This window comes from Poecilia mexicana, unplaced genomic scaffold (genome assembly GCF_051168715.1).
Source record: "Poecilia mexicana isolate PSO_F unplaced genomic scaffold, ASM5116871v1 scaffold_2, whole genome shotgun sequence".
NCBI classification, from domain to species: domain Eukaryota; kingdom Metazoa; phylum Chordata; class Actinopteri; order Cyprinodontiformes; family Poeciliidae; genus Poecilia; species Poecilia mexicana.
Window position 1 is genome coordinate 932,469 of NW_028263371.1, and position 51,640 is coordinate 984,108.

Sequence of the window (51,640 nt, forward strand, 5' to 3'; positions counted from 1 at the left end):
ATGTAGTGTAACAACTTCCACAAATCAGAGCTGCTGTCATACAGAGCATCAAGGAACTCACATTAGCAAACATTGACAATTGTGTTTAATGAATTTATATTAATTTTTACCTGCAAAATAGATACCTCGTTTATACCATTTGTTCAATTTATCAATGAACACGTCAACAAACATTACTACTGCTTTTTGTTTGCAGTTTGTTTAGAAAACTTAAAATATGTTGAGTTTGGGCTGTAAACATTTTTTTTCTAAAATAAAAATAGTCCCTCAACGATACATAAAACATGAGAAACTTAATTAAGCTGTTTTGTTTTTCTGGTGGAGTTTTCATATCAGATTTCCTTCTCGTAAATATGAACTCAATTTCCCACAACTGTTTGGGTGGGTCACGCACGTTGCGTCTTGACGCAAGCTGTGTCTGGTTGAAGCAATCCGGCTAGAGGCCATATTGGAATCTATGCAGTCGGCTTGCACTTTGTTGGGACTCGGTTTCTGTCGTTTTGGGACTCTCCTAATCGCTTTCCCGACTTTATAACCGTGTGATTTTTCCAGACATTCCGCTCGAGACGCTGCCAAGTCCGGACGGCAACTTGTCTTGCCTCTTCTGTTGAAGAAAATGAGTCCAACCGATGCTAAACGGGGGGCTAAACGCAGGAAGAACAAGCGGGGCGGTGGCAGTAGCTGCAGTGCTGTCTGCAACAGCAGCAGTGGCAAGGCCGGGGCTCCACCGGCCCTAGGCTGTGCGGGAACAGCAACACCTGCCTCAGTCGTCAGCTTCCTCACATCTGGGAGTACAGGCAACGGGAATATCGGGTCCAGCGCCGGCATGAACGGAGAGGTAAGAATGTATCTCCATAAATGTCAAAACGGCAGTGAGTAGCTAACAGTGTTATCAACGACACATCTGATTTGGGCCCAGAACCGATCCTTAGGAAGGCTGCCAGCTAAGTAACAAATGCAGAGTAGCTAGTAATTAATTGGCTTAATTACATGTTAATATGCCCGTTATGTTTGGGCAAACAGTAATCATTTCTAAACCTTGATGTCTAACATCTTCACGTTTTATTTTCTTATGACATATCCCCGTAAACATTATGCTAACTTTGTTGGCCGAAAACTGACTTCTTACCCTGGCTAAAGTTAAGAGATCCTGGCTGCAATGACAACAACCTGGACGTCAGAATACCTTCATTTGAGCCAATACAGTCCGCGCTGGTAGAGATTAGCTAAGATTATTAGGGAGTATCTTTAGGTTCAACGCAGGTGACTTACTGTGTGCTGGGTTTCGGCTAGCCATGAATGCTAGCTAATGCTAACATAACTAAAAACTCAGGTTCCCTTCAGCTTTCGATTTGTTTTACAGCTTTATGTCATGTATAAAGGTCTGTCTTTAAACTCGGCTTGGTGCCTAAGGAAACAGAATAACTACTTATTCAGCCCTAGATTTCTAAATAAGCGCAGACGAGTCGTGTACCGCAGGTAAACAATAAGAAACCTTATGTGACTCACTGTTTTCTAAGAGCTGTGCAACAGACCAATTTATAGATGCCAGCTCAAAAGTTACTTTGTTAGCTTGAGTAGTTCTACAAGTCATAAATGTAACCAGAGTTTTGTTTATTTAATCAATTTAACCTTTATTTGAAAGGGAAGTCACTCAAGATTAATGTCTTTTCAAAGAATGTCTCACCAAGATGTCACAACGTTTCAGACTGGAGGATGGACATTAACATTAAAATGGATAAACAGAATAAAACAAGTCTGAGTCAACATCATGTAGGTGCAAACTCCACCCTTTACAATGGCAGCTGTAGTCACAGAAGACTTAAAAAGAGCTGACAGCTCTTCCACACAGGTAGAGGCTATGACCAATATGTTTTAATATTTAAAAAATATTAAAACATATTGGAGATATAAGAACATTAGTTCCATGGTTATTCAGCACAAATTTATTACATTTATCAGTATCGTCATGGTTTTATTTAAACATGTTGATAATATGTTCACAATATTACTGGATGCTGAAATGATTTCTCTGAGAATGAAGCCAGTACCATGCAAGAGTTCATGCATGCATATATATATATATATATATATATATATATATATATATATATATATATATATATATATATATATATATAAAATACCATTTCCTATTTTTAAAAACAACATATTTTTTCCAGACTTCAGAATTAAGACTGGCCTTATTCCGCGAATAAAAGTGCAGACCAGCCTTTGGCATTTTTACTAAAAGCTCAATATGCAAATGAAAGAAAAGCTTTTATTCAGCCTTATTGGATGGTACTCTCTTGATAAGGTCTGCCCAGAGGTTTAAATACCAACATTATGTAAGAAATGGGGATGATTTGTGGAAGAAAAATGTTGTTGCAGTGTTATCAACTTGTAGAACCAATTTGAAGCCTTACATTGATGAGCTGAAAGGTGGCTTGAAGCTCATCAGCAGCCTGAGTTGGAGTAGAGCCAGCTGACAGCATGGTGTGTTCAGCTTAAAGAAGCACTTTAACTCTCCACATTTGTCAAGTGCTATTTAAAAAAAACAAAAAAACAAAACTGAAAATAAAAATGAGCATTTCTCTTTGTGTTTTTTATCATGATGTTGCATTTTTGATTATGATATCCAAATGTAACAGTGTTTTGTTCTGTAATTCTTAGTTAAATCTGATTTCTTGATTCAAATGTCAGCGAACGGGACTTGATTTATATTGATGAGTTAATCTGGTGATTTGGTAGGTGATTATTAATCAGCTACAAGGAATATTTGTAAAAAAGCCTAAACCATACAGCTGGATGTTCTCTGTTTCAGTTTGTAAATACATGTATATTTTTATGGAAATTTGGGTAATATTTTGTAGAGGAGTCTGAAATCTCATAGTAATTTTAGCATACAGTAATTATATTGTTGCAATATAATTGCAACAATATATAGCCTAACATGGCTAAACAACAACAGAGCTAAAGTCAAACAATCAGTGCCAACAACCAAATCAATCTAATCTTCTCTGCTTGTACACGATTTCCTGAATGTTATTAGAAAGTGCTAGGCTGTAAATGATGTCTGCTTGTTTAACTTTAGGTCAAAGTGAACAGCAGCGTTACTCCTCAGTTTGCAGAAGGACCGGTGAACGCAGAGTTCTCCGGAGTTCTTCAGGTAAAATTGCATCACTTAATAAGTAAATATACCGCTGTTACTAATCAAATGATGTGAAGCAACTTGCAGTGATTACTGTGATTAACTGCATATCTGTTTGCTCAAGTGCTGCGTTATTCATCTCTATGTGCTGCACACCTGCTCTTAATAAGGATTAGAGGAAATCTCTGCTGGACCAACGTTGTTATGAAAATCATTCACAGTGTAAAGGAAGAGGGTGGGGAGTATAATGCAAAATCAGCTCTTTTAGCTCTATGTTATGTTGTGTCACTCCATCATCAAAAACATACCTGGAGTGTTGCTGTGACTCATTCATCTGTGTTTAGAGAATTATTGAGTCTCCTGTTGGAACCGTTCAGAGGTGCCTGAACACTTGTTTACCCAAAGCTCCACCTTGGAACTGCAGTCCAACCGAGCTCCCTCCCCACAGGACCTTTGCTTCCGCCACACAGCTCCTTCAGACTAGTGGCAGCAATTAGCAGACACCTGGTGGAACTGCTGGTCTGCTGAATTTTTCATACAAACTACTTCTCAGTACATTGCCTCTAAGATCAGTCATAAATAGCATCACGAAGAAGCATTGTTGTGATGACGTACTGAAGACTGAGTGTCGTAAAGGGAAGGAGGTTCTTAAAGCAACAGAGGTCAACATTAAGGCATTAGATACAGCTGTGTGAGGTAAATCACATTTTTATGTGACTGGTGTCTCAAAAAAGCGTTTTATAGATGTGAATGTGTCTAAAGAGCAGTGTGTGTGTTTGTGAGGATATGATTGTTGTAAGGCCTAAAAATCAAGAAATAAATAGTTCATATTGTCACTTTTGTCATTATTACTACAGTACCACAACATACCGCCCACCTCTACATACAGTATGACATGTTTGTATATGATTGGATTAAATTTTAATTTGACCCGTTTGGCCACACTTGTGTGATTTTGAGCTGTAAGAATGAGACACTGGTGAAGCCAGTGGTAAGGGTTGCTGCTGACCAACTAAAAAATATATATCAATTACAAAATAATGTTTTATATGTTTGTAATATTGGTATGCTTCATTGTACCGTTTAGTTCATATTTCCTACCTGTCCAATTATAAATTTCATAAACTTTTAATTGAGCATTTTTTATTTTTCCTTTTGATAAATAGTGTTTTCTTTTTTTTTTCATGTTTTATTTTTGCACCCAAAATGCAATAAAATAAAATATGTTACAGAGGATATCTGGTCAGGACATGGATGAAGTTATGCTGGAAGGCAGTCAACCTTTTTTTTTTTTGTTTGGTGGTTGTGTAAAAAGAAATTAAGAAATGACCAAAATGGTCTTCGACCCATACCTGTTCATAATAAGCTGACCAAATAGTCGTTTATTCAAAATGAGTCTGTAGTTTTCTTTTCACCTGTTTTTGTCTCTTCTCCCCTTCAGACGCCGTTCACATTCGGCCTTAACCAGCGGGCGCCGTATACGGCTGGAGATCGCTGCCTCCTGTGCCGATGTGAGCGTAAGGACAGCGTTGTGCCTTCGGAGGCCGGCATTGCTGGTCAGAACGGCATGGCGCAGCCAACCAACGCCTCCAGTGCCCTCCAGCTCCCTCTGTGGGTCTGCTCCGACTGCAGACGCACGGTGGAGAAGGAAGACAGACGTACGACTCTGGAGCAGTCGTTAGGGGTGAGTACACTTTAAGGACAGCCGAATTGTTAAGTCTTCAAAAGTAATCCACATGGTTATATAAGTGTTTCTCTCCCTTATATTCCTTCAAATCATCAAGTAATTTTTTATGACAAAGACTTGATTAAAGACAAACTTATTTTTAAAATAATTTCATTTAGTGAAGAGAAAAAGTAAACGAAACCAAACCAGCCCTATTTGAAAAGTTATTAGAATCCATGGTTGGTTGAAGAGCAACACAACATGCCTCAGTCTAAAGAAATTAAAGAATAGATGAAAAATAAATTCATCTCTCTCTGTCTGACTTAGTCCAGGAGATCACAAACTACAAAATTAGGAGAAATGTGTAAGGAGAAAATACTCCTGCATGCTGGTTTATGTTCAGCTTGACTTGCACAGCTGTTGTTAAACATTCTTAGGTCTGGTTCTCAGGCAGAACAGGAAAAATGATGCAGCTGTCCTCATTTGCAGCTGCTGCTGTAAAAAAATCTAGAATGATCAACAGCAATGATGATCAACATTGAATCTGCCCTTTAATCGGGGTTAGAGGACTGTTTGCTATGGAAAATAAAAACTAATATGGATTTAGCTTCTCTTAAAAAATGGGTTTAAATGCAATTCTTCCTAACAAAGCTACAAAAAAATTTACATTTTACAGCTTCTTGTGATGTGAACTTGTGTCCAACAGAATCAGGACTTTCTGCTGCACATGCCTGTGAGTAATGGAACCCTGGCTCAGACTGCAGCTACAGCAGACAGGCTCAGTACTGCTGCGCCTACACTACCCATGCTCCCTGCGCCGGACCTCGCTGCTCCAATGCCTCCTGACACCGTGTGCAGCTGTGAAACCTGCAACGAGAGACGGTACGTTCACACCGAGCGGGCCGAGGCCAACGAGTTCTCCATACAGCAAGCCCGGTCATGGGTCTTTACCTGAGCCTGTTCAAATGACAGGGAGATCTCTGCTGAGTCGGAGCGGGAGTCGCAGCAGCTGCAGAACCACTGGTCGGAGGTTCGCTACCTGGTGCGCTGCATCTACCGGCAGACGGGAACCCCACTAGCAGACGACCAGGACCAGCCCCTGGAGAGGGATAAGGAAGGCATGAAGGAGCTGGTGGACAGGTAGCATAAGAACAGTGTCTGTGTTTGTCCACTAGAGGTCTCTCTCGAGTTGTAAAAGCCTTTGTTGAACAGTGGAAGCTTTTCAATGTATTACAGGGTTCTAGACTAGAGATTCGGTGCCTAATGATTCCATTCAACTCCGTTTTTTAGTCATGATTTGAGTCAGAAAACCGTTTTTAATTCAGAAACCAATTTTTCTATCCAAACGGTCGTGAGTCTGTTTAAATGATGTGACTGATGAGAGAAAAAGTCAGTATAAACAAATACAAAATTTATTTAAAACAATTTGATAAGGTTCCATACTGTATCAAACTCCATCACTTTATATTTAAACAGCAGAAGGTTTGTGCATAAAATTCTGTAGCTTAGCCGCCTGACTTTTTCTTAATTAAAAAAGAAAAAGAATCAAAGAATTATTGAAAATATAATTTAAAAAAAAATTAAGCAGATTAAAATCTCTACTGTGGAAGCACTGGTGCGTCTAACTTTATTTCTTTTGTGCATCCAAGTTTTTGACCCCATTACATTTTTTTAAACATCATAGATTTACAGGTTTACTACTCTTTAAAATCGCTGACAAAGGCGATATATACTTGGAAAAGAATAATCATCTATCTGCCAAACATTAAATTCTTTATTTGGGTCTGAATGACTAGAAATTGTTGAAAGAGTTCCTATGAGCTGAAGTATTTCAAAATAAATGAAATAAAATAACATCTAATTAAAAAGAGCAAACATTTTAATATATAAAGATCCTCTAAACATCTCAAACTAAACATGTCTACCTCTTGATCAAATTACTTTAAATTTATATCTGCCAGAGTTACAAATAATTTTGGGTGTAACTTTATTCATTTTTTATTTTATCACATTTTAGGAAGAGTTAGAATAAAAAACAAATCCAACATGGTATTAATTTCTAAGCATTTTTAATGTTCTGCTGCTGCAGGCTCTGTGTAAAAGATCCATATCAGCTCTACCAGCGGTTGGAGCAGCAGGCCCGAGAATACGTCTTAGAAATGAAGGTGCGTCTTCTGAAGCACCTCTCTGGAGGCTCCAAGCCTGCAGGGCCTCCAGGGGGCGCTGTGGCCGCAGCTCACGGTCCTCCTCAGGCCCACCAGTTCCTCTCTCTGCTGCTGGAGGAGTACAACGCCCTGTGTCAGGCTGCACGCACCATCAGCAGCTTCCTCCTCACTCTGGTTAGTTTTCCTCGGCCTACTCACAGTGCCGGCTGCTGGCGGCTCCTCTCCCTCCTCACACTTCGTTCCTCTCCCTTTGGTTCCAGGAGAATGAGCACCTGCAGAAGTTTCAGGTGACGTGGGAGCTGCACAACAAGCACCTTTTTGAGAACCTGGTTTTCTCTGAACCGATCCTGCAAAACAGTTTACCAGCACTTATTGCACAGCTGAAGTGAGATATTGTTTCTGTCTGAAAATACACACAGTGACTCTGACTATAATGACAATGACCAGTTTCTGTTCAAATATGCAACATCTTTGATATGTTATTAAGTGCTGTTTTAAGTCAAACTTTGTTTTTTCCAGACATGGTACAGCCTCTCATGATTCGTATAATGAAGACACGTATCGGACGCTGCTGGAAAGATACCAGGAGCTGCAGCAGGAGTTGGCTTCTGTGGCTGCTGAGTGGCAGGAGTGTGAGAAGAGAATTGATGATTATGTCGATGAGCAGGTAGTCACCCAACAGATCAACCACAAGATGGGCTTCTACGACTGTAGCTAAGGAGGATTCTGAGTGTTTGTGTCTTTTGTTTATAGTTGCTTTTTAAGGTGGAAGGCCAGAGTCTGACCAGCCAAAAAACAGAGCCACACAAGTCCTTGATTAGCAAAAATGTAAGTTTAAAATTCACTGATAAGATTTTTTTGTCCATCTTTATTAATCCTTAACTACTGTTGTTGATTTCATTTCTGATACCATCAAGACTTTAAAGACAAAGCAGCGAATGCTAAAGGAGGACTGGGAGTTCTTCAAGCAGAGGAGGTTCATTGAAGAACAGGTAGGTTATTTATGTTTGAGCCTGTCATGTTGGAGGTAAACCTATGTTTTAGTGCGATTATGTATATAATTTTTGTCATTTTAGCAACCCAACATTAAAAAGCCCTCCACTGGAGAAAACAACTTCACAGACACTATGAGGATGCTCTCATCTCGTCTTAGTATTCCAGATTGTCCAAACTGTAACTATAGAAGACGGTAGGTTTCCATCATCTACTGTCCGCTGTACAATATAGGTCAAAATACCTGAATCCATCTTCATTTCTACATTTTTTGACCATTTTCCAACTCTGGTTTGTAAAGTCTGGAAACAGATTTAATAGCTTTTTTGAAGAATCTGTCCATCCTGTTGGATGGAGTCCAGCAACTACAATTCACAGAGTTGGTTCTGCAGTAATAAATAATAAGAAGCAAAATTTTGAGCTATTCAAACTGATATTGATATATATTGAACAATAAAACTGTAGTAGCATTATTAGGCTACTACAGGAGTATTAGGCAATATAGGTCAAAATATCTCATTCATCATAAAAAAAATCTTTTCATAAGAATTTTTATTTATTGTTCTCACAATTTGTCATTGATGGTAAATTAAAAAAAACCTCATAGTATTATCGGGAATGATATTTCTGCTATTTTCTACAAGAGCATCAATAAATATCAGTACATTTTAAAATGTGATCACACTTTAAGTGCCATCCTGAAGAAGCCTATTTCAAATGGGAATATTTTTCAAGAACAATATTTGTGTTGATGCTATGAATGCTATATCATATAGTAACCCTAGTTACCCAATAAAATAAGTAATACTTTGTATTATCATTTATATTGTTATCACACAAGTACCACAACATATCACAATAAAGTTCTAAGTCCATATTGCCTTCGTTTATATCCTTTAGAACTCCTCCCTCATGCCATTTGTTTTTCTTTGCTTGGCATTAATGAGAAAAAGCTTGAGTTTCATCAGAGAGTCAAACTCTGTTTTGTGAAGTGTCAGAATCTCACACATTTCTCCTAACTTGTGAGAAATGCTGTTTACATGCCTTTATCTTTATGTGCAATGGAGTTTTTTTTGAAGTCTTAGTTAGCCAAAAGCAACGCCGCTGCTTCTCCAACAGGTGCACATGTGATGACTGCAGCCTCTCCCACATCCTAACGTGTGGAATCATGGACTCATCCATCGCCGAGGACCTCCACATCAAGCTGCCCCTACAGGGGGAGCCACATCGGGACTACCTGTCAGAGGTGCACCCCCCCAGCCTATCTTCGGGCAGTTCAGCCTCTGGCTCAAACTCCAGCTCTCCCATTACAGTTCAGCAGCATCCGAGGCTCATCTTACCTGAAGGAGATGTCAGCACCTTGTAAGCAAGCCAGTTACACTTCTGATAACACTGTTGCCACACAGCTGTCAAAAGTATGGAATTTACCGTATTTTTCAGACTATAAGCTGCTACTTTTTTCCCCACTTTTTGGACCATGTGGATTATAGCCCAGTGTGGCTTTTCCGTGTATTTATCTTCAACCGCCACAGGGGTCTTTAGCAGGTATTGACCCAAAGTCAGAGTCCAACTAAATACAAAGCAGTGAAACAAGTTGGTTGGCCCAGGCAGGGCTGACATCAATAGAAGCTATGGAAACTTATGTAGTGAATTGGCAGAAAAAAAAATCCAGATTTTCCAAAAATGAAATCTTCATTAACACCAAATTTGATTAATCAATAAAATCCATTTATCACCTTACCCAACACAACTACAAAATCAAATCAAATTTCTTCGTTTGTCATTTCGAAATGGGAATTATTGTAACTCTGATAAAATAGTTCATACTTTGTGTTCATAAAGTGTAGCACTATTAGGGAGTATTCAGTATTATCTATGTATTTATATTTAAACACAATTAAACCTCAGCCTGATTTCTTCTCTTCTCTCTCCGTAGTATTAGTGATGATGATGAAGTGCCTCCAGTGTCCAGTAAGTTCAGGAACATCTACCCCATGAACAGCTATGAGGACAGCAGCGTGGTGTCGGCCGCTGTCAATGGACTTCACTGTAACATCAACGGGGACGCCGTCAACGCAGCACTGAAGCCAGGGGTGAGTTTCTGCTCAGCAAAAGTACCCGAGATCAGCAGTGAACTTCCCCACTGTGTTTCTGGATGATGAAAAGCCACTCTCATTTGATAATGGCTTACTGGTAGTTAGGGAACTCCACTGCTTTCCCGTCGACTACTTTTCCTAATTTGGTTTGTTCTACAATTCCCTCAGTCTCCTCAGATTACCAGCAGCAGCAGCTCATCAGAGGGCGATGAGGAGGAAGCTAATATTCAGGCTGGTGGGGAGCCCCCGGGGAAGCAGGAAGTACTTTCCCTGGGAAAAACGGCCAGTCCGCCACCCTCTTACAGCCATCAGCAGGTATCGCAACACTTTAGGAGCTTTCCTTTGAATGGTCCTGTTGTAATCAAGGTTATTATGTGTCATTTGCAGAAAACACTTTTTAGGAGGATTATCTGTCTAACAAACATCAGTTTTGCAAAATCCCAGAAAATTGTCTGATATATTTTGATTATGCAACAAAACAAGGAAAATACTTTGCAGATGTAAATGTTACTTGTGAATATTGAATACCATGTTTAGGTAGAACAGGTCCAGCATGCCTGCGAGTGCCACGTGTGCAACCAGGACCCAAACCCCTCGGCCCCGGGCCCCGCCGCCTGCCTGCCCCCCAGCCGGATCCACGCCGTGCCTCCTCCCACTGTCGGACACCAGTTCTTTCCAGACACCAAGGCGCCCCCTGCTCACCCTGCCCTCCACTTGTACCCGCATATCCATGGGCACCTGCCCCTGCAGAATTTTTCCCGGCCCCTTCTCCACCCGACACTCTACCCACCCAGCCCACCTCTCACACACAACAAGGTGAGAAGGTGTCGTTCTTTCAGCTTACGTTTTCTTCTTGATTATGTTTGGTTAATTTTGGCAATGAGTGACTTGAAGGGGAATTTAATTTGTTTCCTTATCTCTGGGGATTTCTTTAAGGTTCCAGGAACAACATTGAGCTTCATTATGTTTCGGTTTCACTTTTTGTCAGTGTAGCTTCGTCCTCTGCCACAAGGGGACAGCCTGAATCTGATCTAAGCCCAAAGCATGTGAGAGCCACGCTAGTCAGGATGCACTGACCCACTTTTTTTCTCTAGAGATTCAGATATCTGAATTGTAGTATCCGTCTATTCCAATCTGATACAGAATAACAGCTGAATTGACCTAAAATATGTATACATATATTTTTTAAATAGACATAAATGTACTGAATTAAAAATACATTTGATAACTCTGCGCCAGTACAGCTCATTTAACACCAACAGCTTCACAAACTTGGTCCAACACGTAAAGATAACACAACTTTAATTGAAGTTAGTGGTATTTGGAGTACAACAGCCAATGTAAAATAAATGATAAAGAAACTGAAACTGACACAAACAGTAGGTTGACTACTTCGATCAAACATGTGAAAGAATAAACTAGAGGGAAACATGTAAAAATAAACATGATTTCAAATGGTTCAGAAAATACAGTTAGGAGTTCTACATTTAATTTAAAATAAATAATAAAGCATAGATTTAGACTGAATAGATCTGCCCTTAAGGATGTGGCACATTGTCACCAATAACTGATCTATAATTGTTGTCGACATCTGCACCGATACAGATATTGATATCGAATCGATCCAAACCTGACGTTTAAGGTTCCTGCTAACCAACGATTTTCTTTCTTCAGCCTCTGCCCCCAAACCCAACATCCAACCATTCAGCAGCCAAGCAGCCAGCATTCAGCACATCCTTACCGGATCATGTATACCAGAACTGCTTCGGTGGGACGGGCGGAGCGGGCGATTGGAATACCTCACTACAGTGCCTCTCTCTTAAGTTTGAAAATCTGTGGGATGCTGCTGTGATGAAGAGCTGGAACCCATCTGTGCTGCTGCCCGAATGTCTGCCAGGTGAGCCGCCCAGCCGCAGTGCTGCTTGCAAGTTTATCTATCAACACGTCATCACCTCTGACTCTGGTGGTCCACAGGTGAAATGCTGGGACCTCCGCTCCCCGACGTGCCCCTCCCGCCAACATCCATTGGCCTCCCGGGGGAGCATCCCCCGCTGCCCACACCCCTGCCCACGTCTTCGTCGTCGTCGCTGTCCTCGTCGTTGTCATCTTCGTCGTCGTCGTCGTGCTCCTCTTCAGAAGCCAAAGAGCCGAAGAAGACCGGCGCCAAGAAGAAGTGTCTCTACAACTTCCAGGATGCCTTCATGGAGACCAACCGGGTGGTGATGGCCACGTCCGCCGCCACGTCCTCCGTGTCCTGCACTGCCACCACTGTCCAGTCAAGTAATAACCCACCCATCCATCTAGCATCTAAAAGACCCAACACTATAGGTAATGTAGGAAGGAAGAGTACAGGTTAGGTTTGTACTGTTATAAAGCTTTTTATCCTGGATAATGGATGAACTATAAACCCACAGCAGCAGTAAATGTCATTGAGGTGTGGAATCCATTTTAAACCAGTGAAGCCTTTACAGATGCCAACACAAACCTGCAATATGGTTAGACAATAAACCAATAACAATATGTAGTGTGATAGACACGTGATCAATATCAATTATTAATACATCTGATAGAATGTTCATGGAACTCTAATCCATAACCACACAGCATTGTGGGAGATGTAGGCAGAGGAAAGGTATTAGCCTCTTAATCTCTTACAGCGAGCTAAGCAAGACTGGTGGCATAAACTGACTCACTCACTCTGTGGTTACCTAGCAACAACTTGTTGTGTAACTTGCACGGCAGCAGACTCAGGTTTCACCACCATGCTTCATAACTTAAAAGTAAACAGCAGCATGGAGTGAAGATGAGTTCCCCCAGATTTCAAGCGGACATATTTTAGAGGTGGTAGGTTGACCCCTGTCTCCCAGCTCAGTACCACATCAGATCATCCTGCTACAGTTCAACCCATCTGTCCGGCGCAGTGGTGGGCAGATGTCCCACACCACCCAGAATGCACCATGGTCTGTCTCTTCAGCAGCATTCCTCCAGTTAATTCAGGCCAAAGCTCCGCCTGGGGCTTCTGCTGAAATGTTCACATCCTTCGACTCCTTAGATCTGCCTCCTTATGACCTAAAAAAAACAGCGGTCAAGGTGGAGAGAACCTTGACTGCCCTGTAGACCTTTCACAATAAGCAATAAGTCAATTAATCACATAAAAAATTAAAATGAGCTTGATAAATTCTAGTTGCACAACAATAGTTATATATGATCCCTTTCAATGTCGCTGAAAAGCTGGCATTTTGAAAAACCCTGCAAATATTTGACACCCACTACAAAGTACTTTGTGGTTTTTTCCTTTTTTTTCTTTAACAACAGTCCTGACACTTTTGCCTGTTTTTCTTGTCTAAGCTGAACAATTAACATTTTTTTTTAAATCCAATTTTAGTTTCAGAGACTTAATAATCCATTTTTTATTTCAAATGTTTTTCTGTTGCATTATTAAACATTTTTCAGAAGTTTAATTATATTTTTTAAATCTTTGAGTGTATATACTTGCATTAATATGCCACTTATTATTATTATTATTATTATTATTATTATTATTATTATTATTATTATTATGTCAGTTGAAAATGGTCTCAAAATGACATTATTATTGTTTATCGTAATAATTTCTGGGACGATTTATTATCCAGTAGCCTACTGCTACAGCTTTGAAGCACCACATTTCCCTCCTTAAAGCTGCAGTATATAGAGAATGTTTTTTACATATTTGTTAAAACTGTCACCATTTCATGACCGTTTGTTACGAGACAGACAATCTGTGAAAAGAGTAATCTCCTCCACCTCCTCCCTGTGTGAGTGGCACAAGATGAGATGTTGATTGACAGCGCTAACACACTCCTCCTGGCTCTGATTGGTTGTTTCTAGTTAGCACTCCATAGTTAGCCAATGGAGTTTTTCATTTTAACAGTGTTTTAGTTTAATTTAACTCTACAGTGCACAGATTATTCCAGTATAAATGATCATGACTTCACAGTAAACAAAGTGTTGGTTTTAAGACTGAAGTCAGAGCTGCTGTGTTTTCTTACTGTCAGAATGTATTTTATATATATATATATATATATATATATATATATATATATATATATATATAAAAGCTCTAGTAATTCTGAGACTTCTTTTGTTTGTTTTTTCTAGACGATGTATTTCACAGTTTAGGTAAAGACGATCACAGACAGCCCATGTCAGCAGCTCCTAGGAACAACTCCATGGGACTGAGTTCTCTCCCTTCACTCTCTGGTCCCACCCTGCCCCCAGCACCAGCCTCACATCTCCCTGCCATGACCCCACAATCCTTTCCAAAGATGGCCGCTCCGGCTCCAGACTTTGTGGATTCTCATCAGGGCCTTTGCCTCCCGCCTGCTGAACCTCCAGCGCCCTCAATGGATGGTCCGATCAGCGCCCCAACTAGTGTCTGCAGGTGAGGAGAGGAGACTTAGTTCATGCCATGCAGGAACATTGACACTCTTGAACGTAAAGCAGATGCTTAAAGAAACCCAATGTGTTCAGTGATCCTGACTGTGAAGGCCATCGGTGTGAAGGCAGCGGATCGTACGAACACCAGCCGTATGATGGAGAGGAGAGTCCAGATGAGGACAGCTGCTCCGAGCACAGCTCCTCCACCTCCACCTCCACCAACCAGAAGGAAGGGAAGTACTGTGACTGCTGCTACTGCGAGTTCTTTGGGCACGGCGGGGTAAGGCTCCATAGAGAAACAGTTGAAATGGACGAGGAAATTATGTTCAGAAAGTACAGTTAAAAGCACAATTAAAAAGATTTATTGTGTTAAAGAATGCCACTTAACATTGTTAATTTTAATAAACACCATTTACCGCAACTACTGAATTTCCTTGAAAAATTGTACGTGTCTTGATTACTTTTCTAAACTGTTTTTATTTTTCTTATCAGCCTCCAGCTGCTCCGACCAGCCGAAATTATGCAGAGATGAGAGAGAAGCTGCGCTTGCGTCTCACAAAGCGCAAAGAGGAACAGCCGAAGCGTGAGGAGCAGCAGCCAGTAATAGAAAGAGACGGAGGGGTGGAGGACCACAGGCGGGTGGAGGACCTCCTCCAGTTCATTAACAGTGCAGACAACAAACCCGCATCCAGTACCAAGGCAGCCAAACGAGCCAGACATAAACAAAAAAAGGTAACATGCCTCAGTTTAGATATTTATGAGGTTCGTCTTTCTGAAGTTAAGTTTACTTTTGTTAAATGTTCTGAGTGAGTGGATTTTGGGCTGAACTTTGACTGAGCCGTTCTAAGACGTAGTTGTGCTTCGATGGAAACCAGAGGTCAGCAACCTTTAAAACCCTAAGAGCCATTTTTGCCTTGAGTCCAGCTGAACAGAAGATGTTTAGAGCCACAAAAGATTCATGAGCCTTTGAAACAAAATAGTAGAGAGGCAGAAAAAAATCTATAGAATCACAATTCACAGTACTGAATTCTGAATGGACTCAGTGCTCAAAAATTAAGTTGTATTTTGACATTTTCTCTGTTTTTTTAATTAAGAGAAAAGCTAGACAACATCTAAGCTGACCCTATGCTGGTATTTTGAGTTACATAATTTTATTCATAAAATTAAAATGAAAACCTATTTTTGTTTTAATCTAAACTGGTGGAATTTGATGCAGTAGGGAATAGTTTTAAATAAATCTTCTATTTGTTTACACTGACTTTTTGTCCTGTCAGTCACAAAATTGAAATTGAATCTCGACCATTTGAATAGAAAAATTGGTTTCTGAATTGAAAATCATTCCTGAATCAAATCGTGATGCTAAAAATCTGAACTGAATCAAATCGCTAGGCACTGAAAGATTCACATTTCTACAAAATAGGTGATTTTTGTAGCGATTTGTTTGTATTGTATTTTTGTTTCAAAATTTTAAAATAATAATAAAAATAATATAAATGTTCAATAAAAGGAAACGAATGACTTTCAAATTTTGTAGAAAATTATCATAAAAAAACAACAGTTTGCAACCTCAACCTCTACATATAAAAAAAAATGCTTACAGTTATTAAGAGTCACAGGCTGCAGACCCTTGATCTGAACCATCCCATTGAAGCTCTGACTCTATATTTTGGGCTTGTTGTCCAAAGTCTGTTGTTCTAAGTCTTTTACTGCCTCAAGCACCATGTTTTACATTCTATTCATATCATCTCTAGTTAACCTCTAAAGAATTTACAGAGCGGCTAATGCTAAATTACCCCCAGATTTACTCTAATTAATCAAGTGTTTCAGAAGGAAATTGCTTGAACTGGATTCATTTACTATTCATTTATGTTTATTATAGTGAAGGGGGCTAAATGCAAATGCAGATCAGCCTGTCAGATTTGTATGTGGAAGTGCAGTTCATCACAGATGTCTTTCTGTGCGTCAGATGGAGGAGAAAGCTCGTCTGGAGGCAGAAGCGCGCGAAAGGGAGGAGCAGCAGCTGCTGGAGGAGCAGCGGCGGCGTCAGGAAGAGGAAGAGGCGGCACTTCAAAAGGAACTGTTACGGCTGCAGGAACTGCAGCAGCATCGTGCCGCCAAGAAGAAAAAGAAAGAGAAAGCAAAGGAGAACACCACTCCCCCTCAAAATAACCCACAGCCCCTCAAACAGACAGCTCAGAATGTCCTAGATAACCTTCAGAATGGAAACTCGCAGCTGCTTCAAAACCTTCTCCGCTTCCCAGAGCAAAAAGAAGCCAGATTAGAACCCGTACCCCAGCCCAGCTCCAGGTGCCCCGTTGAGAAGACCCACACCCCCGACTCCACCGTTAGCCTCTTCAACGGCACATCTTCCTCCGTTGGCTATAAGAGTAAAGCCAAGCAGTCAGGGAAAGTGTTGCCATGCGACTCGGTGTCAATGAGAGTCCCAGAGTTGCCCAAGAGCGTGGACAAGGTTGCAAAGACTAACGGCACCGCACCCCCCACCACAGCAGATACCAAAGCGACGCGAGTCAGGCCCACTGAGACCACAGCTGCTACACCCACCACTGAACTACGCAGGGAGGAAAGGAGCAGCAGCAGATGTGTCAGTGGAAAAAGGCAGCAACCAGAACAGCCCCTTACCCAAATCAAGGACGCCAGGACGAGCCCCCTCATGTCAAACCCCTCGCCATCCCCCCCACCAGCCTCCCACTTTGAGCCCCAACAGAACGGCAAACCTCCCACTGCAGAGTCACCGCAGCCCAAAGGCAAGAGTAAGAAAAGCAAGAAGAAGAAGGGGGACAAGATGAACACCTCAATAGGTGGGTGTCAGTAAGATTCACTAACAAGAGCAAAATGATGCAGTGGGCCTTAACACCATGCTCCACTCATCAGGCGAGTCAGTACACAGGATTTGGTTCACCAAACGAAAAACTTAAGGTTTTGGGAACACTTGAGGTTTCTTTGAATCCAATCAGAATCTAATCAGTAGAATACTTGTCTTTGTATTGACAAAACATGCATTCAAATGTTCCCTTTATTATGTTTTCACACACAAAGGTTTGGTTTCACAAGTCTTAGTCTATAGACAATCTCTGTACAGTGTAATATAATCCAGTTCAGGCTTGACCAGTTGAAGTGATTTAGATTGCGTACAAATCCTTCCTCACTACCAACCCAACATCAACTTCACAAGTCGACTCTAGGAACATAAAGCAACAACTCAAGACCTAGTTTAATTCAAAGTAAAAATCCCACATAGACGGGGAGTGTCTTGCTTAAAGCCGTCACCTTGAAATCTGGACTTATTAGAAATGCACAATATGGACCCCCTGCAGTGACGTCACAAAATCCTGCCCCAATCTCCCTGCTGGAGGGCAAAAAGCTGCAGACTGATGATGGCTACCATTGGTTTTAGCTGTTAAGTTGACTTAGACTTAGACTGACTTTATTATCATTTTGCATGCACAAGGTGTATACAGAACGAAATTTCGTTGCATACGGCTCAGGACAGTGTTTTGAGCTTTCAATGTTGTGAGGTTACTCCAGAATAAATAAAATACAGTATAAAATATGAATATAAAAAAAAAAAATATATATATATATATATATATATATATATATATATATATATATATATATATATATATATATATATATATATATATATATATATATATAAAATATGAATATAAAGTTGTCAATATAATGCACTAAATCTTAAAAAATGCCTAATATGTCAAAGGAAAAGGGACACAGTGCTTTGCTACTAATTGTCAAGTCTTAAGACAACTAGATACCGAGGTCAGGAAAAATTTTAATTAACGAAAAATGGTGAGGGAGAGGGAAGTACTTCAGTTATTCTTGCTTGGAATTTGTTGTGTTTCTGTTCAGTTAAGAAATAAAAAAAAATGTCCACCCACACACCAATTCTGACAGATGGATCAGTAGAGCAGGTGTTTAAATGAGCTAATCTACTACTGCTGTGTTAGATTAGCTAATAGCGGCAGCAGCTAATCCACCACCGCTGTGTTAGATTAGCTAATAGCAGCAGCAGCTAATCCACCACCGCTGTGTTAGATTAGCTAATAGCAGCAGCAGCTAATCTACCACCACTATGTTAGATTAGCTAATAGCAGCAGCAGCTAATCTACCACTGCTGTGTTAGATTAGCTAATAGCAGCAGCTAATCTACCACCGCTGTGTTAGATTAGCTAATAGCAGCAGCAGCTAATCTACCACCACTGTGTTAGATTAGCTAATAGCAGCAACAGCTAATCTACCACCACTGTGTTAGATTAGCTAATAGCAGCAACAGCAGCTAATCCACCACCGCTGTGTTAGATTAGCTAATAGCGGCAGCAGCTAATCCACCACCGCTGTGTTAGATTAGCTAATAGCGGCAGCAGCTAATCCACCACCGCTGTGTTAGATTAGCTAATAGCGGCAGCAGCTAATCCACCACCGCTGTGTTAGATTAGCTAATAGCGCAGCAGCTAATCTACCACCGCTGTGTTAGATTAGCTAATAGTGGCAGCAGCTAATCTACCACCGCTGTGTTAGATTAGCTAATAGCGGCAGCAGCTAATCTACCACCTCTGTGTTAGATTAGCTAATAGCGGCAGCAGCTAATCTACCACCGCTGTGTTAGATTAGCTAATAGCAGCAGCAGCTAATCTACCACCACTGTGTTAGATGAGCTAATAGCGGCAGCAGCTAATCTACCACCTCTGTGTTAGATTAGCTAATAGCAGCAGCAGCTAATCTACCACCACTATGTTAGATTAGCTAATAGCAGCAGCAGCTAATCTACCACCGCTATGTTAGATTAGCTAATAGCAGCAGCAGCTAATCTACCACTGCTGTGTTAGATTAGCTAATAGTGGCAGCAGCTAATCTACCACCGCTGTGTTAGATTAGCTAATAGCGGCAGCAGCTAATCTACCACCTCTGTGTTAGATTAGCTAATAGCAGCAGCAGCTAATCTACCACCGCTGTGTTAGATTAGCTAATAGCAGCAGCAGCTAATCTACCACCACTGTGTTAGATGAGCTAATAGCGGCAGCAGCTAATCTACCACCTCTGTGTTAGATTAGCTAATAGCAGCAGCAGCTAATCTACCACCACTATGTTAGATTAGCTAATAGCAGCAGCAGCTAATCTACCACCGCTATGTTAGATTAGCTAATAGCAGCAGCAGCTAATCTACCACTGCTGTGTTAGATTAGCTAATAGCAGCAGCAGCTAATCTACCACCGCTGTGTTAGATTAGCTAATAGCGGCAGCAGCTAATCCACCACCGCTGTGTTAGATTAGCTAATAGCGGCAGCAGCTAATCCACCACTGCTGTGTTAGATTAGCTAATAGCGGCAGCAGCTAATCCACCACCGCTGTGTTAGATTAACTAATAGCGGCAGCAGCTAATCCACCACCGCTGTGTTAGATTAGCTAATAGCGGCAGCAGCTAATCCACCACCGCTGTGTTAGATTAGCTAATAGCGCAGCAGCTAATCTACCACCGCTGTGTTAGATTAGCTAATAGCGGCAGCAGCTAATCTACCACCGCTGTGTTAGATTAGCTAATAGCAGCAGCAGCTAATCTACCACCACTGTGTTAGATGAGCTAATAGCGGCAGCAGCTAATCTACCACCTCTGTGTTAGATTAGCTAATAGCAGCAGCAGCTAATCTACCACCACTATGTTAGATTAGCTAATAGCAGCAGCAGCTAATCTACCACCGCTATGTTAGATTAGCTAATAGCAGCAGCAGCTAATCTACCACCGCTGTGTTAGATTAGCTAATAGCAGCAGCAGCTAATCTACCACCGCTGTGTTAGATTAGCTAATAGCAGCAGCAGCTAATCTACCACCACTGTGTTAGATTAGCTAATAGCAGCAACAGCAGCTAATCCACCACCGCTGTGTTAGATTAGCTAATAGCAGCAGCAGCTAATCCACCACCACTGTGTTAGATTAGCTAATAGCGGCAGCAGCTAATCCACCACCGCTGTGTTAGATTAGCTAATAGCGGCAGCAGCTAATCCACCACCGCTGTGTTAGATTAGCTAATAGCGGCAGCAGCTAATCCACCACCGCTGTGTTAGATTAACTAATAGCGGCAGCAGCTAATCCACCACCGCTGTGTTAGATTAGCTAATAGCGGCAGCAGCTAATCCACCACCGCTGTGTTAGATTAGCTAATAGCGCAGCAGCTAATCTACCACCGCTGTGTTAGATTAGCTAATAGTGGCAGCAGCTAATCTACCACCGCTGTGTTAGATTAGCTAATAGCGGCAGCAGCTAATCTACCACCTCTGTGTTAGATTAGCTAATAGCGGCAGCAGCAGCTAATCCACCACGGCTGTGTTAGATTAGCTAATAGCGGCAGCAGCTAATCCATCACGTCGTTCACTTAATAATCGCAAAATAAACATCAAGCCTAAAAACATAATACTCCACGGTCTGACTGTTCTATTCTTTGTGTGGTAAATGTTTGAGTTTTTTTTGGTGTTGAATCCTGAATCACAAAATAGCCTTGTCAGTTGCTATGGCAATGAGTCTGTGCATAGCATAGCTGACAGGGCGAGAAAAAAGTGTTTTTTCCTGCGTTATTTTTCCTACATAACTACATCTCCAGGTCTATGCACTGCATGTAAAATATCTTTTTTGCCCTCCAGCATTGTGCACATGCACATAATTTCCAGATGTAAACAATAACATACAAAAGGGTCCATATCAGCATTTTTCTAAAAGTTTTTTTTAATCATATGGTTATGTTGACTCTCAATTTTTTTTCTTTATACCAACTCTAATTCGCAATTTTAATAGATTTTTTTGTCTCCCTTTTCTTTCTTATGAAGAAAGGAAAGGGAGGAACACAGCAAATGATGGCCGGGAAGCGGGGAAGGACGGGTTGTCCTGTCAGATCATCAGTTCCCGAAAACACACACACACCCACATAAAAAAAAACCCTCATAAAAGTGCACACGGGATCAGTGCAACCTCTCTGGACCACGCACAGAATAAAAAACTGAACTTCCCACATCTCCCGCTTTTACTAAGTGTTTCTGCATTAAAGGGAATCCTAAAATGAACACTAGGCTAGCATCTATTTTCTCACTGGTTGGCATCTTGGTCTGTCTGTGGTAAAGCCACAGTGTGGGTTGTGATTGTGTGACCAGCACACTTCTCAACTAAACTGACTAAAGCAAACATGCAGAAAAATTCCAAAACTGTTTTTAATGTAGCTTTTTAATATTTATGTGTGTTTATTCTTTTGTTTCTTTTCCAGATGATGTATTCTTGCCCAAAGACATCGACCTTGATAGCACAGAAATGGACGAGACAGAGAGGGAGGTGGAGTATTTCAAAAGGTATTTTATTTTATTGCAACTCTGTGTACTTTTTTTTTCCAGCATTTCCAGTTATCAATACCATTTATATGTACCTAATAGAAGGGATAACTCTGTGATGAGCTTATTTAGGATTGTTTTGAATCCAAATAATTGGATTATGGTTGTAATAAACACATTTTAAAATTAAATTTAAAAAAATTAGATTTATTGTCAGATATGTTCCCATCTCCCATTTTTACATTAACTCTTTCAGAAAAGATTAAAACCACGTCCAGCAAACGCAACAACTTCTTTGGCAAATTGATGAAGTCATTTCTAATGTTGCCGTTTCCATCAACCTTTTCTAATGTGCTACTGTGAAATGTGCTTAAAAAATTGATGGAAACATGGCTGGTGTCTGTTGATGGTAACGCTCTAGAATTGAGCGTTAAATATTAAATGAGTGTTTATGCTACAGGAAAATTCAATACTGACACTTTTTACTACAAAACATTTTACTAAGCTTCTCTTGGTACATTTTTCCGTTTTTATTTTCTTATTTTTTTTTTCCTTTCCTTCGTTTCAGATTTTGCTTGGACTCTGCCAGACAGACCCGTCAGCGGCTCTCCATCAACTGGTCGAACTTTAGCTTGAAAAAAGCTACATTTGCTGCACACTAAGGGTGTTGTTAACATGTCAGACTACAAACCAGAACCCTTATTGCTATAAGAAAACTTGCCCCAAAAGCCTCCACCCCTGACCTGATAGTGCCCCCTCCACCTACAGAATCTCTCTCCTGCTGTGCCCAAATCACACCCACGCTGCCTTGCTTTGTTCTTGTTCCTATGTGGTTCCAACACAAATCCATCTGGACTAATTTACCTGCACAGATTAAATGGAAATAACACAAAAAGAATCATGAAATGCTACTTCACATCTGATTAATCTTCCTTGCGTGCTTGTGTGCTTTTAGTCTGAGATGAAGGTTTCTTTTGACTAAAATAGCCATTGGCAAACCTGTAGTCAAAAGATGCTTACTATTTCTGGATGGTTTCCTTCTGAAAAAAAAGGAGACTATGGAAACTACAAAAAAAGAGAAATTACTGAATTAAAGGTGTATTTGACATTTTGTGGCTTACTATCCTATCGTTCCACAGCGTCTGATCCACTCGATTGACAAGGGAATAGGCTTGGTTAGCTGGTTTCCACTTCCCTCTGCCTCCACCGCCTCCATCTGATTTCATAGAAAGGAGGAAGCCGTAATACTTGACACTGTTCTTCTTTTGGTTTTAAATTCTGTTTAAAAAAAAGAGTCAAATTAGTTTCTTTTTTTTATTTTTTGACCTGTAGTCAGCTTGTGTCAATACTTTCAGAATGAAATCAAAAAAGAACAATACTCACACTATCAACATGTTATAGAGTGTATATTGTATTAACACTGAAGCCAGTCTGGCTACTTTTTAACATATTGTTAAGTAATATTAAATCTTGTCTTTCTTTTTGAAAGATGGAATACAGTAGTATGGCAGGCTTACGTGTCTTGTGTCAAATTTTATTTTCTGCACCCAGTAAAAAAATGTCAAAGAACACACACACACACTTTATACTAAGGCATAAAGAGGAAAAGGTTGATTTGTTGAAATTAATCCACAGCTTCCTGTAACCCTGGCCATGATGTGACTCATGGCTGGATGAAACTTTCTTTTTAGCTAATATTTATGCAACTTCCTCAGCAAAACTACTGACCATAGTCATTACATTATGTGATTGCTACATGTCAAAAACAATGAAACCAATAAGGAACAATTCCAAAACTTTTAAAGCAATGGTTCATTTCAGTTACAAATAACCACTCTTCTAATTTCCCTCTAAAGCTAGCTGTGCTGCACTGCTAGAGTTGGTTTGTTTCAATGAAAAATGAGTGACAGACTTGAGTTGATGTGTCTTCTCTTGTTCCCCTAAGGTAATGGTTCTGTCTGTAAAAGGAGGACAGATAAAAAAGTAACATTTAGATATTACTAAAATGATTTTTCTTTCTGTCCCCTTGTATAACTACAGATAACATTTTCTCTAGTATGTTCCTAAATAAGAGATTTGCCTCTTAACGTCCTGTTTCAGCCAGCTGTACAGCAGTGCTAGCATTGCATGATCTGAAACGGAATCAAGTGAAAATGATGTTTGAGTTACAGTGCTTTTATGTAACCTTTTATTCAACATGTACAAAACAAAATGGGTTTGTTTTTCTAACTTCCTGTTGCAGCTAGCTAAGTCTAACTATCTAGACTTAGAAACAAACTCAGATTGGCTTGACCAAGTACTTTTTTCCTACCTTCTTCTGTATATCGGGTAACTTTTAGTATCTCATTGAATGAAAAATGTTTCTTCTACTTGGATAAAGGTACTATAGTGCGTTGTGACCCCAGTAACTGCTCCATTCCTGTACTAATGCCTGATACTGTTTTAAGATGGAAAAACAGTGTTTTGTGTCAAAAAATTGGACAACAAAGTACTTTTCATTAAAGTAATCAGAATAGAAGGTAAGTACATTTTGCTAGTTGGAGGAATTTTTATCTCCTGTTTTGCTGCCTTAACTAATTGTGGCTTTTCCTGAACCTGCTGCTATGAGTGTGAACAAGGGGAAGGAAACATACAAATGAACCCAGATTTGTCTCCTGACATTTTACCCCAACTAAAGCATCATTCTTATGTTTTCTTTCTTTTCCATCATGAAGAATATTTGGAATTTCCATTGGTTTCAAGCAGTCATTGGAACTAATGAAGTTAATTTATATCGTGTCAATTCCCAACAAATCTCATCTCAAGTCATTTAAAATGATTAATGGGTTTAAGTGATAGACCTATTTAATAAATTAGAATATTATTAAAAAGTTCTGAGCTTTCTGTAGCTCAGTTCAGTAATTTAAACACATGTAGATTAATTCCACACAGATGTTTTTGATTAGCTTTCTGTTAATGTTTTTTCCACTTCCAGCCAATGGGGAAAAAAACTTTTAAAACTATATATAAATAAAGCATTAACACAGAAATGTGAATTTCCTAAGAAATTATGTTGAATACCTACTTAGTTTTTTTTTTTTTCAAAAGGTACTTTGATGAATGTCCCTCACTGGAATGCATATTCAAAATTTTTTAGATGAGACATTATTTACATGTGTTACTAATCAATTTACAGATACATTTGGATTCAGTTAAATGCATTTGTGATCTAACTATAATTACAACTGTTGAAGAGGCTGGAGCTTGATGCTGCTGTCCATCACATGTACATCCCATACACAGTATACCGACAAGTTGATTGATTTTTGGCAAAAACCACAATGTCACCATTGTTTTTTCAAGGGGTTGAATTGTCATTGCTGCCGGCACAATGGCAGGAATTTTGACCAATTGTTGCTCTTCTGCACGTCTGCGGCTATGTGGAGTTGCAGGGTGAGTCACACGTTCATGTACCAGTTCCTTATGGGAAATCCTCCAATTAACAGTCATAATCAATGAAGAGGGGCTTTGCAACTGAGTCAAGTAGATCCCAAGACTTAAGTTTCAGTTGCAAAGTACGTCAAATAAAAAAAGCTGTTGTTTTCAATGACTTAAGGGTTTTACAGATCTTTATCTGTTCATCACTTAACTCCAGATTAAATTTGGGACAGGTATTGAATCATGGTTTTAACCCTGTTCCTCTATTTTTGGTTAGTTGTACTGACTGGAAGGCATCTTATAATAACTAGTGAAACTATACACTTGACTAATTGATCTGAATTCAAGGAAACACATTTCTTCCCCAGAACACCACAAGTCCCATCTTTTGAATGGTGCTGTGATGAGATCAGCTTATTGGTTTTGAACAATTAAGGAACTCTTCTGATGTTTGTGTAAAACTCTGGATTAAGAGATGAAATTAAGGATGCAGAAATCCCACCCCTCAAATGCCTTTAGATTTCTATATCAAATGCATTTGGCTCTAAAGCATTTTCATGCTTTCTTATAAAAAGTCCAAATGACTAATAAGGAAGAGGAAGTGAGGTAAGGTTGTGTTCATCTCTGCTTCCTCTTAACTTGTACTGAGAGCTGCTGCACATTAAAATGGTGGGATTTCGCTATGAGTCCCAACCCGATGAGTATTTTGTGGTAAAACCTCACACAGGAGAAGATGCTAGGTTTTTTTTTTTTTTTTTTTTTTTTTTTACTTTTTTTTTATTGTGCTTGCCAGAGCTACCAGATATGACTCATAAATCATTTCAGGTATGAATGACAGTCTGACTGTTTGTAGTTTGAGCTGGCTCTCAGTCAGTGCTGATGTAATTTTGGATCTACCACATTTAGGCAAATCTACGCAAATGTAGACGAGTCAAAAACACCCCGAAAAATTGTATGAGACACAAACGTAGGACGTGATCTAAATAAAATGTGATAATGGAACAGATTTGTTTTTGACATCTGCAGAGGGGCGCTCTGAGTTGATGCTATTAAAAATAAGAGTAAGTTAAACTTCCTTGAACCAAGAGGTTCCTACAAAAGTTTCCCAAATGGATGTGTAAAAAGCAAACGTGTGCTCCACAGACCGGCCTGATAGTGAGTGTCGGGGGAGGGGAGGATTCTTGTCCCTGTAGGTTAATTTAAAGGAATGATAGAAGCTTTTTAGTTTGAAATAAGAATGCTGTTCTTTTCATTCCAAAAGTGCCTGGAGCATCTCAGGATGGCGTACACTTCCATCGAGGGAATCCCCTTCTTCTTCTTAGGCTAAAATCTGCCTCAGTGAAGTTTAGGTGGCTGATAGCTTAAACCATTGACATCCTACCAAGAAAAAATGAAAAGAAGCAATTTACTTTAATACCCACTGAATCAATCAATAAACACTGAATCAAAATGATCTCCTTATGGCCACAGCAATCCATTTAGTTTGTATAAACCTGTATGCTGTTTTGGGAATTTCCACGCAATGGAGGGAAATTCCCATTCTTTTAGGATTCACATAAGATTAATGGTTGTATCCATCCATTCTGTGTTTGCCTGGATAAGTGTAAGGCTAAAGTTTTTTCCTGTCTGGATGTACGACAGCTACCTTCAGTTGCATCCCGGTGCTTTGAAAACCAGTTTCTGACAGGAACTGATCATCTGCTGTAACCTTTCTTTAAAAAAAAAATTCTTTGTTTCTTAGAAAAGTTCCCAGAGACTCAGGTGGGGACTTGTGACCTATTTCTTTCCACTCTGAGATGGGTGGGTTGAGCACTTGTGTGGAAGTTCAGTCACTTTTAGACCCTGTTGTAACGCGTAGGAGGGATCTGGCGGGGGGAGAATCCCCAACAGAGACCTCGTGGCTTTTTTTTTTTTTTTTTTGTATGTCAGCTCCTCTGTGTGTGTGTGGCTTGCTTTCAGACAACATTTTCAAACTGCCCTTTAAAAGCCAAATATGGAAGCAGTTCTTCTGTGGGCACATAAGATAAAGTCTTATTAGTGAAATCAGTGTATTGGAAATCTTTTAGCCTTCAGTATTTCCCCTTCGTTGTTAATTATTGACTTAACATGTGATACCGTTGTAAGACTCACTGTAAGGATTGAAATCACATAAAGCTGAACTTAATGGTCTCAAATCTTTTTTTATAAGACAAAAATTTCAATGTCAAAAGTTTATAAAATATTTTATCAGAAGTGCATTGGATAATAGAAACTCTATAATCGGTATCACTTCTCCAGCACAAACCTATGTTATCTGGTAGCCTAGCTAAAATGCTAAATTAGCTGTGATGTCAGGTAACTGTACAATCAAAACTGGGTAAAATCATTAAAATCACTGACAGTATTCCATGGGGCAGTTCCAAGACCAGAACCACTTCTCGGCAAAAAGAAGATAAATTCTTGTCTCATATTAGCTAAAAAAAACAAAAACAATGATGATGCCAGAGACGTTTGACAAAATATTCTGATAAAACAAAAGTAAATTTTCTTGAAAGCTCCGTGCCTCGCTAAATCCGGTGAGAGCAACATGCTGTTTTAGAGAAAATCCCTGTCATGTTGACAATCAAACATGTTGGTTTGCAGTGTGATGCTGATTTGCTGCTTCAGGCACTGAATGACTTGCACTAAATGGCTACAAAAAGGATGAGTTGAAGGTTTTTCAAGGGGCCTAGTCAAAGTTAGGATTTAATTTGGATTGACATGCTGTGATGAGGTCTTAAACAGGATGTTCATGCTTGAAAACACTCCAGTGTGGCTGACTAAAGGAATTGACCCAGATGACGCAACTTTGTAAGGCTGCATCTGAATAAACCACAAGACAATTGTTCGTTATCAGTGTGAAAATGATGTTTCTATCATCAATCCGTTTTACTTATGTTAGTTTGTATCTCTTTCTCTTACCTGTAAATATCGATATTGATCTGGATCGTTGGGTCCAAATTTGTCTAGAAGTTATTCAAACCCTTTTCTACCATTTTGCAGGTGGCTGTAAATCCTTTATCATAAACTTCTGGTCTGAACCTGGAGCTCCAAGCAGACCAGCTCATGCTCCTTGTTTTTTTCCTCTAATTTATTATTACCAATTCCTGTGTTCCATATTTCAAATGTATTTTAACAAACAAACCTGATAGGTGACCTACTGCAGTATTACATAAAATTGACTTTTTTTTTAGATGTATATCATGTTGTAATGTTATCCCTTCATCAGGAGTGTTGCATGTTTGAGAAATCCTTTAATCTCCATGGCAACCATCCAGCTATGTTAAAAGGCCTGGTGGGACAGAGCGCTGCTTCAAGGACAAAGCTCGTCCTGGAAGCTGCAGGTTCCAAGCTTCTGAGCAGGCCTCCCCTGGGACTCCACCACTCAGCTCCTTCAGACTAGCCAGCAGCAATTAGCAAACACCTAATTGTGCTGAGCTTGTTATAGGATCTACTTTTCCATGCAACATGAGTAAAACATTGTTAAAGGGTTAATAGAGGAGTAAATGTTGTGTTGACTTCTTAAAGGCAACCTGTTGGAAAGAGCAGGAGTTTCTTAAAGAGACAGAAGCCCAATTTCAAGGCACTGTCAATTATTTTAAGTCATACAGAATAGATACAGTATTTTTACATTTAACAACTGAAGGTAACATAGTTACTTGATTGTATTATAAAATGAGTCTGGAAAACAAATAGCACTGCTCCTTCATCAGAAGTAGTGCACTAACAATGTGGGGGTTGTATTCTACAGCCCAAAACACCCGACATATGGTAAAATGTTGCAAATGGTGGAATCTGATTATTAGGAAATGGTATAAGTCAATGTCTACAACCCCTAAAGTACTAAAGCAATCCTGTAAGACAAGTGGGGTTTTTTTCATCTTAAGCTACTTTAAGAGACTGACTAAATCAGGCAGAAAACTTCTTCAGGTTATGTGTGCCAAAGGTCACTTGTCGTTGTGTTGAATCATGTAGTGTAATGAGGTTTTCCTATGACACTTATGGAAACCTTTTTTTTTTTTCCACGATTCTGAATTATTCATGCAGCATTAAAAGTCGTTCTGCACCGAGTGAATGCATAGTGGCTGTTGGAGTTCCCATGTGCCGTAATAACCAGGTTTTTATTTCAGATGTGACCTTGAATGTCGTCATATTCATCACAACCCCAGAGCACAGATCTAACCCCAGATAACACACCTGCTGTCGCCCAGAAGCAACACGTGTACTGGTACACCCGGTGGTAGACCAACTTGTTTGTGATGTCTATGTCAGAAGGCATGCAAGAGCATCAAACAAGGATTGAAAAATGTGGCTACATGCCTGCTGGGTATGAGGCATTGCTGCAAAATCAAAGACATGTTCTTCCAGGAGGAGCGAGTGTCTGACTGAATATATTTTTTTATTTAAATGACTCCATAACAGTTTTAGCTACATGTTTAGAGTTGTTGTCCTGACAACAACTCTAGAGTTGAGGAATCTGTGCCTCCTCAACTCTTACCAGCTTCCCCTTCCCCCACACTATGATGCTGCCACCACCATATCTGACCGGAGCTCTTATTTCCATGTTTACTGTGTCCAATATATGACAAACTGAACAGAGCATCTTAGAGCTTATTTTTAGCAGTGGCTATCGTTCTGTCTCTCTCCATAAAGGACAGATTTGACCAGTGCTGGCCGCCTCAGCAGATGTTTCCAGCTGAGCTGTGGATCTGTGCAGCTCCTCCACAGTGGGCCTCTCACCTGCTTCTTTCAGCAATGCTCTCCTTGCCCCTCCTGTCAGTTCCTGGTAGGTTTGTATCCTCATGAGATCTTCAAAGTTGGGATATTGTTTGATCATGTAAGGGTGTTTAAACACTTTTAACACCTGTCTACTGTGTTCTTTGGTTTTCCGGAAGCTGTTTGTTCTTCAGCGACCTGTGAGGCCTTCACAGGACAGCTGGATTCACACCGAGGTTCAATTAATCTGTTTACTCATTAGGCATCAGAAGGGCTTTGGGTTTTTATTTAGGGGTATCAGATGTTGATTTGTAAAGTGTTGAAATGCATGAATTATGATACTCCTTCACATAAAAATGTTTTGTATTTGCAGTGTGACTCAAGGGATATAAATGAAGTTGGTGTGAAGTTCACCAAACACCAGCCACAGCTTGATAACTTCCTTATATCACAAACATATCAGAAGTTCCTCTTGTTCTTTGGTTTCATTTAGGTTTGAATTAAAATGTTCCATTGCTTGAGCCGACATCAGCAGGTACAGCAAGTGTTCGCTCTCTCAAACACACAAACGTTGTTTGGCTTTGTCTTCTCTTCGCTCTGCAACTGCCTACTTCCTTTTTTTAAAGACAGGGGATGTCCAGCTTCCTGTGCTTTGCACACTAAACCCTAGACAACTGATTCACCGAAGGGAGCGCCCGCCCGCCGCCACCATTGCTGCATTCGTGATACTTCACAGGGTCTGATTTATTCACCGACCCATCTGCAGGCAGTTGTTGAGGTTTGGGCGTGACTCTGGCTCATTCCCCCTTTCATGCCCTTGTGGAGTTCGCCTCAGCTCGACACAAACAGCTGGGAATCCGGCCGTGGCAGCACAGCGTGCCCATTCAGGCAGCGCTGGGAAGGGGTTTTCCATCGCGCACAAACACAAGCACACGTGACGCGCTAAAAAAGACGAGCACACAGATTTAGATTAAGCGGTGCCAACTCTTTGTGGTCGGCCCATGATCTGCGGTTCCAGCTTGAAGCTGCAGACTGTCTCAAGAATGAAACAAAACAACAGAATAATGGAGAAGAATTTCAAACGATACAAATCAACTCGCAAAAAAAAGAGTGCCTGTCAGCAGGGTTTATTACAAAAATACTGAAAAACAACAACTGTGTTGTCAGCTTGGATGCAATCTTTACAGAGAGACTGTTTGATCAAATACATTTTGTCTTGCTGCGAAATATTTCACACTTATTTGATCCCAAAGGTTTGCAAAAATATATATGAATGTGTCATGACCCGGGCTGGAAACGAGAGAACAGATCATTGCACTAAAACGATTCGTGTCTTCCAGTTAGATATACAAAAGAGAATAAATATCAATATAGCAATACACTTTTATATTTTACATCTGCCATTGAAAATATATATTTTGTTGAAGAATAATAGTAAGTCCAATAGAAAATAATAATAAACATTAAAAATAATAATAATAACAATAGCACCACATGAACAACTAGGTGTCTGGATTCCAAAGGAAGAAGCTTATCAGTCGTCTCAATCGTACAATCCTACGATAAGTCTTTGGTTAAATGTAAAGAAAGTGCAGCAAGTTTGTAATTTAACCATGAGGTATTTCACATTATATATACACACATATCTATATCTATACATACATGTATATATATTGCATTGGCATCCTCTCCTGCCACAGGAGAGCAGTGAAGACGGTGTGGGTGCAGACGCAGAAAGGCTTGCAGGGGAACTTTGGGTTCACTGTTTGCAAAGAGTCTTCAGTCAGTTGTTTGGTTTGTAGTCAGCGTCTCGGACGTCCGGGTCGCTCGCGTTCCCTGCGCTGTAGTGCTGGCCTGCAGTGTTCAGCAACAGACGGCCGTTCTCATAGCCGGGCGCACTCATCGAAATGCTTCATGCACTCTGCGGCCTCGGTGTCGTTGAACCTGGCGTGACACTGCGGACACTGCAGCTCCGACGGGCCCGGGCATTCGCTCCAGTTTGTTGCTGTGGCGGCTGCTGCCCCTGTGGCGGCGGGCTGTGGCGGTGGTGGTGGCGCGGCCGCCTGCTGCTGCTGCCGGTCAGTGGCCGTCCTCAGCAGAGGCTCTGAGGAGTCCTTGTTTCGCCTCGGGGAGATCCGGTGTCCGATGTGGACGCGACACAAGGGGACAACGTCCCGGCTGTCTCTGCCAGACCCCTGCTGAAAAGCACAGACCCGGTCAGACCAATGGCCATCCCACCCAGATCCGGCCCAAGATTACTTTGATTGCTAAACAGAGTGTGACTGAGGACCCCCAACCCACAACTGCAAAATTACCACTATTTAGCTAAAAGCAATTTTTACAGTTAACTCCAAATGTATTCATTATTCATATTCCTGGTGGATTTGAGTTTATTTTTACTGACATGTTTCTTCTGACTGGAAGTAGTATTAATGTTTTTGGAGTGACTGACTTAAAACTGATGAAAAACCTGAGGACAGAGCTAAAGTACGATATTTCTGTCCTACTAACTGCACAGTATCTTTATGTCATAACCTGGTAAAGTATGTTATTGTTACATTTAATGTTGTTACTCTTGTTTCTTATATTTTTTCAACACCTTTTGGGTGAACCTACATGTGAGATGCTGCTGTTACGTCTGAATTTCTCCACCGTGGGACAATAAAGGTGATTTCTATTCTTCTATGTCTAAAGATTAGGGTGCTGGGAAGGAGGCCCTCCAACCACAAAGACTTTGGAGCTCATCGCCAGAAAGAAGTGATAGAAGTACAGCTGGACACATACAGCTGGTAATTAACCCCTGAACTGTAACCCACCAGATGTGAGTGAATGGTCCATGAGGACAGCAGGGGCCTTATGATAGTTCACGCGTTTTAAAGACACTTTTTTCTACTGGTTGAGGATTTCTAACATTCAATAGGGAATTTTTAAAGATGAACTAAAAAGAAGATATTTAAATGTTTTTCTACATGTAACAATGTTTTTCAGAGATGCTCATTTCATTTCCTGTCAGAATCTAAACCCACAATGGATATGAATAATTCTGTAAAGACGTCTTACATGGCAGGTATTGTGTTCTTGGGCTCCTTTTGTTAGTTTTAGGTTGCTAAGCAGCTGGTCGGTTTGCTAATGCCTTGGGCCGGCTCTACATCCACCTGACAGAAATGTTTCCACCTCACCTGTTTGTGCAGCTGCTGCTTTAACTGAGAAATCTGCTCCTTCAGGTCCGCGATCCGACCCTGAGCTCGTTCTCTGTCTGCACGCTCCGACTTAAAGTCTTCAGTATAGATGAGGACCTGGAAAAGCAAAACATCACCAATGTTCACTGTTTTCAGGTGATAAACACTGAATGAGTGTGGTTGTATAATCCCTCAGTGGAGTGGAAACCCACCTGCTGCTCTAGGGTCTGGATGCGCTCATGCCCCTGCCTCCTCATGTCCTCCACTTCTCTGTCCAGCCTGGAACACTCCCTGATTTTTTCCTCCAGGAGGGCGTTGAGCCTGGAAATCTCCTGGTGGAGCATGCCGGTCCGGATGGAACCCATGACTGGCATCAGGCCCGGCCCGGAGCTCTCCTTCAGCTTCTGACCCAATGCCCGGATGTACTCCTCCCTGCTGGAGTCGTACTTCTGCCACTGGGAGTTCAGATCCTGCACCTGCAAGCCGAACACAACCACATGGTTTGAACTGTGATGCCGGGTTGGAAGCGTAGCCCTTCAGGCCGAATGTGGGAACACTAGACCGAGACTCACATAAGACACACGCTGCTTCAGCTGCTGGTTTTCTTCCTGAAGCTGGCGGATTTGGGATTTAGCAGCATTCAGGTCAGAGAGCTCTGGTGTCTGCAGAGAAGCCACAGAAAGAGTTAAAATGGTGCAAAAGGATAAAAAAACTGAAACATGGACACAGCTGAAGGAGAGTTGAACACACACCTCCTTGATACTTTGCTCCTCCACCTCTCCTCCTGTTCCCTTCTTCTCCCGCTCCAGCCGGGCCAGCAGCTCCTGGCACACCTTGACGGTGGCGCCCAGCTGGCCGCGCAGCTGGTCGGCCTCCTCGGCCAGTGACGAGCACAGGACGCTCCGGGTGGCCTCGGCCCGCTCGCGCTCCTCCAGGGCCGCCCGCAGCCTCTGGATCTCACAGTCCTTCTCGTGGTCCGGCTGACTCCGGATCCGCTCCAGCTCCAGCTCCTTTTCCCTGATCTGTGCAGTCAGCCTCTGGATCTCCTACAAGGAGCAAAAAAATTATTTTAGAAATACTCCACTGTAATAGTTTATTCTAATTATGTATAGCGAGTTATTTTGCTTGTGATTTGAATGTTTTTTTGAAAATGTTTCAATCCATCCATCCATCATCATCATACATTCTAATCCCATTGGGATCTTGTTTAGCTGGTTTCTATGTCCAGCGGTCAACTGGCGGGAGGCAAAATGTTTCAATCTGTTACCTAACGCTATAAAACAGTCATAATCTATATCTGAAAAAATAGTAACTGAGGCATGTTTCTATCATGTGTCATAATGTTTCAACTAATTTAACGAAATAATATAAATGTTAAGCAATAAACTGGATGAATCAAACACAGTCCAACTGTTCCTGACTTCACATAAGTATAGATTTGGCTCTCGACTTCAAAATGGATTTCCTGATAATTATTGCAATTATTATAAGTGTGATGATGAGAAATGATTTAATAGTCAAAAATGACAGAAAAAAAAGTTTCAGTACCTGCAGCCAGAGGTCAACACACACACACACACACACACACACACACACACACACTGCTCTTGTTATGATAGAAACTACTGTAGTACAAGAGTTAGTGAAGCTCTCATCGAGCCAACAGCAAGAAATGAAATAACATAACAATTACGTCCATATTGACAGTTTCTGTAGTTACAAGAAAGAAAACAAAATATTAAAAAATCTAAAAAGTTAAACTATAAATTACAGTTCTAATCACAATATCCCCCCACAATGCTGATAAATGATAGGACAACCGTCCATCACTAATGTGTGTTTGTTGGGAACAAACACAGATGGATGTCTAAATACGCACACACACACACACAAATATATATAAAATAAAAGTAAGATGTATATAAATATAATATAAAGTATAATACTCACACACGAGGTTGCCCATAAAATTGGACAAAATTATTTTTTTTGTCCGTTCTCATGACATAATTATAAGATCATTTCATGACGGGTATATTTTCTCAAAACTTTATTGATTGATCTCTTCCAAACACACAAAAGGGAAAATTAAGCCACAGTAAAAAGAGGAAAACGTCTGAAAATAAAATAAAATTCACACAGGACCAAAATGTGTATTCAAGTTTAGTTTAAGACTTATTGGCTTATATTTTTATCACATGTGTATATCGAAATGAATTGTGGATCTGGACTTAGATTTTGTGCCTCAGTACGACTTTATTCTAGCACCGCCCTTGTAAATTCATCTTTTTTTCTTTTTTTTCTTTAATAGTGCAAAAATATACTATATTATATTCCTATAATACAGTAGTAGCTGGTCTGTTTGTGTTTCTGGGAGTTCTGTTGAAAATGTCTTTAATTACTTTAAATAAATATAGTTAATGAACACTTCAAAAAGAGTGATTTCTTCCAACTATTCAGGTAAATGCGGAGCTCTTGCTCCAGGGTTTACCTCTCCTTGTCGGGCTGCTTTGACCTCCATGTCGTTTCTCTTCTGCTTCAGCTTGCAGATCTCTGACAGCAGGCTTTCCACCAGGGAGTTGGACGGACCGATGACCACGGGCTCATCGTCTCCCATCGTCATGTACATCCTCTCATGTCTGACCAGCCTGGTCTTTAAGTCTGCAATAATATTGTCCTTCAGGCAGAGCTGCTTGTTGAGGAGCTCCATCTCCCCCCGCGTCTCATGATACAGGGTGTTCATTACGCCGTAGCTCCGCGTTCTCTCCCTCAGCAGCGCGTCTCCCTCGGAGCCTATGCTGGCGCTATCCATGGCGGACTTTTTTTTAGTAGATTCAACACCGATCGGGTCTTTTAATAATAATCATCCAGCATTTGACGCCTCTGCCTCTCACCCCGTGTCTTTTAGAAATGCACCGAGGAGGTAAATTCTACCGGAGATTTGGCGCATCAGTGTCGAGAATAATATCCCCGAACGGGGATTTCCTGGGGAACTTCCCCGCGGACTTTTTTTGAGCGTCGTCAAAACGGAGCCCAGCCTGCCTGCCTGCTGCCGCCGTTCAAAGCCCCACAGCCCCGCGACACAGCAGTAAACTGAAGCTTTGTCAGACTGGCGGCAATAATTGTTAACCTGCAAAAACTCATAAAAACACATTCAACTTTCTTTCGCTCGGGTTTCTTCGGCAGCGGCTGAAAAGGAAACGCGAATGCTGCCTTCAATGACGTCGTAATTTCGAGCTCTCGCACCTTTGTTCGGCATGATCAAATTCTCTTTATGCAGGCGAATTTAAAATGTTAACTCACATCAGTGATTAAGTTAAAATGACTAAGCTAAAACACACATTCATTCAAGAATATATTTCTGTTTATTATGAAGCCACTGAAGAACTATTATACTGTATCAGAAAATTACACTCTGATGATACATTGAGTTGTTCTCCAGTAATTTTATGGTTATCTACTATTAAATATTCTAATATCACTAACGTTTTAAGCAATATATATATATATATATATATATATATATATATATATGCTATGTTAATTTTGTCTAAATAAGACTATAATTTAGACAAAATATCGTGTAAACAAGCATGGGGAAGCTGCAGACTTGAAAGCTGCCCTGCAGACAGCCATTGACATCATTTACATGGCGGACAAGCCACAAAGGTTGTTGCTAAAGAGACTGAACATAAGCATAAACAATGGAAAGTTGATTGGAAGAAAAAAAGTGATAGGAGATGTGACAACAACAACAACAACAACAACAACAACTAAAAAGCCTTTAAATAATATTTAAAGAATAGTGGAGAGTTGTGAGATTTATTTAATTATTAGTGCTTTATAATATTTGAATTACATGAAAAAAAAAACAAGTCTGCATTTATGTAAATTATTCTTTTTAGGTTCTAACTAATGACACTGAGGGTGTCATTAGTTAGACACCCTCAGTGTCTAACTTTCATACAGTCTCAACAGACTGTATGAAACTGTCTGTTTCATACAGTAAACAGATAGTTTACTGTATGAAACAATGATCCCAAAAATGCCTCAATCTCACATGTTACGTTTCCGGGTTTCCACACTGTTTTTCAGTCAAATAGCAACAGGGATGTTAGTTTTTAAAGCACTTTCTTTCCATATTCCAAACTTTTGTTCCGTTTTCAGATTTCCCAGAGCAACAAACGCATCGGACGCTCTCCTTGGTCATTACGTAATTGGATTATTTAGTGAATTGCGCAGTTAGTGACTGTTAACCATTGAATACGTGACACAGTAAAGGGTTTTGCATATTTCTTCCTGATTCAGTGGATGATGCACGGAGTTACTCCAGCATTCCAGTGAATACGACCTCATAAAGCTCTACTTTTACAACCATTATCCTGTGTATTCCTCATACTGAAGTGGATGGATTGTACCTTAGTCATAACATGATAAAGCCTTTTATCTAACTCAGAGGACTCCAACACACACATTCACACACTGATGGTGGTGAGCTACATTGTATCTACTGTGGACTGCAATGCTGGATCCACTGGCTGCAGGACAAACTGCCTCCTGCCTTTTTAATAGTCACATGACACAGCGCCTCTCAAAAGTATTCACACCTGTTTAACCTTTTTGTGACAACCACAATTGACTTCTGTGGGGTGGAAAAATAGATATTTTGAAATCTTTCACAAAAAGAATCTGAAAAGTGTGGAGTGAACATCTATTCAGTTCCCTTTACTCTGACATGAATAAATTCTTGTGCAGCCAGAGGCAGAAGAGCAACCAGCAGATTTGGGGATAAATCAAACAGGAAGGCCATGGTAGAGATCCACAGCGCAGGTGGGAGAGTCTGCTGAAAAACTGTAAATTGTTTACGTCATAAATGTGCCTTTTGTTGAGGAGGGGCACAAAGAAAGCCATATACAAAGAAAGTCTTTTTTTTCAGTTTGTCATCTCCTGGGATCAACGAGTGATGAGTAGAAGGAGAGATTCCATTAGGACAGAAAAGAGATGGAGAATTGCGTACAGATGTAATGTTCAATTCACATGTACTTACCCTTATCGGTGTTTATTATTATAATTTACAGAAATACAAGTTTGTAACATTTAATTAATACTCTCTGTTAGAAAACAATATTTTTTTCTCCTAAAATCTTTTTAGGATGAGAAATACTGACAGAAATGAGCTGATAATGTCACAAGAATGTCATCAATACAGTCAGAGTGTCAGATTTCTCTAAATCAAATTAGAATAAAAACATGACCTGACTGAAAAAAATGGATGTCATTTTTGATTCAGCTGTGGAAAATAATCCTAGTTCAGTTGAAAAAAACATGGACAACTTCCAAAAAATAGTTTTTTTGTAAGCTGGTGTTATTTACAGTTCTCTTCACATTTATACAGTTATTTGTTCATTTGTGAAATAAAATTCTGATATTTTATATTCTGATATTCTGAATATTATTCTGATATTCTGACATCAACAGAGTAGATGTTGTAAGGTGACAACATGAGCAAACCTTTTCAGGACTGCAAGTCACTGTAAGAGAGGGAAGCATCTCTCTGATGTCCTTCCAGGTAGATACTGATTTGTTTACTAAAATCAGGGAAAATTAACTGTAAAATGTCATTTCAAAACCAGTCTTGAAATATGATGACATTAATAGGTTTTTGCATTACGTAAAATAATCCAGGAACCCAAACACTTTAACTTTCCAAAAAGAAAACAATAATAGAATAGGGAAGGCAGGAGTGGGAGGTGTTATTATTAGTGAGCTCGTTATCATCCACTGACCTCCATGTGATTCAGCAGGTTCTAAAGTTGGTACTTCTCTTACTTTACTTTCACTCACTGTGGGCTGCTTTGGTATTACAAACATGTGGTCAACTTTGACATTTTTTACCAAAAAAGTGTGGTCTGAGTTGTGGTTAGAGTCGAGCATAGCAGCAAAGGACACAGAAATGATCACCAGCTCACATATTTTGAGCGTTTTGTTTCATCACCCTAATCTAAAATATTTAAATATTCTGAGCATGAGTAGATGCATAGCGCAACAGAAGTGGGGAATGTTTTGTGTTCTCATACTGAAAATATTAACACATTTTGTGACATTCCTAGAAATCTCAAAGAATATATGTAGGCTAATGTGTGCTTTTAGGTAGGTCACTGGGAAAAAACTCAGGTTGATGGTGGACTACAAGAACAATTAATGTATCTGAACAAAGTGAAACTGCTGTCTAGACTGTAGGAGTGTTAAATTCTTTTCTGACATTCATTCAAGAGGTTAATCAGACCCTCTGGCCAGCGGGGAGTCCCAGGTATTCCTGGGTTAAACAGACCATGACACTGACTGACTTCTTTTGTTCTGAGGTGAGTCATAAATCAAATGACAGTCATGTGAAAGCATGAATCGATATATACATACACATACATATATATATATATATACTAAAATGCAAGTTACTGAATATATGGTTCATATATAAGTGATATAAAACGGAAATAGTATAAGTATCACTTCCGTGTTGGACACTCTGATCTGGTCGTGTGTGCTGTGTGTCTAACTTCTTCACATTTTCTAAATTTCGATCCATTCATGCCATCAGTTATAGAATTAGAGCTCTCAAAAATTTGTGTAAAGGTGTGAAAAACTAAGTTAACATAAAATATGAGACTTTGAAAGCAACCTAGCAAGTGTTCTTTCCTGATATAAAAAAAATAACTCAACAAAAAAAAATCTACATCTAACTGAAGTGTCATGTTGATTCATTTATTAATTAATTAGAATAATAACTCCACCTCCCTCCCTCCCAAATACACAAACATAATTATCAGGATGATTAAAATGGGTCATTATAAACTTCCAAGCTGCACCTGAACATTCTGGTGTTTTCAAAGCACATCAACACACCGCCACTTTAAAAATGTTACCACCGGATTCCACTAGAGGGCAGTGTTCAACTAGTAGTTATAAATCACCCCAGATCAACAGACGACCGAACAAATTAAAAAGATTCGAACTTTATTCTGAACACTCATCCACACAAGCAACACATTTACCTCTTTAAACATGTAGCTAGCAACACCTGAAACTACTATACGTGGCAATATTGTATATTTACATCGGAAAACGTTTTAAAATGATTACATGGCTTGTTTAATCTAAACAAGCAATAAACTCATACTTTACTGTATATTGAGACACTGATGGTTATGATCAGATTTTGCTCTCGGAACAAACAAAATCATTGAAGAAGATGCAGATCCTAATATTAACAACCAAACCAAACAAAGCAAAAACAAAACAAAACAAACAAAAAACAAACAAACCCCCTTCGCCCCTACAAACATGAAAATCAGCTCTAGAGTAAAAAAATAGTTTTATCTGAGGCTAATACAACAGTTGCTCACATAAAACAGTCCGCTAAAAATATTATAGGGATGAACAGGAAGAGAATATAGCCAGCTATCTCTCATATTGACTTGAGAAAATACAGGGAATATATAAAAGTACAAATACTGTCTAAACATCCGACTATGAACACACACACACGCACACACAAGGATCACACTTTTATTCAATGTGCATCATGCAAAATTAATCTGTCTTTATGTATCTGACACAAAGGCTAAAAATACCTCTGAAAAAGCTGGACAAACATGTGGAAATAAAATTTTTATCCTTTTTCTTTTTTTTAAATTTATTTCTCACCTCAAAGTTGCTTTTATTTTGATGTAAAGTCACATTCACTAAAAAATACTTGTGGAGCTCTAGAACAGAAGGGCTGGAATAAAAATGTAACTGGATGCCATCTGCTAATAATTTGGTAATTTTTAACGTCAGAGTCAGTGGCCCATAGAGTTTGCATGTGATGGTGTTCTGCTCCACCTTAAATACAATCTGAGTGTTATTTACATCGACTGACTGGGGGGTGAAGGAAAACCTCCATCCTTATAAAAAGACATGGTATTCCCCAAGTGTCCACTAGGGGGCTAAATTCAATTTACAATGAGCTAAACGTGACTAAAAAAATGTTTCATTAATGGAATAGATTTTCATAAACCGGAGGACCTCCCACATGTTGTATCCTATATATACTTAATTGGATTAAAGCACAATACAATATGATTTACCTTCAATTAAAATAAAAAAAAAAACAGTGGAGGAATCTGGGATATGTAGTTTCTGAGACCTTGGAGAAATCTGTTCTCTAGAACAAATCAAAAAACACCTCAGCTTGACAGAAAAAGCTAAACTAAACTTGACCAAAGATCTGATATGGAGCCTCCTTTTTTTCCTAACACTGCATCTTACGAATGCTGCGTGAAATCCTCTTAAACTCGGGCTGTCCTCTCTGCCAGCGCTTCAGGGAGGTGATGACCAGATGGCCGTCCGTCTTCTGGCCCATGACCAGGTAGGGGCCGTTGATGTCATTCATCTCCTCACAGATACACCGCATCCCGTCCTTCAGCCACAGCACCGTCCTCCGCAGGTCACGCTCCGTCATCCCGTTCATCATGTAAATGGTCTTGCTCTTGGTCTCCGGCACTATTTTGGTGTCACCATTAATGTAGGAGATCTCCTTGACTTTGATCTTCATAGCTGGAGATGGATGTGGAGGGGAAAAAAGATAGAATTAGGAATAAAATCAGCATTCAGCTGTTTTATTTTGTCTCTGCTTTTTTGACACACATCACGTCATATCATATGCCGTTATCATAAAGCTAATAAGAAAATATACAAAAAAACAGTTTACAAAGGGTGATTTTGTTTTTAAGGGGGAAAAATAATCCATATGTCTATGAAAATACAGAAGCTCGAGTTTTTAAATCTTGGTTAAACTGTGATTAAGCATTCTGGCTGAAATAAACAAGTTGGACCAGATCAGACCAGATCTGATTACTATCTGACCTCTAGAACAGAACCTGCCTGACAACATGAACCAGGATAAATGATGCCATCACGCAGAAATTCAAAACCAAATGGGAAGCAAAGTCATATCCATCTGAAAATGGGTTGCAAGCACAACTTTGGACTGCTGCAAATCAGAGATAGAGCCATTCCCTCCAAACCCCGACTGAGTTAGAGTCGGTGTTGGTGAGTCAACAAAAAGAAAGTCGCTGGACAAACAGAACATCCATGGGAGAGATCTGAGTTGTAAACCACATCTGACCAAAGAGAACCAAAAAGCCTCATGTTTTCCTAAATAATAATAATAAAAGAAACATCTTGATGATTCTTTAGGTTTTAGGGGAAATATTCTGTGGACTGACGACACAAAAGTGTAACTTTTCAGAAGAGCATACCTACAGTCAAACATAATAGTAGTAATGTGATGGTCTATTGCTCCTTTGCTGCTGTAATTATTGTTGGAATCATGAATTCTGCTTTCTGCCAGAACTTCCTGAAGGAGAAGATTCGGCCTTCAGTTTGTGAGCTTGGATTCCATCCCACTCTGCAGCACACCAGCAAGTCCACCTCCGAAGGACGGAGAAAATATAATCAGGTGTGGACTTACATTTGATCAAGATGCTGTGGCAGGACCTCCAAATGGCAGTCGCTGCCAACAGTGGCACAACCAGGTGTAAAGTTTAGGAGGAAAAAGGCTAGATTGGGCTAGATATTTTTCACATATGGTTAGATTGGTTTGGATAGTTTTTACCCTCTTAACTAAAATAAATAAATAAATAAATAAATAAATAAATAAATAAATAAATAAATAAATAAATAAATAAATAAATTATTGTTTGAAAACTGATTTTTAAAAATTTTTTTTGACTTAGGTTGACTTTGTCCAATATCAATATAATATTGTTGATCTGAAACTTTTGCACATGACAAAAAACAAACAAACAAATAACAAAGAAACCCCAGAAGAAATCTGAAAGATGGAATGTGCTTTTTATAGCGCTGTAGAATCAGAGCGGTAATGAGAATAAAATGCTGCAATAAAAATCTACAAGACCTGAATGTTTCTGTGCCAACTGCAACAAAGTATCAAATATGCAGCAGTTAGTCGCTCTATGGTATTTTTTTCTACTTATTGAACACATCAATAAATAGAAAAGGTTATGTCGGTGCATAACTACATTAGTCAAACATTTCCTTACTACTACTTCGACGTCTGCCTCCTTAACAGAATCTTCAACAAATTCTAAATTCTTAGAATATTTTCATACATCCTAGTCCTTAGAATATATATATATATATATATATATATATATATATATATATATATATATATATATATATATATATATATATAAGAAAAAAACAAATTAGTGATTCCAGAACAGACAGCTCTTAAAGAAAACCAGAAATCAGTAATGGCCAGGAAAAAAAAAACTGACTGGAACATCTCTTCAAAGCAAGCTGATGAATTTAACACCACAAAGTAACTTTGATGGATAATCAGGTTTGTGCTCTAATCAGAAATACAGAAAAAAAAGTTACCAAGAGTCCAAAGCCAGGATCCTATTTCACAAAGGGAGTGCTTGTGGGAAAACCGTTTGATTTAAAACACTTCTTTTCCATATTAAGTATAATTTTGACCGTTTCCCTTGTTGTATGTGATGGAAGACCTGCTCTCTCTTCAAAACGCCAAGACGTAAAGCCAGCTGAGAAACTTAAACCCCATAAAAAGTGCATGAGACATCTGGGGCAAATGTACATCATTGAAGAGTTTCCCGTAAGTGACTCACATTCGGCGGTTTAGATTACTCTAATTCTGCCTTGAATTTCTTGGAACCACCTCTGATGACCTCTTGGGGCCTCTGCAGTTCACCCTCGGGACTAGTAAAGGCGGAGCACTTACCAAAATCATTCTTGCACAGACTGTCAACGATTTCGTTGCCATTTTCTTCCGTTTCTTTGCAAGCATCGCACACCCTGGGCACTGAGAGACAATTGAAAACGATGAACACTGCTCAATTTCTCATAAATGAACACAAAATGTTACCCATGCACTTATATTTATAACAATGAAATGGAGATTAGATGCAGTCTGAGATGCAAACATTTTAGTGCGTGCATATAAAATGCACGTTTACGCACAAGACATTGCATTGGTCCTAAACGCTTCAAATGAGAGTTTTGCAGATCTCTACCCTCTCTGGTGACAGGCACGACGTTCTCAATGCTTGCAGGGGGTATGCACAGGTCGTTGTCGGGCGGGAAGCGGTTGCAGTCCAGCATCTCCGGCCACGGGTACCCGAACGCGAGCATGACGGGCCCGCATCCGTGCCTGACGCTCTCGCACAGCGACCTGCAGGGCTGTATGGGCTCATCCAGGTCGTCCAGGCAGACGGGAGCGAAAAGCGAGCAGAGGAACTTCCTCGTGTCGGGGTGACACTGCTTCTGCACCAGGGGCGTCCAGGACGAAGCTTGCTGCAGGACCTCATTCATGGTTTCGTGTCCCAGCAGGTTCGGGAGGCGCATCTCCGTGTATTCTATGTCATTGCAAAGCAGGAGGTTTTCAGGGATTTGCTTGCAGCTGTTCTTTTTCTGGAATAAATCGGCCTGGCCGAAGTTGTACAGTCCGTGGATGGCGCCCGTGGAGGTTATTGCCACCCCACACAAAACGGCCACAACTGAAATAAAGGCTCTCATTTTGTGTCTGGTGTAGGATTGTTCAGGCGTTCCGCAGGGCTGCAGGCTGCTGTGTGGATGGAGCGTCTGACCAACTCCTGCTGCTCACTGGAGCTTTTCTTCCAGACATGTCTGGGAGGAGTCTGTGCTCCAAAGGCCCCTTTTCTCCTCAACAAAACTGGTTTCCTGATGTCAAGCGAACTCTGCAGACAGATTTGTCTTCTCAGGCAAGAAAAGGCCGAGCTGCAGCTCTCCTCTGGCTCTGGTGAGACGTAATGACGTCTAATTGTGCCTCAGTGTTTTATCACCAGCCGTTTTCTTGACAGTTTCCCTCTCATTTCCAGCCTCCCGCCTCTTGGAATCATAACAAAATCTGTCTGACTGGTTTTCCTTATTACACCCCAATCAGCAGAAATACACCCTGAGTGATCCTTTGGCTTGTTGGTCTTTGCTGTAAATAATTTGGGAATGTCAGTGGGGGCATTTAGCTCAGTTCAGTGGAGCGTTAATTTTCCATCATTAGCAGCGGTGAAGTCCTATGGGCAGGTCTGCAGGTTCATAACACATGGTGAAATATAGCTTGCCCTGGTGTGAGAAGCAGACCTCCACTCAGCACACCCAGGGGTGTAACCCAATCTGCCTCTCACCTCTGGCACTTAAGCTCTGGCTCCTATCCCCTCTGAGACCCCCGTGAACTGCGTTACACCGCAGCGTTTCCTCTCAGGCTTCAGATGTTTTAACATCGGACATGTGGAATTCCTTCCAGAAAGGGTCAGCTCACCTGAATCTTCCTATTTGCCTCTTGTGGATTGTTGCACTGTATATAATGTTGCGTTTCCATAAAGAGAATTTTTTGGTATGTGTTCAGACGCCTGCTGGCTGCAGAATAATTACGTGCAGAAATCACTTCTACCCTGAAAGAAGAAATGTTTCTCCTGCAATAATAAACTGATGAGAATTGATTTCCCCCCAAAAAACTTGTCAAATGAATAAACTTCTACCTCTGACTTCCTGTATAACTCTTGGAAAGTAACATTTTATTGCATGAAACATGTGTAGATTGAAAACACAGGTTGTTTATGTGCTCTGAATTACCTAAGCCATTAAAGTTTATAAGTCTGGGTGCTTCTGTTTATTTATTTATTAAAACAGAGGGGATTTTGTCTTGAGGTGCTACTTCACTTTTTTCCTCTTCCTGATGGAAACAAGACAGAACCTATAAAGGGTTTACAGAACTCCATGTGTATTAGATTTTTATGAAGTTTCCTTACTCATAAATGAACCTAAGATGCATTATAAGAACTTAATCAAGTCATGTCAAGTTTATTTTTACAGCAGATTTCATCAACAAGGCAGTTCAAAGTTTACAGTTTTGAATAGCTACCCAAGTATCTATGGCAACCTACAAACAAAGCTAGAAAATTAGCTAGAAAAATATCCGGCTAACCTTATAAACAATGTTCAGCTAACCACAATTAGCTATCTATGTATGTATATGACGTGTATATAAAATCCATATGTTAGCATCCTCTAGCAGCGTAAGGAGATAAGTTTCAGAGGATATATATAAAACAGTCTACAGGCTTAAAAAGTTTGACTTGTTACTTGTCAAGTTTTATTACTAATAAAGAATTTATAGACTAACATGAACATGAATAGGGATAAGTAAAACAAGAGTGAGGCAAACTGGTTTTAAGACTTTTGTCCCCTAAAATGCTCTCTGTGTCACCTTATACAATTTCACAGACAGTTAAGGTCAGAAGTCAGAGAAGAGGTAAACTGATCCTGGGCCTGTGGCTAGCATCACCCCAGCAGGTTCTCATTATAACTGAGTGGGAAGAAGAGACACCGTTGGTCAGACACAGTGGACCATCTGCGACTCAGTTCCGTTTGAGCCTCATGATCGATGCTCCCCAGATTTTCTTAAAGCTAGGCACCAGTTAAACACAACCTCATTGTAGCATGCAGCTAAGAAATACACTAAATAAATACACATTTTGGAAAAAAAAATCTATTGAGAATCTGAGAAGACCAATGCAAAAGCATTTCACACCATTCAGTGGTATCTGTGTTACATGTACATAAATTCATTACACTGAAGAACACATTTTTCTGAAAAATATATGGATAGACTAGTTAATTTGCAAATGATTAGTCAGTAATTTTCAATTATTTTATATCAGTTATTTTTACTGAGGTAGTAATGTCAGTAAAAAAAACAACAAAACAAAGCAAAACAAACAAAAAAAAAATCAAAGAAGTATATTCTACCATTCAGACCATAATGGGACTTTGACCACACATTCTTTGTGATATGTCATGAAAACCAAAACAAGAAAGAAAACTCTGATTCGTTAGCACTGATTAACTGGTTAAAGGATGGTGGTTAACTATATTAACTTCTTTTTATTACAAATAAAATTTCCAAGTTTAAATTAGGAAAATATCAAGAGTGAGAAAGTCTGGTGTTTCTTGTTAACTCTGATCTCAAAATTCAAAATGGCTGCCTTGCATTAGAACTTAGTAAAGGCTGCAGTCTGCAGTCACAATTAGAGAAGGCTCTGATTCAGTCAGTAGCAAATGCTTCAGAATATTTGAAGCGTTTTTTTGTTGTTAGGATTATTCCTTGTTTGTTGGGTTCTGCGGGGGAGTGTTTTCTCTACATTTTCAGGGTGGCAGGCTGACGGGATCCAGCTGGTGCTCGTCATCTCCAATCAACAATGGCCTTAAATAGGAGAGGCTTCCCAGAAGAAGATGCCAGATGGTTCCGCTTCTACAGTGGTACACTCTAGCTCTCAGTGCTGTCTCAAGTGTCTAACTTGTTCCTGACGCCTCTCCCATCTTTCTTCCTCCTAGAACCAGCCCTGACCTTTCTCTGAGAATCAGATCACCTGGACTACTTGGCCCTCGCTGTTCGGCTTGGCCGAGCCCCTGGATTCCTCCACCACCACCACCCTGCTGCTGCCTGTCCACCCTCAGTTACCTGCTGGAACTCCCCCACCTGGAGACCCCTCGCTGCCCCAACTGCTGTACCCTCCTCTGCTCACCTGAACCCCCAATCCGTAAGCCCTCATCAGGTTACATCATCATTCCTGTCATTATTCCTCTGTCTAACTGCTCACCCATTTCTCAGTTCCTCCTCTGGCCCGGTTCCTCCCTGCTGCCGCTGATCTTCACCTCTCCATCGTTTTCCCCATTACACCTTCCTGTTCAATAAATCTGTAAACTGAGTTTGGGTGTCCGTAGTTGTTGCTTGCCTTCGAGTCCTGGTACCTCTCATTATGACATTGTTCATGTTTCATGTATAAATGGGTTGTTGGTGGTAGAATCCTATGATGTAACATCTGATTTTTGTTTGACTAAAAGGCACTGGTAATGTTTGAAATCTGTAAATTATACATGATCAGTGCTGAAGCTTGCAGATTTACTGGGGATACTTAACAACTTTAGACCAAAGTGCAAGAAACATTTTATTTTGCATGAAATTATTTTCAGATATAAATCTGTCATAAATACTTTTGGGCTTAACTGTATTTGTGGAAAATAAAGTATAATTATGGGTACAAATACTTGGCTGGATACTTAACATGCTAACTTGACACCAATTCTGATGCTGAACCGTGACGTTGTTTCTTCGTCTTGTGTAGCACATGTAGATCACTTGCAGTTCTTTTGCCTGAAGTTAGACGTGTTAGAAGTGCCTTCGCTCTGGTGCTTCCAGTGATTGAATTTCTACCTCAACATCTTATCAAGTTCTGCAGAGACCTGTTCATGACTTGCAGATGATAGTCGGGTTCCCTGCCTGTATGTCTTTCTGAGTGTTTCTGGTTTATGAAGAGAAATGTTTCTAAAAATCCGTATCTCATAAAGATGAGCCTGCATGATATCAGTGGGTCATCAAATGGTCGTTCTTTTGACTTGAATGGAAAATGAGTGTGGAATTTGTACTTTCTCCATTTGGGTAAAGTCACTGAATAATCTTTCTTCTCCTAACATAAATCTTTTAGTGCACAAGCTACAAATCTTTTAAAAATTATGGATCATTTGCTGGTGGAAGGATTGTGTTGTATTCCTGCTTAGTAGGGTCTTAAGGGTTAAAAAAACAAAAAGCAAGCAAACACTCCTAATTTTAGCAAAGGTAGCAGTTGTTTAACAAGTGACCCACACTGACCCCAGAATACCAGACACAGTCTCAAGAGTAAATAAAGATTTGGTGTTCAGTCACAGCAGTGACACCCTGACAAGGACACATTCTGTGTGTAACTGCAGCTGAGAAGGTCACCATCCTGAAGACGAACTGGGTTTGAGTCAAGATAATCTTAAACTCAGATGAATCTCTTCAGAGGCGATTCTAAAATGTAAACTGCAAATTATTTTCTACAAAAGGAAGCAAGCAAATATTCCATTTTTGACAAATGACAAACATTGCAGATGAAAATAAAAAAAAACTTTCATTGCCATTGTTTTAGGAGATATGCACATAATTTCAATAATATGCTATGTCTAATGTGCAGTCCCTAACAATGTGCTGTGAAGGCCTGGTTTTATCTGGAAGATGTGAAACGTCTACCATCCAGTCCCGTCGGAAACAGGACGGGAGACGGACATGGACAGCTCTGAGACTGATGGCAGATCGAATGAAGTAGGGACCGATGTAACGTGGGCCGAGGTTCTTGGAGACTGATGGAAAGGGGACGTCACAGGAGGAGAGCCAAACCTTCTTTCCTGCTGAGTACGGGGTGCTGGAGTGTGCTTCAGGTATTGGGAATGTGGAAACAGTGTTGGACCAGATGTGCTTGTGGCGGTGGATGTGGAGGTGGACTGAAGTGACTAAAATATTTCTTTCATTTGCTGGGAAGAGAGGATGTTGTTAGCAGATGGATATTTCAAAAAGAGAGAGACCACTTGCTGCTGATATGTGGGAGTTGTGGGCGTATTCAACCCATGGAAGGAATTTGCTCCATATTAAAGGATGTGGATGTGAGACATGTGAGGGTAGAGTTGAGCTCCTGACTGACTGGTAACCAGAGGTGAGAAAGACTTTGGACATTGGAATGAACTGAATTCAGTTCATACTGGTTTGGATTCTATATAACTGGATATGAATTAGACCTTATTCCTTTAAGATCACACTTTATGTAAAGTAGCAGCACACTAATTAGCTGAATCGCATGTTATCTGTCACTATATTGCACATGGACAAATTCAAATAAGTGGCACTAAATAGTGTTTTATTTGTAGGTGAAAGGTTGTTGCAAACTGAGACTTATAGAAGACAGCTTCTTAACGTGTCATTTGTGGAGTTTGAAATAATTTCCCTTGATGGTAAAAGTCGGTGAGAATCAAGTGTGTGCATGTGGCAGATTGTACAAGAACCCCAAAGCCTAAATGGAAACCAGTTGTCAGTAATAACCCCCAAGTTTTAAACCATCCATCTGCTGTCTACGCCTGCTTATCCACGCAGGGGAACCGATGTCTTTCTCCAGCAGTCATTGGGCAAGAGGCAAAGTACGCACTAGGACACCAGTCCATCACAGGGAACACAAAAACACTCATGGCAAACAACCACACATTCATGCCTGAGTATAACTGTTTTTTATCTCATAATTTGAAAACTCAGCTCAGATATTTCAAGTGTTCATAGTAGATATAATTCCATTTGAAGCTGTGTGAGCTAAACTTTGACTTAGTTCTTTTCAATTGTAAACTTGCACAATAGTATTTTTTAGGCAACTACAAAACAATATACTTGTTTCTATTGGTGAGCAATAAAAACAAGTACATTTTTGATGCATTAAATCTCTGTGGTAAATTTTTCAATTTAGTTGTGTGGCATAACAGTCAATAATGTACACATTAGTCTTTAACAGAATTAATATTCTTCTACTTGTAATGTAAACTCATCAATAAAGTCTTTGCTTATTTGCTGTCTAAATGTGAATAAAATGTGAAAAGCACAACTTTCTCTTTTTGATGGAGTGAAAAAAAAGCTCTATTACTCTGATTCTTTCATTTCTCAATCCTCTGTAAATATAGTGTAGCAATACGGACTGAGTGTAATCACAGCTCAGAGAGTGAGTGTTTTGGTTTCTGTCTGATGGTTTTTGCACGCAGATGGAACAAGCCTCGGGCAGCGCATAGTAAACCTTCAGAGTCATGCTGAGAGGAGAAGGGAAGGACTCGTATTTATCTTCATTTCTTTGGGGTAGACATCACTGCACACATACTTAAGCATCGGCCTCACATTAACTAAACTATGGCTCCTTTTAAAGCTGAGGGCTTTTCCAACCTCGACCCTGCAGTGAAAACCCTCCGCAGGACATGCTCCTGCTGGAGTGTTTCAGACTCCATCACTGCTGCAGCTAAACAGCATGTTTAGTGGCTTTATACATCAACAAAAGAAATCACAGACTGACTCCTCTCTCTGTTTGCTGCTTCATTAAATATCCAGTGAGATTTTGCCTGACATTCCTAGCATCTATCAGGGTGATGTCAGGTTTTGGAGATGAACACATTGCTGCGTTTGGACGTCATGCTGTCAGGAATGGCACGTGTGCTTCGGATGACACATTCAGTATAAAACAAGGCTTCATTTATTCCAAGCATGATGCCTTCATAACTACCAGAAAGTTATAATAAACCTGCTAAGCCTCGACTTAATGAGGCAAATTTATTTGCATCATTTATAGAGAATCTATTTTCCTCTTTTTTTGTGGCTAATGAGCATACAAAAGATTTTCAAGTCCTTAAAGAAATATTAAGTTAGAAAATTGCATTGTGTTCTGGATATAATTTACTCCATGGTTTTTGATGACTTCATAGGAAAGCTATTCCTACTTTGCACAAACCGCCAAATTGGTGGTTTTGAACCTCTTTTCATTGCTTTCTGT

The 51,640-nt window shown here is 40.1% G+C and overlaps 3 protein-coding genes and 1 long non-coding RNA gene across 7 annotated transcripts; 2 read left to right on the forward strand and 2 right to left on the reverse strand.

Annotated features, from left to right (window-relative positions):
• Positions 1-406: 406 nt before the first annotated feature.
• fam193a (family with sequence similarity 193 member A) lies at positions 407-23,353 on the forward strand. 3 transcript variants are annotated; one of them, XM_088008655.1, is made up of 23 exons: positions 407-838; positions 3,095-3,169; positions 4,593-4,835; positions 5,524-5,699; positions 5,790-5,957; positions 6,907-7,156; positions 7,243-7,367; positions 7,502-7,649; positions 7,736-7,810; positions 7,900-7,974; positions 8,059-8,171; positions 9,095-9,337; positions 9,912-10,068; positions 10,240-10,386; positions 10,609-10,887; positions 11,746-11,968; positions 12,046-12,399; positions 14,212-14,494; positions 14,584-14,770; positions 14,983-15,222; positions 16,457-17,309; positions 21,780-21,861; positions 22,409-23,353. In XM_088008655.1, the coding sequence occupies exons 1-23, from the start codon at positions 617-619 to the stop codon at positions 22,500-22,502; spliced, it is 4,812 nt and encodes a 1,603-aa protein (XP_087864781.1). In that variant the 5' UTR covers positions 407-616; the 3' UTR covers positions 22,503-23,353. The 3 variants fall into 3 exon arrangements, with proteins under 3 accessions (XP_087864781.1, XP_087864786.1, XP_087864791.1); XM_088008660.1 differs by having other exon boundaries at positions 12,046-12,351; XM_088008665.1 differs by lacking the exon at positions 3,095-3,169.
• A 7,749-nt stretch (positions 23,354-31,102) lies between these two features.
• tnip2 (TNFAIP3 interacting protein 2) lies at positions 31,103-36,390 on the reverse strand. Of its 2 annotated transcripts, none has more exons than XM_014968278.2 (6): positions 35,662-36,390; positions 33,923-34,216; positions 33,743-33,832; positions 33,383-33,646; positions 33,171-33,287; positions 31,103-32,186 (listed from the first exon to the last, which is right to left on the reverse strand). In XM_014968278.2, the coding sequence occupies exons 1-6, from the start codon at positions 35,980-35,982 to the stop codon at positions 31,875-31,877; spliced, it is 1,398 nt and encodes a 465-aa protein (XP_014823764.1). In that variant the 5' UTR covers positions 35,983-36,390; the 3' UTR covers positions 31,103-31,874. The 2 variants fall into 2 exon arrangements, with proteins under 2 accessions (XP_014823764.1, XP_014823763.1); XM_014968277.2 differs by having other exon boundaries at positions 31,103-32,189; positions 35,662-36,387.
• A 3,777-nt stretch (positions 36,391-40,167) lies between these two features.
• On the reverse strand, positions 40,168-45,019 carry sfrp2 (secreted frizzled-related protein 2). The gene is made up of 3 exons (XM_014968276.2): positions 44,270-45,019; positions 43,978-44,058; positions 40,168-41,765 (listed from the first exon to the last, which is right to left on the reverse strand). Exons 1-3 carry the CDS (start codon positions 44,769-44,771, stop codon positions 41,461-41,463), a joined length of 888 nt encoding a protein of 295 aa, XP_014823762.1. The 5' UTR covers positions 44,772-45,019; the 3' UTR covers positions 40,168-41,460.
• A 2,357-nt stretch (positions 45,020-47,376) lies between these two features.
• On the forward strand, positions 47,377-47,981 carry LOC148160321 (uncharacterized). The gene is made up of 3 exons (XR_015762362.1): positions 47,377-47,531; positions 47,607-47,812; positions 47,884-47,981. It is a non-coding gene; the product is annotated as an uncharacterized LOC148160321 (long non-coding RNA).
• The last annotated feature ends 3,659 nt before the right edge of the window (positions 47,982-51,640 follow it).

Excerpts from the sequence above, each read along its gene's own strand:
- sfrp2 (XM_014968276.2), bottom strand. The coding sequence starts at position 44,771 with ATGAGAGCCTTTATTTCAGTTGTGGCCGTTTTGTGTGGGGTGGCAATA. Across the intron at positions 44,059-44,269 it reads CGTGCCTGTCACCAGAGAGG|TGCCCAGGGTGTGCGATGCT; the intron begins GTAGAGATCTGC and ends ATTGTCTCTCAG. Across the intron at positions 41,766-43,977 it reads TCTGTGCAAGAATGATTTTG|CTATGAAGATCAAAGTCAAG; the intron begins GTAAGTGCTCCG and ends ATCCATCTCCAG.
- fam193a (XM_088008655.1), top strand. The coding sequence starts at position 617 with ATGAGTCCAACCGATGCTAAACGGGGGGCTAAACGCAGGAAGAACAAG. Across the intron at positions 5,700-5,789 it reads GAAACCTGCAACGAGAGACG|GGAGATCTCTGCTGAGTCGG; the intron begins GTACGTTCACAC and ends TTCAAATGACAG. Across the intron at positions 7,157-7,242 it reads GCAGCTTCCTCCTCACTCTG|GAGAATGAGCACCTGCAGAA; the intron begins GTTAGTTTTCCT and ends CTTTGGTTCCAG.
- tnip2 (XM_014968277.2), bottom strand. The coding sequence starts at position 35,982 with ATGGATAGCGCCAGCATAGGCTCCGAGGGAGACGCGCTGCTGAGGGAG. Across the intron at positions 34,217-35,661 it reads AAGCAGCCCGACAAGGAGAG|GAGATCCAGAGGCTGACTGC; the intron begins GTAAACCCTGGA and ends TGCTCCTTGTAG. Across the intron at positions 32,190-33,170 it reads AGCAGCAGCTGCACAAACAG|CAGGGGTCTGGCAGAGACAG; the intron begins GTGAGGTGGAAA and ends TGTGCTTTTCAG.